The sequence below is a fragment of the Daktulosphaira vitifoliae genome, unplaced genomic scaffold (genome assembly GCF_025091365.1).
Source record: "Daktulosphaira vitifoliae isolate Bord-2020 unplaced genomic scaffold, ASM2509136v1 Scaffold_4, whole genome shotgun sequence".
Classification (NCBI taxonomy): Eukaryota; Metazoa; Arthropoda; class Insecta; order Hemiptera; family Phylloxeridae; genus Daktulosphaira; species Daktulosphaira vitifoliae.
The window spans coordinates 8,059,402-8,131,490 of NW_026099575.1; the positions used below are offsets into that span (position 1 = coordinate 8,059,402).

The 72,089-nt window shown below is 34.4% G+C and overlaps 3 protein-coding genes and 1 long non-coding RNA gene across 4 annotated transcripts; 1 reads left to right on the forward strand and 3 right to left on the reverse strand.

Moving 5' to 3' along the window:
- Positions 1–8,785: 8,785 nt before the first annotated feature.
- On the reverse strand, positions 8,786–9,379 carry LOC126906036 (uncharacterized). The gene is made up of 2 exons (XR_007704169.1): positions 9,106–9,379; positions 8,786–8,953 (listed from the first exon to the last, which is right to left on the reverse strand). It is a non-coding gene; the product is annotated as an uncharacterized LOC126906036 (long non-coding RNA).
- A 31,607-nt stretch (positions 9,380–40,986) lies between these two features.
- Positions 40,987–43,213, reverse strand: LOC126904453 (uncharacterized). Its single transcript, XM_050683498.1, has 3 exons — positions 42,967–43,213; positions 42,786–42,902; positions 40,987–41,423 (listed from the first exon to the last, which is right to left on the reverse strand). The coding sequence occupies exons 1-3, from the start codon at positions 43,052–43,054 to the stop codon at positions 41,158–41,160; spliced, it is 471 nt and encodes a 156-aa protein (XP_050539455.1). The 5' UTR covers positions 43,055–43,213; the 3' UTR covers positions 40,987–41,157.
- Positions 43,214–45,163: 1,950 nt separating this feature from the next.
- Positions 45,164–46,468, reverse strand: LOC126904452 (MD-2-related lipid-recognition protein-like). The gene is made up of 3 exons (XM_050683497.1): positions 46,320–46,468; positions 46,143–46,259; positions 45,164–45,532 (listed from the first exon to the last, which is right to left on the reverse strand). The coding sequence occupies exons 1-3, from the start codon at positions 46,408–46,410 to the stop codon at positions 45,267–45,269; spliced, it is 474 nt and encodes a 157-aa protein (XP_050539454.1). The 5' UTR covers positions 46,411–46,468; the 3' UTR covers positions 45,164–45,266.
- A 6,799-nt stretch (positions 46,469–53,267) lies between these two features.
- On the forward strand, positions 53,268–56,074 carry LOC126904231 (sentrin-specific protease 1-like). Its single transcript, XM_050683038.1, has 8 exons — positions 53,268–53,396; positions 53,688–53,791; positions 54,052–54,201; positions 54,340–54,472; positions 54,548–54,751; positions 54,841–55,059; positions 55,146–55,244; positions 55,426–56,074. Exons 1-8 carry the CDS (start codon positions 53,288–53,290, stop codon positions 56,010–56,012), a joined length of 1,605 nt encoding a protein of 534 aa, XP_050538995.1. The 5' UTR covers positions 53,268–53,287; the 3' UTR covers positions 56,013–56,074.
- Positions 56,075–72,089: the final 16,015 nt, after the last annotated feature.

A 72,089-nucleotide genomic window follows, 5' to 3' on the forward strand; every position in this document is an offset into this window, starting at 1 on the left:
CTATTTTTAAATGAGTACTACAAAAAAAACGATCTCTGTGATAAAGTTGAGGTATTCATTACATTAAATCGTCAAAATGGAAAACTCGAAACCCAAAAACGTGCACCAACCCACCAAATGTGTGGGTGAAATAGAACTAATGAACTAGTATCTCATATGTAACTGATAATAATGCAAGAAGCACAATTATAATTTTAATCCGTGATTCACTGTAGGCGTTTAAGTTAATTTAAGTTAAACTAAACATCTAGATTTATTCTTAACAGTTGAACATATCACAATTATTTCACAAAAATCAAGTATGCGCGTACATTTATTCTGAAATAATAACTCTTTTCAGTGTCTGTTTTTTATAATCTTTTAATTGAATTTTACACGAAAATTGATTCTATTTTAATTATTTTAATATTATTTGAAAAGTATATTGTCATGAAATTCAATTGGCGTTGTTAGACAACAAATATATAAATTTATATTATATTCTTAATAACTTTAAATTTAAATTTAACAGAAACATTTATGGGGGCGAGGGGTAAAATCTATGAGTTGTATGATTTTTTTATGGTTTATTCGAATGTTTATACATAGTATATAGTGTATTATTTAATTTAAAATATTTCATTATCAACAAATGAATTTCAGTAATTGATATTTTAAATAATATCCATCAGTCTGTTAGATCGCATTTTAATAGACTTCAATTATAGTTACGAGTATGAAAATCACTTTTACTCATATTATTCTAATTTATTAATCCGTATATTAGATATATTTTTATAGAAATATGAACCAATTTTTTTTAATTCAATTATTATTTTTTGCCGTGTTAACTAAATCTCGATTTTCTCTATCCATTAGAACAATTAACAATTACATTTTATGCAAAACACGTTAAATAAATTATACCAAACATATTCATAAATACATATCACATATACCAAACGCAATTTGTGATTATCTAACAGCAGACACAAACGATATCTACTGTAGTTGTTGTGAGAGTATTGTAAAACGGCTCGTATCAGCTGATAACGTCATCTATTGCCATTAGGTGCTACACAGCGATTTGTTATTTATAATGCGAGTACCATATTTGCATTATTTTGTCTCCGTATAACTAAATGATTTGTTCATCTACGAGAATCGAATGGTCCATTTGCAAAACTAGTGCCGATATACATGTAAAATCGCTATACAAGTCATAAAACATTAAAATTAGTTTATATAAATAAAAGAGTCATAACTCATAAGTAACATAAAATGTTATCTGTGCACTATCGGCATTGATAAATGATTAAAACTTTAAATAAGGTATTCTTTTTCTACATGAACTATTGTTGGAATAAATTAAATTGGTCAAACAATATGTTGCTATTATGGTTTGCCTAAAAATACGTGTTTTTTACATCTACGCCAGTCTGACAAACTAGTAAATTTAATTAAATTGACGATTTGTATTTAATTTTATGTAATAATATGTATAATAAAAACTTTGAAGTGTTTATTTTTTTCCCAATCTATAACTTAAAAAAACTCTATTCGGTACTTATTTAAATTCGATAGTCTTCAATCGATTTCCTTAGATGTGTCCATAGAAATAATTTAGAGCTGTCGACTTAACTGAATAGTTAATCGCTTCTTCGCATTCGAATTGACAACATTCTTCCCACACGATTATTCAAATTTGTTTGCTTAACCACTGTTGTTTTTCGTAAATATTAGTATTTTTTAGTATTGTCCATGTATGGAGGCATCAACGAAGTGTTATTTCAAATAATAGTTCTGCTACAATATAGTTATAAACCATTATTTACATAGAAAAGTTTGTAGGCGAAACTAGCCGTTTATAGTAAGCATTATAACGTGATTTATATAGAACTAAAAAATTGATCGTTTCGTCAATTTATGAGCATTTTTTTTAGAAAACCTCCTATAGGTTTTCAAAATGAAAATATAGCGATAGAAATTTTAGCAGCATAGTTAACAAATACTTTTTCTTGTAATTTATTTTGGCTTTCAAGTATTTTTTGCTTAACATGTCGCCGTATAGAATATTCAAAGGTGTCGAAATCATAGAAATCAACACGCGCTCACGTATTTCGCAAATAACTGTTCGTTTTTTACAACGGTCACCATCGGTCATGTCGATTACGAGTACGCGAAATTCCTGTGACCATATCGACTGTAGGAAGACGCTATTTTTTACTACAACTGTGACCATGCCATGGTATCGAAAGATCTTTCTTAGGAGCACCGACGCCCTCAGAGAATTCCGTTATTATTGGATTTAAAACGAGTAAAACGTGGACCTTGAATGAACTTCTTTATATTAAAACACCCGCATATACATGTGACCGTGGCCCCGGGCGCGTTTAAATCCCATTCATGTTGCCCGAACCTCATCACGACCACTAGGACAACGACGACGAACAGCTCAAAACTTCGCCCACGTACGTCCGCATATTATTTTATTATTATTGTACATTATTCCTCTAAAGAGATAGAAAACTGTGTACGCACACAAAACACACTATTATAAAAACAACCGTGCGTATGTCTGTGTGTGTGTATATGTGTACATCCGATCGTTTTGTAGTCACGTGAGTCTGCCGGAGAAGTATTTTATTGTCCGCATAACAGTTTATACATGTAGAGAGGTATAATAACATTGTGAGTATCTGTTGTACGCGCGGGGAGACACACACACACTCCAAGTGGGGACGTGGCTTAGGTGCGCCCCCTTGAACAATATTGTCCTCGAATTTTTTGGTGGGTGCTATATCGAGTGGTACACTAAATTTATTGTCGAATAAGTCGAACGAATTCACACAAGGAGACAACATAAATAACGTCTAATAAAAATACAATGTATAAAACAAGCGATGCAATCGTTATTTTTCTCGAGCACACGTGAACTTCGACAAAAAAACAAGTTTAAAAAACAGTAAACTATGAAGAAATCGTAATACGAATAACAATTACAAGTTGGACTCGAGATACATTTCAACGTTCAAACTAAACGTTTCATTTGACATTGAAATTTGGACTGGTTGTTTTTAATTGGTTGACTATGAGAATTGATACACTTTAATAAATACTAATTACAATTATTGTCAATGAATTATTTAGTTTATTTACCGAGATACACGGTTGGTCAATACACGACCAAATATTTAAAGTTTCAAAGCTACGCATATTTTTTAAGATCCTTAAAAAGAAAAGATTATGATCTAAAATTAATAAAACCGCTACTCCAATAACATAGGCCGGCGCCTATAGCGTAAACAGCAGTAATGTCGTGACTTGAACATGTTTACATTTGCATTTTTCCGAATAGTAACTGTTCAAATTCTACATTGTAATCAATGGAATATATATTCTATAGATATAGTAATTTAATTTAGATAGAAATAACATTTTTCGTGGAATCTCAAAAGTTTTTCAAATAAACAGTAAAATCTCAGTTAATCGTAAAATTTTTTATAACTTGCCGCAATTTTAAAAAAACTACTAACTCTGTTCTAGTAAACAGAATGGGGATAAATAGGTGAATATAATAGGTTACATTAAGTCGTTGCCCTGTAAAATATATTTTGATGTACGAGTAACATTTTTGAGTAATCAACCCGGAAAATAGTGTGTAAACTAGTCTAATTATCCTCTACAATAATTTTATTATTGCTAAAGGACAGCACCTCGCGTATAAATGAGTTTTTATATGTTAAAAGTAATTTATATTGTAATGTTTTCCTTCACACCGAAAGACGCGTAAACGTGGGCGAATCACACGACATAATTAATCTATTAACTGATAATTATACGTGACATGAAAGAATAATAAGTAATGTATTCCTGGCGCTGAATTAATTAATAAGTGTATGCATTATTAAGTAATGCGTCGATCGATTTTCACAACTAACTTGTTCTAACAAGACGCATATTGAAACTGAAAAACTATTTCATTTCAACAGTATCCATCATTGGACAGCTTACCCTGAAAAATGATAATTGGGTGAAATACATTCATTAAAATGTGTTCATATTTTAATATTGAAAATAGTCTGATGTAAACTGAAAGGTGCCCAAAGAGTTGAAATGTTTTTTGAGATATTTTTATAATACCGTTGCAGCCGAGATGATACAAATGACTTCAAACTTCCCAGTGAAACACAATCGGATGGAGAATTCTTGTTCAGTGGCTGACGGTGAAATTCCAGTCACAGAAAAATCTCCAATAACACATCCGATGTTTACAAAAATATATACTAGTTTTCATTTCTGTGCAAACACAATGAGCCCATATTTACTCGGCTATTGTCTGTACGCACATTACTGCCAAGACAATGCTGTGTTTATTAACAATGCCGTCCAGCTCCCTAGCACAATTGCAACACGTCTCGTGCATTGAAGAGAGCCGGTTTACTTTTCTTGTTCTTCGAAGAGGCTCAAAGTCAATAATTACTATTGGCCATAGAGGTGTTTTGAAGAAATGAACGCAAACCCACACCTTGTGACGTTTAAAACGTTCATAGAGAATAGCATATTTTAAACGATTTCCAATTGTTGGTCTCTGCAAACTATTTGGCAGTACAACTCTTACGAATATTGCGGTGAAATTATGAAAATATTAGTAAAATCGACCCAACCGTGTAAGTTGTAAGCCCGACGAAACATTTTTAAACGCATTAATGTGTTTGTTAATTAAAAATAATTAATTGCGAAATTGTTTTTAGTTCATTAAATCGTCGCGATGAGCAACGAAATTCGTTAGATTCGTGTAGGACATCCTTCTCCCTGGAAACAATAATTCCGGCGGCCCGCGCATGTCATGATGATGCTTAAAAAATTCGCTAAAAAAAACTCTCCGGTTTGAAATCCTTACAGAGATTTGATACCACGCGGTCAACAGGACGGTGGTCGGCGTCTCCACAGTAGCCATTGAGTCGGTCACGGATGGTGAGTAAGTTGCGATAGGTAAAATATTATGACTGTTGGCGCGGACAGCGGGTGCACTGCAAACGAGATGCGATCGCAGCCCATTGCAAATAGACTACGGATCATGAGATTTTGATCCGTCAGCTTAACCGTCGTGCAATCGACACACGAGTGTAACGATGTCATTACGGTGCACGTGATCGTTACAGGACAGGCATAAGGAAAGCGCGAGAGAAAATGTAAAACGAACAGAAGAAGAAGAAGGACGTTGGATACTATTGGCAACGGTCGGGCGCCTGGTCGCACGTGACTCGAAGGAGTAAAACGGGTATTGCTCGCCCGACATATTTAGTCAGAGCACGTCACCCGTTAATGTCCCAACCTTGACTCGGCTGACGGCAGCGGCGGTAGAAGGGACCGCACTGACCGGCGAGTGCGGCCAAAGGATTTGTAAGCCGGAGACATGTGCGTGCGACCTGTGTAGGAACCTCCCGCGTCGTCCAGTGGGAACGCCGCGTAAAGGTAGGCGCCTGAATTCATTCAAAAACTCCGCGGCTGTTCCGCCGGCTGAGCTCGCCCGACGTGTGCGCTGTCCGGTTCAACGTTCGCTTGGCGGTGCGTTACCGACGCCAACAGCAGCAGCAACAACAGCCTACACCGTGCGATTCACCGGCATAATGGAACTTTAACGAGGAACGTGTGCTGAACCGCAAAACAAATTTTTCACGTTTTTCCGTCCGTTTGTTACCGCCGCGGAAAGGTGTCGGCTGTTATTAATTAACGTTATCATTGTGCTTGAAAAAATAATAATCTAAAAACAAACGGAAAAATGGAATACACGACGCTAAATATGAACACCGCGCGTTTATTTATTATAATACATGATATTGTTTTACTGTATGTTTTATAGGCAACAGAGCGCGACAGAGTCGTGGTGCCAGTGAAAACAATGCAAAACCGGCAGATGTTGGTTTTGTTTTATCTTTATTTTTTTAACTTCCTTCGCGCGTTATATTCGCTACAAGCCTTACACGCGAGTCACAATAGCGCTCGTTATAGTCGTCTTACGTTATTTTGTTCCACGTGCAAACGGCGGCGGCACACGGAGTTCATTGAAATCGGAATTAACGTTAAAGGGTTAATTATACGCGTGGTGGATAATTTTTGTTGCAAACCGGTCGACTGCTGTTGAAAGGCCGCACGTAAAGTGCCCGTGTAGTTCCGGAGGCTGAGAGTTTGGCATGAGACCAATTTATCGACGTGTACTCGCGAAGGTCACGACGAATCGAAAACAAATTTCGTTGTCATCCCAATCGTCTGTGGTTTGACTTGAGCGTACTAATCTCGGAGATCTTAGTATCATTTTTTGTCGTCCGCAGTGGGCGCCAGAATCAACAACAACATCATTAAAAAATATAATAATAATCACTTATCCGATTGACACTGCATATTTTTCACGAATGACGGGGCAGAATAATATTCCAGTGAATCTCTGCCAGAGATCACCTTTAATTATTATAGACTCATGTATAATGTATAACTCTATTTGTAGATGTATTAGGTGCGCTAAATACACGACTAAAAATGATACAATGACATTTATGTTAAACATTATAATAGCGATTGTTGTCGTGAAAATTATGCAATTCAGTTCATACGCTTTGTTACTTTCAATGCCGAATCACGGTCACCAAAAATAATTCATACCATTTTAAAGGTTGTAATCCATTTTTACGGGAGAGTAATAGGGAATTATTCAACAGGGAGTGGAATTTTTTTAGTGATCAAATTTTATTTATATTTTTTTTTATCATCTAATAATTTTGCACCCGTCTTTTGAAATGTGATGGTCGTACGAAACAATGCAATGAACCTGTTATAACAATATGAATTTTAAACAAAATTTAGTGTTTCCTTATTCTAACAGGCAATTCGGCCTGAAAATCCTTTCTAGGATTTTTCCTAAAGTTATAAAACATTTTTTTTACATAATTTGTTTAATTTATTATCTGATAGCAGTTACTTTTAGATGTGCTTTACTTTATTGATTTCATATATTTATCAGTCAAATTAATTTTTTACCATTAAAAAATAACTACACGTGTAATTTTATAAAAAACGCATCGATGAATTATTTTATTTCATCGCGATAATATTTAACGTATCAAATAATTTTTGTGTTATTTAACGATGTTTGCGATGAATGAGTTTAATGATTTTTCACGTAAAAGTCAATCTCGTTCGTTAGGTTTGTGCAGAACATTATTAACCAAAAAAAACCACACAACTGACTCGTAGAGATTTTAAACGTACCCGACAGAACTAGGATGACTTTGGAGAAGGTGTTATCACACTGTGCCTGGTATGTCGTGTTTCTGTCAGTTCGGTTAGACGGAGGTACTTGCTCTCAGTCAGTCCTATCAATCTCATCGAGCAATTCCCGTGTAGCGACCACTGCACGATATCCATTAATTTGTTTATTTGTACGTGTGTAACAACTATAACGTCTGGCACAGATGATCGGGGCGGCGTTGGTTCGTTTGCATATTCATGAGACGGGGTTGATACGGCGGAGAAGCAGAAATAAAAAAATAATACCGTCTTGGCTGACGTTTCTGTACAAACCATGTGTAAATACTTAATAATAATATAATGGTGTGTATTATTATAATGTGCGTGTAGGATACCTAAAAACCACTTTCGGTGCCGAGGTGGTGGTGGTGGTGGTGGCGGCGTCGGCGGTTGTAATTTATCGAGCGGACAACTGCCACCGGAATTAATCTCGGACCCCGACAATTGCCGGCCGTTTATGCAAATCGAATACATAGGCCGCCGTCGTCACCGCCGCCGAACGCATTAATATTTTCTTCCCGTACACTTCTATACCTATATAAAGGTACACACAAACAAGTCGAGTGTTTTTTTCCCCTTTCGAGTCGCTTTTTACCACACGTCTTCTTCTTATTTCTGTGTCCTCCATCACCGTACGCACGGCAATCCGGTAGCCGGGATGAAATCCAATACTATCCGCCTACCGCCTCACGGCCGTACGCTGATAATTAAAAAAGCATAATAATTCAAAAACTGGCTCCTGGAATTACCTGTCCGCCCGGAGTACCTACGCATCGCTATTATTAGTTTTCTCTTTTTTTGATTTTTATTAAGATTTTTCCTCGGTCAAACGTCCGTCAACGCCTTTTGAACGGTTCTCTTTTACCAGCCCCCAGTAATAGTGACCGAAATTACAATTTTCGACGGTACACTTAAATCATAATAACGACGATGTAATGAATATCGGAGCGGTGTAAAGAGATTATCGGCAAGTTCCTACCGAGAATAGCTCGTGCTCGAATAGGTCTCATACGTTAACCAGTGTAATGGCTTCCGAGGATAGCGTTGTAATGATGATTTACTTGTTAATTATTTTTCGTAAAAAATAACAGTTTTTACAATATATTATTGTGTGCTTCATCATGCGATACATATTCCGTCGTTCGAGAAGGATATGTTGCCGTCCGGAGATTTTTTTTCGTGGTAATTAACTACTTTGAAGTTCATTATTGGTGTAATAGGCCACTAAATCAAGAGACTATGTCGTTGAGTTTTCCAATGCTTGGTTGAACATTACATTTGAGAACTATGAGTATTATTTTTATTTTTAACAAGCAACTAACTTCAAGTTGTTCGAAAAAAGTAAATATTACGCAAAAATATCGCTTGTTTTCTCGATAAAACAATGGGAATTCTTAATAACTTATCATTGTTAGTGGTCATATTCAGTCAAAATCAAACTTCATTACAGATACTGTTATTAATAATCATGACTTATATTGGCAAAATAAACGCAACACATTTTAGAATAACTATATTAAATATGAATATAATATATTATATTTATCCATTCTGTGTCACAATCTCATGAGTAAAAATGAATTTGTCACCTCAGAGAACTAAATAACTGCTAATGCGGTATTGTATTGCTATTAAAATAACTTATCGATTGACAAACAATGATCAGCTGAAACAATATATAAATACTATACTTAAACAAAACTTAAGCTATTTAAATCAAATATTTGATTAATATTTAAACGAATTATTTTATTTAGCTTCAATTACAGTTTGATAGTGTAAATTTCACACAGTTTTAGTGTGATAAATTATTTTTACCTAGATCATAAAAGCTCAACTTGGCCGATATTGCGAAATGATCGACGACAATCGCAGTGTTTGATGAAAACGGCGTCAATGAAATTTCGGTAGTCTACCGGCTAAGGATAGTGGTAAAGTTCCGAATAGAACTGCTAGGAAGTTAACGATAGGGGAGGGAGTCTCATAAACCGAATGGCATACAATCACACCGCGTGCCCGCTTATTACTCACACACATAACCATAGTGTGGTAGTCATGGCGACCAACCAGCGCCATTTGCATATTTCCCCCCAAAAATCGCTCAAAGCGTGTTGTTTTTTATTATTATTATTATTATTATTATTTTTATCAATTTTCACGTTGTTTCGGTTTGTTTGTGTCCTCGTGGAACGCCTCCAGTACGAGACAACCAAACTTTTGACTAGTAAACAAATAAATATTGTAGAATTCAGACAAACGGTGTGTTATTCTGAAATTATTTGTTTCGCATTGCGATCCGACCGAAAGACGCTACTCGGCGGAGAAGGTGACCAGCGATGTGTAGAGGGCTAATGACAAAATCGTGTTCAGCGGCTAGTCGTGACGCGGACCGTCACAGGCACCGGTCTGTCCCACGCAATTGCACGCCTTCTAGGACCACGGCGTGGGCTGCCAAAAACTCATAGTTATCCCCTAGACCTTATGATTTTTTTTGCTAATCCAAATTTAATAAGAATCATTTTTAAGATTATAGTACGTTTTCGACGATGATATACTTAAAATAATCTGGAGACGAGATATTATTTGATTTATTTAAATTTCACGGTTAATGGAATATTTTGCAACAAATCTAAACGACCTTTAATGGTATTAAAAAATAACTAATTATGTGAAATCCTGAAAAATACTATGTATGTTGGGTTAATTTTATTTACTTTTGACCTTAATAGAACCTTGCATAAAATTGATTACCACGAATGAAAAACACTTTTCCTAGTTAACAAACCTGCAATGAAAAAACTGTTAAGTTTTATTTATTATGCTTAAATGAAAGTACGTATCAGTTAATTCGACAGTGAAAAATCACTTTAAAATTTTAATAATAAAAACTTAGAACAAAATAGTTAAGATCATATGGGCAGGGTTAAAATAACAAATAACGTGGTGGTTAATTAAATTTTAAACAGGGCTTGAAACCGTTTTTATAACGTTATAACTACCGACAAAAAACGTATAACATAGTTCAAACGAAATAAAACAAAAATCAAAACATAAAGCTATCTTTCGTTGATTTACTAATCGATTTGAATAGAAATATGTAAGAGCAATCTTGTTGTGTACAATCTGAGGCGATGGAAGATGTGTAGGAATAAAAAGAGCAAGGAGAGTGGAGACTGTATAAGGTACTAAACAATGATAAAAATGTAACGCACGTATTGTTATAAATATATAAGGAATTAATATAATCAACAACACAGTTATTGTGGTACAAATAATTTGGACGAGAAGTTATTTAGTACTAAATGGCACAATGACGCAAACAATACAATTAATTACATAATATTAATCTAACAACTACAATTAAACGTCAAAGTAATACTCATCTAATTGGTCTGGTCGATGATTTGAAGTTAGAGTAGATTGAGGAGAAGGGTAAAGGAATGGACAACACATCGTATCAATGGTCATGCTAAGCTTAATGACAAAAATTGGATGAGAAGAGCTATGAATACATCGATGATTGGCGAGAACCAAAAACGGAATACAATATAATCCATAGCTTTTTAATTATTTAAAAGGTATAACTCAATGTTATTGTTAACGTAAATCAGAAATAATAAATAATATTATGTAGAATGTTTTTTTCCTAACCTAACAAATTTGAATGAAGTATCTTTTTTTTTGTGTGTGCACTGTTTTAAAAATTTCTTGTGAGCAAATAATAAAAACTTAAGGAGATATAAAGTTCACAGATTTTTAAAAAACCCTTAGAAGTGCTAAATTTGAAGAAATCATAGAAATCCTAATATTTAAAAAGTCTTATAAATGCAGAACATTTTTGACTGCCATAATAAATGCTTCGTTGCGAATCTGTATATTGTATTTTAATAGAATTTGTTTGGAGAATCCCTTTATTTGCATAATTCACTTACATTTTTAAAAATATATTTCAGTTTTGAAAAAATTCTAAGTTATTAACAAAAAAATTAATTACTTGAAAATTAATAAATTATCTTTTTATCTTTTAGTATGTAACATAGCAAAATTTTCTATTAAATAGTCCCATTTTAGAATATCTTCTATAAATAACATATATATATATATATATATATATATATATATTATAATTTAGTAAATTTAGAGGACTATGATCATATTATTTTCTTAAACACATAATTTTTAGACACTATAATACTATTTTATTATAGAAGTAATATGCAAAACAACAAAATGTCATTAAATATTACTCGTTGAAAAAAATTGTAATTTATTTGGTAATATTTAAAATAATATTGTTTTAATTATAAAGTAATCATACCTAATTAACTCAATATTGGTAGTTTTTAAAAATTAGTTAATCATTAAATGCATCTCTTAATTTTTGAATAAAATTTTTCCTGTAATAAACATAAAAAAAATAGGTAAACCAGAATACCAAGTATCAGGTCAATAGCCTATAGGTAACAAGATGGTCCATTGAACATGTTTTTTTATTCGATGTTTTTTAAATTCAAATTCATAATAGATCTTTCCTCGAGATTTTTGTAGATTTACCATAATGCAAACGACAAATGTATATTTACACTATATATTCATACGTTATAAGTGTGCGTTATATGTTTTATCAATAAGCCATGTCAACGTATACAGAAAACGATACGGCCGTTGACATTAATAAATATCAACTAGTTACACTATTTAGCATAATATCAAATTTAAATAATTTATTTTAGTACCATAAATGTAAATTATAATCACAATGTTTTTTTTTTAGTTAAGTAAACACGAAAAGTTAAGTATGTTGATAGTTTTTAAATAAAATTTCGATTTTACGATTTTATATTTTTACTAACCGTATAGTAATTAAAAATATAAGTATACTGATGTGACTATGATATTTTTAAGTAGTTGACATTTAACAACTAGACTTTCATAATTAACACATACGCTTTATCGATAAAAGAAGATTAAGTATTATAAGTAACCCAATTAATTAAAAATTCTACTAATAATTATAATTCAAAACTTGTTATAGACTACCCAATTCTTTAGCCAATTTTATTTTATTTCGAAAGCAGTTTTTTTATGTTAAGGTAGCTTCGTTTGGAAATGTTGTTTATGTTTTGAGATGTTACTCCGAATTGCGAAATTTTAGTGATTAAAAACCTCCAATATATAAAATACATTAAATTAATATACATTATCACATTATAAAAAGTTACCTAGAAAGTGTAGAAGGAGCAGTTTAAAGCTATAGAAAAATGTTTATTTGAGATCATCTTCTACTTTAATAGAAAGTTAACAATTTTACTTAAAACAGTTCAAAATAATGTTTATTTATTTAAAAACTACTTTTACTACTTTTCAATCACTGAGTTATTTCTTGAAATATATCTAATTACTACGGTAATAAAATGATCTAATAAAAACTCAGTACAACAGAGATTTGGCCAAGTAGAATCCTGGCACATTATGCAACAGTAGTATTGATTGAAATCCGTCAGTGGTTATCATCACATTTCATAAAACGCCTCGATTCGAACGTGTTATGAGAAAATAGTTTTGTCGAATTTGAAAATTTGTGTTTTTCTATATGGTACTTTGAAAAGCCTTTTATTAAAAAAATAAAATAGAAAATATTTTATGAATCAAAAATAACACATTTTATATTTCACGTATTTTGACCGTAGCAGCTCCGCATCTCGATTCTGATTACAAGACACATAAATAGCTCAATCGAAAACGCGCCTTGCCTCAGAGCAAAAGTATCGAGATTCGATTCCAATGTTCTGCACTATATAAAGTCCACGTCTATTTTCAGAGATAATATAAAATGACAATTTCTATTTTTCCGTAAAACTTAATGAAAAGTAAAAATATACTAAAAAACATTTATGCCCATACCCTTAAGAAAGTTAAATATGAATAAGACTCATTTAGAAATGCAACATTTTTTCAAATAGCAGTGTTCATTCTAAAGAATATTAAGGGAAGGTAAATAAAATCTATCCTAGCTAATTATGACATATGTATATATATATATATAGATTACAATTTTGCTTTTTCTATTGAATTCTAACTTAAGGTGAATATAACCGAAATTTTTCTCTAGCACAATAGCATCGCAGCGTTTTATAATGATTTTTATCACTGTCGGATAACAATCTATACTAGCCCCTCTGAGTTGGGTTCTTCTGTCTGTACTAGGTTTTTTATCTACTTAAAATTTCTGTTAGTTCGTATAGTTGAACGTGATGGCGTCGAATTGGACAAAATCACATAATAAACTGATATAATATATAAAAAGCGGCTTTTCTAGTTCAGTCGGTACCGTATCGTGTCTCGATGCGATGGTACCGTAGTTTGATTCTGTTGCACTGGGCTCTGTAAGTTTTCCTGATTAGCATAAGCAATAACATTTAGAGATAAAATATACGTAAATAAATAATGATAATAATAAATAGTGTTTGTGACTTTATGCATCTATAAAGTTTATTTTGGTCATCCCGAGTATGTCATTGATAAATAGATGTTCGTTTTTGTTAACCTTAATTAACATATATATATATTAATTAGGATTTTAATTCTAAGGGGTGTGGGAGGATCATTTCCACTAGAACAGAAAAGGTCCTGTCGTTTATAAATATAAATTTTTATGGAGTTGAGTGTCCCAGAAGTGGTCCAAACAAATTTTCTAAACACATAAAGTACCGGACCCAAATAATAATAATAATAATGTTAACAATTAAAAATTGTATAATTCTTTTACAGTTTTTATCTTTATTTACAGGTGTATCAAAATGTCAATTCAAAATTATTTGGGAGCTCCGTATTGAGAACTTATCTCGATATATACGTTTTATCTGAGATATTTCAGCGAAAATAAAACAATACTCATGCCAATAAGACAATAAGAGGGAATTCGCATATGGGCTCCGGTCGTGACATAGACGGGCGCCCTTTGCTTACAGAAATGACCACAACCGCTACTGTGCACCCGGTAGCGACCACTTGCTTACACCGAACGATCACATAATAGGTAGCACATACAGCCTCCCCCGCGCCTGTGTTATTTATGCTTTTATTGTTGCATAGACCATCGTCATGGGAGAGATCGTGATCAGGTTTTCACCGGCAAATCGACTACACGAAGATCACGGCTTTATGCACTTGCCCATCCCTGCCTTGCTCAATATAAGCGCTCTTTGTACCGAATTTGGACACACCACAGACAACGTAAAACTATGTATAATATGCATACGGTCGGCTTCAATGTATAATATACACGATCGTTTTTGCTCACGAAGAAGTAACTGGAAAATATATAAAATATTAATGAAACTATGTGATAGTAGTTATTTTATACAATACCATTTTATTCTTTTTTTTTTGATAAAATAAACCCATGATCTTTTAAAACATTTCAAGGATAAAAACACAATAACTAGAAATAAATATCGACTTAGAATTTCTTCATTGAACATATCAATGTTAATGTGTGAACATTCACAAAGACTCTATAATTTATTTATTTTATATTTAAATAAGATATCTTTATTTCGCTCTTTGGTCTATCACTACTGAGTATTTTTTACGTAGTGTTAAATGTTGAAGGAAGAAGAGGTAAAGGAAGACAGAGATGTTATTGAATGCGATATGAAGACGGCTGATATGGTGTAGATCATGTAGGAGATCGTGTCAAGTGGAAGTTTTAAGGATAAGAAAGACCGAACCCAAGTAGTTGGGATAAAGGCGAAGAAAAAGAAGAAGACATGCTGTTAAACGCAAGAAATGAGGTAATTTATCTCAAAATTAAAAACATTTATATTACAAAACTTATTTTTATAGTGGTTCAAATTTAGTCTGAAAATATTCTTGCAAATATTTGCAAGAAAAAATTTAAAATATATAAAAAATCGAATGATGAAAATATAAAATATATATTAATATGATCAGCATGAGTTTAAGACAATCTTGACATTTTAGAAACTTTAGGAAACACCATTAGTCGTTCAAGTAACACAGAAAGGATTCATCCGCACAATCCTATTCGGTCACAAAGGTAGCCCTTTTATTTTTATTCCATGTAGTTTTTATACAAACAAAGCAATCGCATAACTCGCGATACAGCAACCATAGGTCCTTACAGCACACTTGATTTATGGTACTGTTTTGCATAAATATTTTATTTGTGTACTTTATAAAACCATACATAAATGTCACACTATACTAGTTTACATTAATTAATTATCACCAGGTTTTTAAAGGAATGTTTTTTTACAGTTCAAATAAATTTTTTTTTGGACCAATAAATCATACATTAATGGTTCACGTAGTTTTAGGAAATGTTCAATGCTATCGATTCCTAAAAATCTTCTATAAATGTATCAAGTAGAATAACCACAATGTACCACATTTTTTAAATTAAAAACTTTATTTTTTTTTTTGAGCTATACAAAATGTAATTTATTTTTTATTCGAATTAAATTAATTTACTACCAACACTATAAGTACTGTAAGTATAATTAGAGTAATTATACTATCAAGAAAAATTATTAGACTTTTAAAAATTAACGAAAATCAATAAATATATTATTTTTAAATTTGATCTTGAGTAATCGATTAAAATATTTATTAAAAACATATAATAAATAGAATGGATTTTTAATTAGATCATTTATCTTAATAAATATGTTATTTTCTGATAAAGTCGAGTAGATCTCTAGAAGAGTTAATTTGAATATTGATTGATTAGTAGTTTTGAAAATAATTACTAATTTATTATTAAAATACATTAATTTAGATAATTGCTATAATGCTACTGAAATATTACAAATATATGTAAAATACAAATGAACTTTAATCAGCCAATACCGTTTCAGTTGTTTTGATTGCCTACACAAATCAATATAACGGCGATAAGGTTCTAACATAATACTAAACTCCTTTGGGAATACAATGTCAGAGTAAAAGCTGCTGTTTTCCCCTTTTAAATTGTTATTGGACATCATTACGAATCGGCGTGAGGGGGAGGAGATCATGTGTAGTTGGAATAAGCGGCCTTAAGACCCCGTAAGTATAATAGGGGACGGTGACTTTTAACAGAAAAACACATACACCTCATGTTTGGAATAGCGTGTCGTTAACCTCAACCCGTGTGCCGGTGACCAATTAAGGGCGCGGTTACCGAAACCTCCGATGACCCTCGGACACATAAAACACGACAGATACGTAATTTAATGATCTTAGCAGCCAGCCTCTATCTCTACCCCTCAGACCACCGATCCGTCGATATAACATGGTACACGGCTAACGACTAGTACTTAGACTCTAGTATTGTCCACTAAATGTAAAAAGAAACGAATGGGTTTAAAGGTCTAATGTTCGACAAAACCCTAATGACTTAAAAATGTAAATTACCCAGAAGAGTGTGTCTTAAATTATAGCTAAAACTCTCCGTTTTCAGATAATTCTTATTCTCATCTAAAGCTTAAAAAAAAAAAAAAAAAAAAACTCTGCGATTCGTTAACTGTAATAACTAAGGGGTACATCAGTAAATTAACGTTTGTTTATTCTTCATTAAAAGAACAATTTGTTTTTTATCATAAGTTATTGTAAAATGTTTAAACCATAATTTCCGATTAGACTTCTACTCTGTTCTGTAACTGAGTTATTTTAAAGTTAAGCTATGAACTCTACAGCTTTCGGTATGATCACATGACAATGATGTTTTCAAAGAGAAAAAAACTTCTCATCTCCTATGAAAACAGGCGATTTATCTATTCGGCGATGGAGTGTAAAGCCATTGTCCGTGTTGATGTTGTACAATTTATGCACAATATCAACAATTGACCGATGAAAAATTGGCAAAATAAATGTTAACCATAAATAACGAAAATGTATATTTAAAAAATATTGAAAAAACTCGGCTACCGAGTGCATTAAGCTACCATGCAGACTTATAGTGGCCATTATCCATTGTTGTCCCGGGACGGATCTTATCAGAGAGGCGCGCACCGGTTGATGGCGACCGCCGTCATCGATGATTTGTGACCAATCCCGCCGGCCGGATGTCACGTCTAATTGCGTTTCCTATTCGTGACGTATCTACTCCACACGTATAGGTACACAAGCTCAGAAGAGGTACTACTTCTCTCTCTCTTATTTTTTATTTATTATTATTATTATCTTGAGTCGTCCGATCGCAATTGCGGCGCGGTGAAAGAAGAAAGGGGTTACAGATAGATGTGCTCAATTTTTTTTCGGGGTCTCGGGCACGTATAAAACCGATTTTGTGAGCTCTGCGGAGTCAACAGTCACGAACTGGCGATGCTTATCAAAGTGTCGGGCCCACTGTATGCTTGGATTCGACAAACTCGTCATTATATTCCCTGGGTTACTAGGCGGACGAGCAAGGGGTTCATCTGATAAGACATTTGTGTACGTGTGTTATGAACCCGGCGCGACTCTAAGGGGTAGTTTTTGATTATTTCTCTCGTGCTCCTCCGTTTCCTCGTCTCGTGTCTGCATTAACACTGCTAACGGTTGACAGTAAAAAATAACGCGTATTATGTATACTTATGCATTTATGAATGTGTATACATTTTTTAACTGAATTTTATTGCTTTTCAGTTTGGACATCACTTCTCCTTTACGGAAACCTGTCTAGACAAAAAAAAAAAAAAAACAAAGAATGGGTTATCTTTAAGCAGATGATAAATAAATATTATTTAACTACGTCACGTTTAAAATAAGTATCGGCCTCTTTTACTTGTGTACCGGTGTTTTTATTCTAGAGAAAAATAAACTTATTTTAATAGCTTATTTGAGAAATTATTGAACAATCAATAGTATTTTTTTATCACAAGTAAATGTCGACATTTCAATCGGATTTCTTATGATTATTTCCATAAGTATTATTATACCATATTTACATTTCCATAAAATCTTTGTAGAAATACCTCTGATTGTATTTTCGTACTAAAAATTAAAAGTGCTTTTTATTTTTCAAAATTAAAAAATGAAATCAGAATTTCAAGAAAAAACAACTAGTTTCAGACATTTCGTGTGAGTTTTGCTATTGGACAGCCGAGCAAATTTGATTTTCAAAGATTTTCACACAAACCAAATAAGGAGAATTATTTTTTACCGAAACATCATTTATTTCGATTAGTCACGCGATACCAACCCCGGTGACACGTCGTACATGTACAGATTTTATTTTAGAAAAAAATATATTCTTTTTTTCTATCCCGACAACATTCGTACGTTACCAGTACTACAACACAGTGCAAACCAATACACACTGTTGTTCGTCTCGATAATTCTAAACAGACTGTCATCATCAGCGGTGACGCGAATCTACACAGTCGCTGCCGTTGACGTGTTGATTTCACACATGTATGAACCCGGAAACGTCAAATGGAACCATAGCTCTTTTTTCACACATAAAAAAATTAGATACGAGGACGAATTTTTTTAATTTGCTCTTGGCGCACACAAGTGTGCTAGACACTGAGATGAAGTGAACACCAAGAGGAAAACCAAATTTGACCGCATAATAGATTATGTCAAGCCATCGCCGTCAAGTATAATTTAACATAAGATTACAAGTTGCCTATATGAAAACCTCATACATCGCTCGATTGACAGCGCCCGTTTTTGTAAACGCAATATAAAAAAAATATCACACAGAATTACGGTACTCGGTACCTTTTTATTTGGTCGAAAACAAATCTATTAACACTGTATTAAAAATGGCGAGTTTGGGTTTCGTTATGCTGCTGTTACTTAGTGTCACTTGTGATCGATTATGATTGGTTTTGAAAACTTGTAGAGTTTATTTTTCAACATTTTAGTTAGTTTATTTAAATATTAATTATGAGTCTATTGCTATTTTTGTCACTGAATATATAAAATAATTATTAACACACATATTAGTTTCCCATGCGCGGAAGTAATTAGGATATCGTGTTTGAGCAGAGGCATTTATAAACAATTAGTTTCTTTATAAAGTATAGATTATATCAATACTTATATTATACTATATAATAAGTAATATTATCATTATTTTCCAACAAATTATATAATACTTAAAATATATTTTTAACTGCACAACATAAACCGTATAGGATAAATTGAGAACTACAACATTTTCATGTCGAAATATTGTTATTTTTTCATTAAATTTTAAGAAAAAAATTCAGTTTTTAAATTTATGTCCTAGATGTTTAGATACGTGAATTTTTTAACTTACCGAGTAAAAAGTTATGGAATTCTTTTACGTTAAATGATTTTTATAGTTTATTTAATATATTTAATTTGTAAGATTTTGCGTTTTATTACATACTATTATTCTGGAAACCTATAAAACAGTCTGTACCGTTGAAGTATGATATTTTTTTTCATCCTAAAAGGTCTATTAGAAAACTTAGAACGTATATGGTAAGTGATTTGTAGTGTTTGAATGATTTCTGAATATATCACCGAGTAATTATTTAATCGGAACGAGATGTAACAGACATTACTTAGCAAGTATTTCATTGTGTACCCGTGTACCTTTAGCATGAATTACCATGTAGCTAAATATTTCAGAGGATTGTTTCTGCAGCGTCCTATATTGGATTGCTCGTATCCAGTATTGTTATATGTTGTGTGGACCCTGTCTCAGGCACGCAATATCGTTTATTGAAGACGGTGGTATAATAGTTTTAGCGGTTGTGACAATAGTTGTATAGCAGCGGCGATAGGATAACATAGAGCAACATAGCTCTGATGCCAAAGGAGGAGGTGGCACGTCGCTGTCGTTGTCATGCCGTTTCCATTGTATGCTAATCAACTTAGTGATATTGCATTGTTTTCACGAAATGTCTATAGCCGCGTGGCATGGACTTTTTCGGCGAAACAAAAGAGGGATATCCGATCCGGTGGCGGCAGTCGGGGTGGGGTAATTTTCAAGAAAACAAAAAGGGGAAAAACAGGTCAAAAGTTCTACGTTTCCTGCCGTTTGTGGCCAGGTGATGGCAACAGTGTCACGTCCAAATATAAAAACATGGACACGTTTATATGTATAGTCTTCACCGGATGTGTTTGAACGAGTTAGTCAAGACTGACTACGAGAAAAACCAAATAAATGATCAAAATAAAAAAATCGAGAGTAAATCATAGTTAGACTTAACGATTAAAACACATCAAAATCAATTGTATGGGTTAAAAAAAAAATGAAATCGAGACACACAGAAATTAATAAAAATTATAATGATGAAATCGCAGCATTGTTAAAATTAATGATATACAATTATAGTTTATTTGAATATCTATTTTATCAATAATGTCTAAACTAATTAAAAATTATCTTTCTCTAGTTCTCTAAATACAATATAAATAAATAATACAATATTATATAATACAATATAAACTTGAAATTTTTTGAAGGGTAAATGATAATATTTTTTAAATATCATAATGCATACTTATTTTTTTGAAATTATAAACATTTTTTTATGTTAGTTTAAATCAACTATGTTGACACAGGTCATGACCACTTGCATAAATTAATAATTGGTTGATGTCAGAGTAATGTGTTTTACAACTGCTTAAGTATTCATGTGCTTATCGGTCGCATAAAATAACGGTCACAATACACACAACTTACTAATTTTTTCTTGCGAGTAACACACATTAAAATTTTATGATATCAAATAAAATTTATAATGAATAATAAGTTATAATTTATTGCCCCTAATTATAGAATATTCAGATGATAATGTCATAGTTGTACAACAAAGGGAGTTAGTTTTCACCACACACGCTCTGAAAAACTAACGATATCGGTTTTCTTAAGTACAACCAATGGACTTTCCTTAAATAATTTCTCAAATGGCAATATTTTTAATGTTAAATTTGAACCGACAATTATTAATTTATCTAAGGTAATTTACTGAATTCATTTTTAGTGCGATTAATTTAAAAAAATAGTTTGATCCTGCAGATTTTTCAGAACACTAAATTTTCCAATCAATATTGGTCAATTTTAAGTAGCACGAGTAAGAATTAATATTGGATTTATAAAAGTCAGATTCTTCAAGAGACTCGTAGACTGATTTTCAGTGTTTTTTTTAGTTTATGTTAATGTTTGAAAATTTCATTTCACGAGTGTAACAATATTGTTACTAACCAAACACTACATGTCAATTCGAAAAGGCTCAAAATGTATCATGACTTCACTTGGAAATACTATAAATTTCAGTCTTTTGATTGAAAATATGGCACGAGATTTTTTTTCTTTAACGTATGCATATAAACAACTAAGTAAAAATGTCGTAACCGAGTGTTCAGAGGCCGTGAAATTTCGACAATAAAAAAAGTGTTTTTTTTTTACTGTTCCCCTCTGAGCTTAAGAAATGTAAAATAAAAATATTACCGTTTCGTTACACGACTTATATTTAAAGCGATTCAATTAATTTCTCCTCGGGGACTCAAGCAAGTCGTGCGTGTTAGCCGCGACAAAATGTCGTCGTCAGTACTGGAAGATTGCTCGGTGCGAATCAAGTGGTGTGTGACTCTTTACAGGAGGGCTGTATTATTATTGTTATTACTGCCAAGATACGCACACCACCACGACATTAAAAGAAAATGTCTCGGTGGTCGTTGAGGTTTTTATATAGATATTTTTTCGATGTAAAAAACGAATTCGACCAAATAATGGAAACACAAGAAACAACAAAAAAACGGCACACAATTTTCTAAACCAGTGAATACTAAGTCGGCGATTTCGGAACATTTCTGACAACTCATCGCCTCTTTTTTGATGGTGACCATCTCGTTTTGCGGGCACGCACTTGATAACCTTTCAGTTTGAAAAAACCTACTCATCTAAAATTTATTGACGAAATAATGCGATTTAGCTATAATAACGATAACAAAATGTCAAAAATAGCAAACAAAGTATACCTAGAACAGAACATATGAATAATAAAAAACTGTAACAGTTTCCCATTATTCTTATATAATGTTAAAATGTCTAAAGTAGACATTTCAAGTAAACAACGTTGTTTCAAGATAATAAGAATTACCAATTCGAACAAATTATTTGCCTAAAAAAGTATTAGAAACTTTAATTTCAATATTTATTTCATAACGTATTCCGTTAAAAATATAATTAATATTTAAACTTAATTACTAACGATAAAAAAAAAGATTAATAATTGTACTATTGAACAAATGAAACATTGTTCAATTCATGAATATTATTTCAACTAATTTTTTTAAAGTACAACTATTTTTGAGTCTACCGTATACTGTAAGAATCAGAATAAGTTGAGTGATAAATAAAGTCGATTTAGAGACACTGCTTGTTACACGTTTCCACATAAAAATAACTGCGTTGATATGAAAGTTTATCATTGTTACCGTGTTATGGCCAATATGAAGACGTCGTTAGGTTTTTTTATTCTATTTCGAGAAGGTTTATTATTTTATGGGGACTGAGGCGGTTGGCCAAATCACTAGTACGCGAGACTGACCCTTAGGCTAATGTATAATATGAGCTCTGGTTTAAAGACGTGTGGTGGCATGGACAAAAAAGTGAAGCACAATAAGGGAGACAAAAAAAAAAGCTATCCGGGGAAAAGAAAATACTAGCCGGAGCATTTGTCACGTCCTACACATGTATTAGAAGTCACCCTTGCATTATACTTGACTTAAATTACCCCGGGCATATCGCCAAAACATGCGATTTATCGGCCAAACGATCGACAGCCCCTTGGATTATTCTAGCCCTTTTTTTTTCACTATTTATCCTCCTCGTCCTCCAGTCGGCAATAAATCGGAAAACACTACTGCCCCGTTGGGGTAGAACACAAAAGTCGTAGCCGTCTAAAAAATTCATACAAATAATCAGAATTTCCTTTTTTCTCGTTTTCACGCGAAATCGCTCAACGGCAATCAAAAGTAATCGAATATTTGAAAGCGGACTGTTGATTCATAAATATTTTAACCACTCTGGTAATGTGCACACGTTTACTACCGCGGCATAGTTATGGGCAACTTCTATGACGCCCTAGACATTTGTGTACTATAACGACGGTTGTCAGACACAGCTAGGGAGATTTAGGAAATGATGATTATGGTTTTTGAAAAACCTCCCTTAGAACGGGAAAAAAAAAGGTATTTCACAAGGGTGTTACAATGATAGTGGGATGATACGGTTAAATAAATGAAAAAGAAAGGGAAAAAGATAAAAACGAAGGGATTACAATTATTATCACGCGTTCGTGATGACATGTATGGGATTTTGATGTGTAAGTATATACAATGAATATAAAGTGGAATAATAAGGTTTTGCTATGCGATGAGTTGATTGAGGGTGGACAGATAAGTATTTTTCGTATAACTTCCTTAAACGTGGATTAATTATAGTCGGGTAAAACGTACAACTTCCATTGAAAGGCGAAAATAAAACGATTGTGTAAAATACAAACGGTTAATAACTAAAACATTAATTTTACAACAAGACGCGTTTGATCATAAAACGTGACAAACAAATCATTTAAAAGGGTTCTCTTAAGAGAGTTAACGAATATTTAGTTTCGTCGAAAGGGTATTGAATAACGCATAATAGTAGATGGGGTCGATGGACCAAAACAGTGTAATGAACATTGTCGGTTTAGGGCGTTATAGTTATCTTCTTTTGTAAATGATAAAGGAAAAATAGTTTCAGCTGCACGTTAAACCAGTCGACAGTAAGAATTAAGTCGGTCTCGGTAACCGGATACACTGTCTTAAACAGATACTATTGTAATGATACGTTTTTTTACTGAAATACTCTTCGGCGTTATTGTTAACTAGGGTGGTCCGATCATAACCGTGGGCTGTTAACGTTTTATCGGAATGATAATAATAAATAATAACAGTGATTCGATCGAGAGATTACTGATGACCAAGGGATGAATTCAAGTAGTGATGCAGTGTAAAAAACATTTCGTCACAAAGAAACTTTTTGGTAACTAATCGGCCGATCGAAAACGTAGAAATGTCAATAGTATCTCAACGTTATTGAGTTACATTTGAATAGTGTCTATGCAACTGAAATCTATACAGATGTCAACAGGAGATTATTATTCGACTGTTTTCCGGCACTGCACACAATTATTTTCTAGGCCAAAGCGGTCGGTTGTCGTTTAAATGTTTTTTTACTAATAATTCATTTAAATGAGCTTATATGAGCACTGAAAAAAATGTTATGTAACTCGACCCCTTCGATAACAGTATCCGACATCGAGTTCTCTTAGAAAAGCGAAGAATGCCAACTATTTGGCATTCGCTTAGAGGACACGGACAAAGTCCTATGGTATTGATTAAACTTGGTTTCTAAACTGACTACAAGGCGTTCTGACAACTATTTTCTGACTGAAATCCAATAAGAGGATTAAGTTTACGTGTCGAGATGATGCTTGGTTGGGGTAAAACTCAGTCATCGAAAAAGATATGTATTGTCCAACAAGTCTAGTGAGCGTTGGCAAAATAAAAAGAATGATGACTCGAAACATGGAAAAAAACTAGAAAGCTAAAATATCGTCCACCGATGTTCCAATAATATTGTTAGTATCTAGGTCTTTTCCAATCCGGTCGAGTGACGGCAGATGTCTGTCAATACGGAAGAGCGAAGACATGTGTGGACATTTTGTCGCCGCAGTATTAGACCTTGTGAGCAAACTCGGCAAAATCAATCATTTGTACGTCAATCAAGTTTTACTTGTATACCCGTGACAGAATTGTTGATCTTCACTGGAAGTCATAAATCTTGCACAAAAATATTGCTTTACCTTGACGCGAACACATTCGGCGCGGTATGAAATATTTCACAACAAAAAGAATTTATTGGCCTTATTGGCGATCGGTGGGCGATCAATTGCTCATCATCCTACGAGCACACACTCCAAAAGCCACCGCGTGATTAGGTTTAACTGGTGTTTTAGAAGTGACTAATGTGTATAGTCACGTTGATTGATGGAAATAATTATATTTGTAAAATAGTAAATTTATTCTTCAATCGTATTTGAACGATTATTTATAACGTTATAATCTTTAATTTGTCCTTTGTATAAAACCCACTAGATCACTAATTCGGATATTTCATTTGAAATTGTTTTTTATCAAATTAGTATCTTTGAAGCTCCCACGTGTGCGATACATATAGTGTTATTTATGATTCGATTACTATGACCATAAACTATATAAAGAATACACGACCAAAAGAAATGTGATTTAATGTCATAAAGTTTGCATCACCTTGAAATAAAAAACAAATTGCAATTTTAAATTAAATTTTTAACATGCAGTATTGGTGTTCAAAATAAAGAAACAACTTTTTGGATTATTATACTTCAACAAAATGATAACTTTATCAAAAATTATAAGCGTCGTCAGCTAAATCTGAGAAACTGAGTATATTATTTTTGTTGAATTAACCGAAAAATAATATTGACTTTTAAATTATTTATTAGATGGATAATATGCATATCAAGTTAGAGATTAAGTTTATTTATTTATTTTGATTGCAAACAGGTTTATATCTATTTTAAAAATTTTATAAAAACATGTGAAATATTTATTTAGATTTCACATCCAAAATTTCGAAAATGATAAACATCCATCTATTTTTAAAAGTAAACGAATAGTAGAAAATACGTTTAAATATTTCAATTCATATCTATTTCGATGGAATTAAAATATTAAATATCACAAATAACTTTGCTTCGCAGCAATTAAAAAAATAAACGTCAACTATCGAGATTGTTCATATTGACATTGAACAGAGGGATTTAATTACTAATTTTGATCAGATTCTATTTGAACCTGAAAATCGTAATATAGTTAACACAAAAATAGCAGTTAAGCGAATATTAACATTAAAAAACTCGTGACTGGTTTTTCAAAGTACACACGAAGTCGGGTCTCGTGGTCACTGTCGACCATGACCAGATTTCACATACATAACATGGCCAGCCTTGAAATACTTAAGAAGCAGTAGAATTTTTTATTTTATTTTTTGATAAAAACAAGTTTAAACACAAATTAACACGATATTGTAGAACTTTTTTAATTCGCAAAAATAATACCGCTAATCAAATTAGCTTGTTGAGTATATAATTAATACAAATAACTAAATTGGTTGGTATATATTTTTTTTTTATTTAATATGCCACAAAGTAAAGTTAATTATCTTATTCGATAAAATATTCACGACACTGTATATTTTAAATCGAAATCGAGTATTTGAAAATTATCTAATAACACCAACTATAAATCAAATTGTAAGAAGATATATCCGGGAACTTCTACTATAGACAAATTTATGAACACATAAAATACAATGTATTTTATGTTATGTCATAACATATTAAGAAGACAAAATACATTAAATATTTACTAGTTGTGACATAAGGAAATTGTAAAAATCCATTAGTTGTGCATTTTACATTAATTTTATAACTAAAAAAATTGAGTGTTTTTAATACTCGTGCACTTCAAAAGAATTTTGAATCAATAACAAAAATTTATCAATAATTGAAAATGAATGTTCTCAGAATAAATCTATTTTGTAATGATAATATTTCAATTAGTATATAGACTAAATTTTAGGTAGGAAGTCGAAGAAACATATACATTTTCTAAATGCTAATACTCAGTACTTGCTAAATGCTAAAACTAGCTGAGAACATTAATTCGGACTAATAAAAATATGTTACAATTATGTACTCATTATGAATTATGCATTATCATTGAAAATACCAATCATAAATAAATTGTTTTAATGATATAATATTATAACACATCCACAATAAATTAAGTCAAGTCTGTCTAACTAGTATCTCATTTATAAGTTATAATATATTATTATTTTAGCATGATTTTGTTGCTAATAAGATTAAAATTTTAGTTAAATAGCTCAATTAAGAAAAAAAATTCAAGATCACGTGTGTTTGTAATTATCCATAAAAATAATTAACTTTAATGTAAGCCACTGAATACTAAATTTGAAATTTAAATCTGTTACCATTCGATTAGCTAAATGATAACTGACTCATATTTGCTCAATAATAATTTGCAAAAAACAAATAACAACCATACTTGAAAATAATGTTAATTAGACAGTATAAAATCTCATTGATTACTACTTAGTAACGCTTAAAAAACAAGTGTTTAGTCAAGGATAACAAAATTTATTACCATTTTAAATCGATAATAACGAATTAATTTTAAAGTAAATTTAAATAATATGGAAAATTGTAAATTAAAACCGAAAGTACGATATAAAATCTCTTAACTATCATTCATTTTGATGTTATATGAACTGATATTGTAAGGGAATCGTCTAGTTTCAGATCAACGAAACCCAATAGGTTTAACTGAAATAAATAATTTTTTCCGTATTAACTACCATAAAAAAAATATCTCACAAGTGAAGACATTAATTAGAAATGTTTAAAATGAATTCCATTGTTAAAAATACATAACACAAAGTATTTTGCCAAAATGATGCACGTGATGCGCGTTTGGGCCCAAATTTGGTCTCGTTAAGGCCATTGAATGTTACGATGATAACAAGGAAGATGTTTAAGAAACAAAATTACCCATACATTGGCTTAATTGGACGGGATCGAGTGTATTTAAGAAAACGCTTTGGTAATGAAGGCATGGCCAATGAGCAATTAATAAGATCTGCGTAAAACGAACAATTTAAAAGGTTTTTAACTCGAACGATAGCGTTTCTAATGTTCGTAAATTGTATCTGATTGTAATGCGTACAACAAGCAATGAATTGAATTGTTTTCACGATAAACACCACAATCAGTTGTTCGCAGTGTGTTTTTAGAACGCGTTCCATTGTGACGCCAGTGCCGGACTGAACACGTGACCTTAGCGTTGGGCTATTATTTTTTTTGTACGTCTTACGACATCGACTGTTACTCCTTTGAATCTCGAGCTTAAAAAACCGCGCAAATGTCCCGTTGTAACGCGCACGTATTAAAAGACAATCATTCCGGACGGTCGTCTCGCGGGTCTCAAACGGAGCTGAGCAACGTACGCTAAATTCGGATTAAGGGGCCCGTTATGGTTATAATATATACGCGCCGAGTAATTGGCACATCCACCGGAGCGTCTCAGTGTAACGTTTTAATCCGAAAAGTTTCGTACAGACGTGCGGCATCAAATCGCACCCCGGAGACCGTTGTTGTTAGTTTATTTTGTTTTTTATCGCGACCCCTGCTTTAATTCCCGAATAAAAATTAAGTCATCGTCGGATCTTCACGCGCGCCGCGCCTACCCCTTTTGCCCGCTCCTCGAATCCAAAAATACTCGTCAGACGTTTCCGCTCACTTAAACTGCATAACTGTTTGCCGCGGTGTGTATATATTTTACACAAATCGCAGCTGGACGCGGAGTCGAGACGGGCGTAGAAAAAAAAAAAAAAGAAATTAAAAGAATTCCCAGCCCGCCGGGGAATGAAAGGGTTGAACGCCGCTCGCGCAATTAATTAATATAGCCGTTAACTTCATTTACTACTCGAACGGGAAAAACACGAGCCGCCGTAGGACTGCTGCACATCATCACGTCTTCTCCCGGAGCTCACAATAATAAGGGACTGACTGTTGGGAAAAAAAACGCAATAAGTTTTAACACCGCGTTAAGAACTGGGACGATTTATACATTTTGTTTTGCGCCTAATTAATATTTTTCCCTTATTTTTCAGCCCTTGTCCTGTGTTCGTAGTAATGCCGTCTTGAGTCGTAGGCTATAACGAGAATGGAAAAAAAAAAAGGGGTTTTTAAAAGTCAGTAAAACTTATTGGGATCGGTTGGACTCGATCTAGAACATTGCAGTTGGTCTTTATTATTGTACACAGTTAAATGTGACCCAACTAGATAGTTTTTAGATAAAAAAGCGGAACAGGTTTACTAAAATTCTATTTATAATTTTCCTAGAAACAAACAGTAAAAATATTTTTATGGCGTAAGGAAGTAATATACTGTACACAATTATGTAATTTAATCTTTAAATAAATATTCGTGGTTTTTTTTCTTCAGAAAACCTCTTTTTAATGGTTTCCTATTAATCCTGACTACTTGCCCGGTAGATCGAAGAAGATAAAGGAGATGCGACCGCATCAAAACAGTATCGCCGACCGATATATGCAAATCTTGCAACGCATTACACGACACGTTGAACAATTAACGAGTTTACATTGTGAACAATAAATCATTGCAAGGAAGACAAAAAGGACTCTCTAAACGATATCATAAGCGTTGCATATTTTCTCCACTGACAACTCTCCACTCGGAGCTGCGGTCGGTCGGGTTAAGAGCGACGCGCTGTGGTCGTTCTCAGTACACTGGCCGCAAAGTCGTTTTCGACGAAATCGTTTCGGTGCCGGACGCGCAGCCGACACGCGTAACGCGCCGCTCCGTTACGGAACCTATCAAATATTGATGGCGGCCGCGGTGGATGCGTCACACGCGCGCGCACAGGACAACGTCGTAAATCTTCATTTTCGCCGGCGGCACATAAATATCGGGGCCTGCAGGGACGTGGGTTTATACGCGGTTCCCCTTGCGCCATATTTATAACTCGCTCGGCGCGTCCGTCGTCTGCACGCGACACCGCATTCCCGGACGCACAACAATATCGTTATTGTTTTTTTTATCGTTGTTGCCGTCCTCGGCCGTACCGAACGGGATGCGGTGTCTTCCCTCGTCGGCCGCAGCCCCGCGAGAATAACGTGAAATATTATTTTTGGCGGAACCTCTGAAAAATCACTCGGATGCGGTCCGTAACGTGATCCCGCGCACGGCACCGCGGGACAGCCGGAAGGCGACAGCGATCCCTTTTCCACCTGGCCACCGACACCGGCGTTTATTGGAACCCGGTCACCTTGTGCGCGCTTTACAATGGCCTCGTATCGCGCCTAATCTCCGGGCGGACAGCCCGGGCACGTTCCCAGTCAATTATTGCGCCGTTTATACGATTACGCGACCTCGCCGTCTCACACGGTCTCCCATTGTGTGCGAATAATAATAATAATAATAAAATAGGTGTACTAGAGAGAATTCGGCGGTGGGTGCGGCTCGACTGACAGCGACGACGGCATATTACGGGAAAAGGGATTGCTTTGTTGCGCGTGTTTTCCACCGAGTCATAGTATTCCAATTTGTCATCGTATCGCGCCGCCGAGTGTGTGTACGCGGCGGTGGCCGACCGAGGGACGCTGTCGTCGCCCACCGCGTGAATTGCTCGCATTCCGTCACATAAAAGTCGTATTTCTTGTCAGGCCGACCCTTTTATTTTTCTATATATCCGATAGCAATTTCTGCTGTGCTGTGTGTGTATTTTTTTTTTTTCGCCACCCCTCACTTTGGCCGCGTGACCCTTGTTTTTGGGTTTTTTTTTTTTTTTCATTTCCATTGCGCCTGTTTCTCCGTCAAAAAATATTGGAATCGCCGAAGGACGTGTGTCGCCGAGGGTATGACCGACAAACGGAATGAGATTCGCATTTTTTTACCCCATTCCCGTGTCGCCGACCGAAAATACGTTTGTTGGACGTGTCAAACGCCGCCGCCGCCGTTAATAGTTCGGCTCGTGTCTGAAATATATCGACGACGGTTTTCGTGGGCCGAATTCCATTTGTCAATAAATCGCATCGAAAACAAACGAAATTTCTTATTTATTTATGCGTAAAATTCAATCGTCGTTTTCTCGGGAAATATTTCCGAGCGAATAAAAAACAATGTGTCGTCTACACGACGCCGCAGTATTCGTTTGCCCGTAAATCGTCAGAGTTTCACGGCTCGTTGTTGATAATACGCGGGCAGTAAAAAATGTGTTGTGTCATTGAAAAACGAACGGTAATAAAAACGGCTCGCGCCTATTTAAACGTCGATTAGTTATTATAAATTACACGTTGTGTCGGTCAAAGTGTATCGTTCATTCATAACAATAATAATGTGATTACCATTTTCATCTCATATAACTGGCGTTTTTAAGCGCGTTGCCTCTGCCCGTGTAATTGCAGGTTCCAGTTACGCGGAATTATCATAAATAGGAAATAACAATTTGGCTAGAAGGCCTTTTATTTACTCGTGTCCGAGTTGTTGTAATAACGTTATTATACACGCCGCCTTTCGTTATTAGTATAAACTAGTGGCTAATGTAATTGAACGGCAATGTCATTAGTCAATTAGTGTGCACCGGTTTTTTTTTTTTACACACACACCACTGGGAGCTCTGATTTATTCAGAGTACCGGTTTTCTTTATTTATTTATTTTTTTGTTTACATTAACACTCATAAATATTACTGTTATTATTGTGTTTCGGTAACGCTCGAGTAAAACAATTACACAGTCTGAGACCAATAAATAAGTTTGAACAAAAATGCTAACGTTTGCAGACGACAACGTATATGCGGTTTTAAAATCGAATTCATTTTTTATTTTTACCTCTGCAACGAAACGTTTTAATTAATTGGCAATCCAAACGGGACGAACAATTTTTTCGACCACCGTATCGCTCCGACACATTTTTCGCCAATAGTTCAAAGGGTAGACGATTCTACCGGTCCGGGACGTCAGACGTACGCCACCGGCTACAAATACTGAGGTGTAAAGCAAAAACGCTGCGAGTCCTTTCCGAGCCTAACGCGGTCCGGACTAGACCTGTGTGGCCCAACAGTATTGGAAGGGCCGCCGACAGTATCGATTCGCGCCTCGGGTAATCCGACCAAATCTTTAATATTCGTCACTCGTATATCGAAATTAGCCTAGGGCCCGGTTGGTTTTTTCTTCCAGTGATGTGCACGCGATTTTATTAAATATCTCGCTTTTAGGCTTTTTTCTCCTCTTGTCGGCGGGTTTTTTTTTTTTTGTCTGCAAGTCAAACCAGTATTGATCTCTTAGCCTCTATATTTTTTTTTCCTCACTACTATTGCGCTACTACACTCTTCCAAAAAGAACATTCGCCTCTCCTCGCCGCCGCGTCTTTCCGCTGATTGTACGCCGTGCCGTTCTATATAGCCGACTGCCGCCGACCATAATTCCGGCAGTCCCTCCTTTTCTTTGCCCCGAAATGTGGAATTGTTGTGTCCTGCATACAAAGCAGTCTTGCACGCGCGCACCCGCCACGCACGCACCGCTACAGTGTACACGTAACACCCTCCCCCCGTCCCTGCTCCCGTTGCCGTAATCCAAGACCTTTTTCCTTTCTCGAGGAAAAAAAAAATCGTTCCCGTTGTCCTTTAGCTCTCTGCTGTTTCCAGTCCCGGACTTGGCCGTTCTTCGTTCGCCCGCCGTGCGTTATGTTGTTGTTAGCGGTAATCGATACTTTTCGAACATATTATCTCGACACCCGAGTTGGCCGCACCAGCGGCCGGGCAGAGGGGCCTCCTCGCCGGAGGAGAATGCTTTTAGCGAGAACTACGACGACCAAATGTATTTTCGACGCACACCCTAATTACCGTTGTCGCCTACAACGCGACCGACGGGCCCGCCGCTCACGCGCGACGGTGTCGGTCGTTGGAGAGCGATTGCACAACCGCTTGTCCGTCACACCGCTAAGTATGCGTTACGTTAAACAACACCCGCGCGCGTACAATGAAAAAACACAATGCATCGCGGCCGTAATTAAAACCGTCTCCTCCGAACGCTGCACAATAACACTGGCGAACGCGTTCACTCCGCAGAATGTCACTAGCGTAATTATCGAGTATCGACCGATTTGCGTGTGTTATTAGTCATGATCGGAATACGGTCGTACAAGTGAAAACGGAGGATGATAATGATTTGGCATTCTACTAACGGACCTAGAGGAGAAACAGTAGCGGGCGGCGGAGTGGAAAAGCGGAACGGTGTGTGGGGGGTGGGTGAGGGGAAAGCGTATTGTCTACAAAGTTTTACGTGGGAGTGCGACGCCATAGTTTTCTTCTTCTGTAGTGTACACGTGACGTCGTCGTTTTCAAAACGACCGAATGAGAAACCCAGTCACGGACACACATGAGGTTGAATGTCACCTTGTTCGCCGATTGTTGTCTGTCAATCAATCCGATAATCTATAGACGACGACGACGACAAAAAAAAAAAAGGAGAGGTAAAAAAAAACACGTATGAACGAAAATAAAATTCCGTTTCCGAGAACGTTCCGAAACAATATAATAATAAAATAAGCACAGAGCCTGAGGTCGAAACAAGTTTGATGGGAAACCATGTCCTACTGGGCATTGTTAAGTTTATGGTAGCGAGCAAATCCTTCGTCTAATACTGCAGAGAAATTATTTCTATTATAAATCTTAAAAGCGTCGAACGCTCCGAGGCAACTATTACTGTTGCATCTAATTGGCATCAAGTCAAACGAGATACTGACGAAATTATTATTTTTTCAGCTACAAAACATTAGAAAATAAACCGCCAAGTAACTCGTGCGGAAAATTAAGTGTACTCACACGCTAAAACAGTCCATTTAAGTGACTTGTGACACACACGAGTATGTTTTTTAATATGATTTTATTGTAAAAACGACTTATTAAAAATAAAAGTATAGTGAACACCCGACAGCAGATGAGGTATATTTAAGATGTTAATATGATACACTGTAATTTTCGAACCCCACGCAAATCAATTGGATTTTCAAAAAGATGTCAACACTTGCAGTCGAATTATAATTAATACCAGTGTCAATTGTAAATATTTTCATGATTACTGTTTCTGAATGACGTTGGACAGGACTAAATCGCAAGTGTAATTCCGTTATAAGTACTATTTTCGAACAATTAATACACACACACACGCGAGATAATGTAAAAGACGAAAAAACCATTTGCCCGATTATGACTTCGACTGACCGTAATAAATAATTACTGGTGTCGAATTAATTGAATTATGGCGTATTCGGTAATGATAAAAAAAAAAAAAGGTTTTCGCTAGGTGTCTCGTCCGAGGCATAGCTATTGTACAGGATATTAATGATTCGACGCAAAAATTAGTATGCAACTGTTGTAGTGGCAACGAATACAGGTTTCCGACATTTAAATCCCTACGACTTTAATGCGATAAATAATTTACAAACCATAACACTGTTTTTATTTGGTTTTTCTCGATTTACCAAAACGTTTATTCGTTTCACTACAACGTACGGTCTGTTTTTCTGTCGAAATTATCTCTCACAAACATAAACCGCCCCGTTCGTGTCTCATTACTTTAATTAACCAAATCGCGCAAAAAATGGGAAAACAATTTAAGGATAATACGGTTCGGTGGCTCAGATTCAATGGCTTATAAATTACATTTATCGATATTTCGTGGAAACCTAAAGCGAATCGCACAGAAAGTAAATTATGTTGCGCCAGAAACCAAATTCCTTGTGAAAAGTTTGAGTCGGTCAAAATGCAACGGGATAAGACAGAATAAAAAGTAGAAACGATTTGGGGCTACGGATTGAAAAATTTATTAGAATCAACGGTTTTTAGTTTTCAATTTCTACACATAATATTGGGTACCAAATTATCGTGTAACATTTTCAAAATAAATACTAATATTTGTATTAACGTATCAAATTGATTATATTTTTAAAATTGATTGTTAAACGAAATCGGGTTAGGTTTAGAAAAAATACAACTGGGACGCTATCTGAACTTGATGATCGTTGGAAACGTATAAAGTATAACGTCCAAAAAAACGTATCACGTCTTAATGCGCTTTGGAGTAATCTTATTTCGTTGTTGTTTTCTAATAGTCGTCTAACCGACAAAACAAACGTGGCCGAGACTTCTACATCCCCTAGGTCAATTGATACATGTGTGTACCGATGTTTTATGCCCCGACCCTTTTCTGCTATTGTTGTAATCTTCTTTAAAAAGTATCACGCTGGGCGCCGCGTCTCCGTCAGTAGGTTCTGAACGTGAAAGATAAACACGGTCCACTAGAACCGAAAAGGTTAACGCATCCCAGTGAAAAAAGCTACTCGTATTATTATTTTTTAAAGCCCGCACAGCAGTGCATTCGTTAATACGGGTTCTTCTTTATTTTGTTTAGAACACTAACATATTAACGGCCGAATGTCATAACGAGGATGTCATTCGTGGTTCATAGGATGGCATGTCGTGAGCATTATTATTATTATTATTTTTTTTTTTTTACGACCGAAACGTGTGCCAACTCATAAGTGCAATTTCTAGCGAGTTTCAGTTTTTGTCGCAGCGAACTTGGAACGGAAATTTTTTTTTCACCGCTAATTTTATTATCGACTAACTGTACACACCACAAGACGTTTCATTCGGAGCGATTATAAATGTATCGGCTAAACGACTTTTGTTCTGATAACTTTTTACACAAAAAACTGGTTTTTATTGGATTTAAACACATTTATTTTGTGACTAATACACACTTATATTTTTGGAATTTTTTCTAAATAACCAGTCTTTATTTTTTAATGTTATCTATCTTTTTTTTTACTTATCCATCAAATCTTAGTGAAAAATAAAATTTTATTTTTATTTTTTTGGAAATTATTCAACATTTTTTATCGATGCTATTTAAAGTGATTGTGTTAGAACGGGTTCGCGATAATCACATTAATTTAGACGAGTTTTTATAATGAAGGTGATTATTATTCTAAAACTATAGAATTGATTGTCAAACGAAAAAATGAATGCAATTTTTTTCCACTGTACAACTACTTTATCTTTTCATATTATCGTATAAGTACGGTAATTTATTTTTATCATTATGTTAATGATCAAAAATATATTAATTTTTTTATATACCGATCAAGGTAAAATTATTATTTAACAAGTTATCGCATCGTATAAATAAAACATGCAGCGAAACGATAGTTATATTTGTTTAATTTATAAAATGAACCAGTCAATCAAACCAATTAATTTTTACTAATAAGACATAAATAAACAATATAAAATACACATTATGATTGGTCTATTTGAAAAATTACTTTTCATAGTAGACATTAAATAAATTATTTTTACTGAATTAAATACTCAAAATAATTTTACCTTAAATGAAATACAAAAAAAAACATTTTCAAAGAGATTCATAGATTGTTTCTATATTTAGATTTGTTTATTTGATTTTGTCGTTTGACTCCTGGAAATTTATCTATTACAGTATTATAACATAAAAACAATAATTATTTTGATGTTAGATGGATTCATTAAAGTTTAATTAATTCGAATGAGTCCACCTAATATAAAGTTTCTTTGAAAACTTAATTAAGTTTTCAAAGGAACTATAACTTTTTATCAACTACTATAGCTATGATGAGTTAAGTCTCATACCCAAAAACTTACTTATAATAAATTTGACTTGTATATCGACATCTTTTTTTTTTTGAAATATTAATAAACTGCGTTTATATTTTTGGTCAGTGCTTAAATGTCAATAAATTAAAAAATGCTACTTTTTTTGTTTTTACTTGGTCTAGAAATTTTTATATTGCAGTGAAAAAAAACATTACTTTTTACTGCTGACATCGTACTTGGATATTGGCGAACTAGGTATGATCTATATCATTAAACTTATCAGTGCACTTAAGGTACACTGATAAAACATAAACATACAATAGTGACTTGAGTAAGTCGGTCGGGGCGTCGTATCATGGCAAATCAAAGTTTAATTCCGTCCTATCGAACTGATCTGGTTATCTAAAAACAAGTTTTTTATGTACCAGATATTTTTTTTGGTTTTAAAAAACAAGAAAGAAACATTCACGTTTAAAAAGCAACCTCAATGTTTCGATCGGGAACGCGTTGACGTGGAGGTTCAACTCTGTTCTAATAAATTAATAATGTTCTGTTTTGAGTACGAAACAAATAAAAAATTAAAAACGAACAAAATTTAAGGCGTTGTGTCTTAGTGTGCAGATAAAAAGGTTCGATTCCGTTCCAGAAAGCTGGTATTGGTTTTCTATCCCTACTTAATTCAAAAATTGAGTCACTTAAAAAAATACGGTTCCATTAAATCAAAATTGTGGAAACTGTCATACGGTTGAACGACGTCTGTTGTATTTAAAAATACAATAGAATCTAATAAACAAAACTAATCTATGCAAAATTTAGTTTTTAAAATAAACTTAATCAATTAGTATTAGTATTACATAAACTTTAATGATATTATTATTTTCAATAAATGATTGTACAAGTGATTAATAATAATATTTTATGATCTTTATTTTCAAATTACCTAAAAAAAAAAAACTTACATTTTCTCGACGATTAAAGGTAACAAAAAATAACATTTATACCTTTTAAGTAATTAATTATTTACTCAAGTGTATAAATATATATATAGTGTGTTCTAACAAAAAACTCATAAAAAAAACATTTCAACACAATTTTTCAATATCGTTTCACGAGCGAAATAGCAGCACCTGTATTGGTTTTTTATTTGCGAAAACATTGTCAGTTACATCAAGTCGACCTCACGACGTTAGAAAATTGTTCAAGTGAACGGGAGCTGGGAGAGGTCGTAAGGAAGAGTTTTGAAAAATCAATTTGCATCACACGATGCAATAACCGTCGGGTTTTCCTTGATTAGACACAATTTACCTGGACGATTTTCCGCATTTTTTACGGACGGGGTTGTGATTCGGTAACGAGTGAGCGCACACACACATCGAACCATTAAAAAAAATGTACACACACATACTATATATATATATGGGACAGTGTAATAAACGCAGTGTGCACATGCCAGCGGTGTTAACGGGTCCGCGAGGACTCGTCTCTCTCTCTGCCTCACCGCCGAGCACTCGCACAGTTCACGGAGACGTATTTCTGTCTTGCTCTCAGCACACGTCCCCGGAGGTCGGGCAGCTGCTGCGGGGTCCTCCGGTTCTACCAGTTTCGATCGCCTTCAGCCGTCAACGCGATTGTCGGCGGCGGCCGCTGCTGCATTGCGCCCAGTTGTGTTCGTTTTGTTTTTTTAATGGAACCGTCGTTTCGACGGACCGATGGAAAAAAAATGTAGACGATGATCGATAACGCTGGGCGGCTAATGATAATAATTACGCGTCCTCCGTTGCACACACCACAAGTGTATTAAAAACGTATCCGCCGCCGATGCAACGGACAAATGGTGAGGCGCGCGCGCGTGGCCGGGTGGTAGGCGACATCCACCGCGCCAAGGTCGGCCGCCGAGCCTCGAGCGCCGGCTAAAGTTCTGGGGCTTGCGGCGCACGGTGGCAACTCGACCGGCGTGCGGAACACAATGCCGCCGAGTACACCGTGTCGTTATTATTTCTCGTTCGGTACACTCTAATTGACGACCGACAAACCAATTAAACTGGAAGATAATACGAAAAAACCTTCACGGAGCGATTCGCAATGGCGAAAATATCTCCGTCGGGTCCGGTTTCAGCGAGAAACTATCGGAACGCGTTACGAGGAAAAAAACCACAAAAAATAACACATCGTTATAAGGAAATCGTTCGTGTGCATCGCGAATTTGAGTTCAGAAAATATCAAACGGTAACCTTGTCCTTTACCCCTAAGTAAATATCAACAAATAATTAATAGCTTAATAATTGATGTTTTTTAGTTGCTCATTCAAGGTACTTTTATTAATGTCTCCCCTTAACGCCCTTTTTGCCTTATGGCTAATGCTCGCGTTATAATATAATCGCATTACTTACAACGTTTACATATAATTATAAATAGTTTTTGAACAAATTACTAGTCGTACTACTATGTTTGCCAAAACTGGATACAAAAATAACTATGTGGACGCAGAAACATGTAATTTTCCTTAGATGCAATCGTTCGACAATCAATTATAAGAATAACTCTGTAATCAGCTCTATAATGATATTTGATTATGAAATTATTTTTTAAAATATTAAACGACGGTAAAATTACTCGCAAATTAATAGTCGACTGAATATTTATACGTTAAAGTACAATGTTACACTCAAACGAACAGTGATATTATCTAATTTACAATATTGCTACAGTAATGAGTATAATTTCACTAAGGTAAATACTTAACAGCTGAGAACTGAATAACTTATTTGAAATCGATAACAATATTTTTCTTGTCGTATTAATATTTCGATTAATTTTCGTATGAATTATTCAATATTTAAACGTTTGCGAATCGTGTTAATAACATTTTTTAAAGTATAGGATTCGCACGATTTCATTGTCCTTCAATCAACATAATAATACAGGCGCCACCATTTGCGCGTTACATAATGTTTCAAACTATTTGACTATCATAATTCTTTTCGACAAATTGGTTTTTTCGACTGTAAATGAATTTAATAACACGCGCACTAGTATTATACGGTCAGTTATGAACAAAGTATACGCCTAATCAATATTTAGTCGAATGAACGATGGAAACGGGTCGGTCAATAACATCACTGTGTCAGTGTCTTTTCGGAGAGAAGAAGAAACGTCCCGAGTGTTACTGCAGCGACGGGAACGCGATTTCAAGAGCTGCAGCACTCGTCGGGTTCTTAACCTCCCAAAAGAGCATAATACTAATATAGACATACGACAAAGTGATTACGATGACTTGGCTGAACACGATACGTGCGCGCGATAGGCCCCGAGTACATTTTCGAGTGGTAAGTACACATACAACCGTTTGGACTACACGCTGTTGTTGAAGACCCACTACCGGTCAACCCCCTAAAAAAGTAAACACATAACCCGTACGGGCGCGTTCCACGAATCGTCTCCGCGGGTATTGCTTTTTTACTTGTGGCGACACACCGAACGCGTCGCGTTATTATATCACGGCGAATGAATGCGTGGGAAGAGCAATTGGCCATCGTTTAGCCGCATACGTACATTTATACTTGTGGCAATTAAATTGCAAAATTATTGTAGGCCGCCGTCGCAGTTGCGCTTTAGACATTGCAAAACCATCTGAAGCAGTGGTGCGTATCGAGTATAACCGGTTGGTTCAAAGATCCAAAGAGTCCTCAAGGTGATGCGATTTAATTTTGTTCACGTGTACCCAAATGAAAAAAAAAAAAAACTACACATACATACATCTACCTATGTGTACACACACGTATATAAAACCGAGCTACCTACTTCAGATTTTTTTTTTTTTTGGCGATCACAACCTTGGCCAAGTAAATAAATAACGTGAGGCACGACATTAGCTCGGACAGTTAGGAATAAGAACTGTGCGAACTAAAATTCACGTTTGAAACCAATGATGAGGTACACTCCACTCGATTAACCGTTTAATGGATATTTCTATAAACCAAAGAATAAAATAAAAAAATGCTGAAATTAAGATAACAATCTACAAGGTAAAACAACCGGCATCGTATAACTAGTCATCGGTGTTGTAAAATGTTTAAGCCATCAATTAAAAACATTACTAATACTATTATGTATGTACGCGGTGAAAAATCTTGGAATATAGCCATTTGATTTTTTCATTACTCCAACATAATTGCTGCCCGTCATCCATCGTACAGATTCAAATTACATATTATTATTATTATTGTATTTTGTCTATGTAAGTCGTACGTATAAAAATAAATTGTACCTGTACCGCGTTTTTTAAAAAACTACAGCATCCGACCGGAAATCTCAAATTCAAGTCTACCTGAAAAATAACTATCGCTTAACACTTCAATTGAATAATCGTTTGGTTTTATAAGTAAAATTACTGCCATATTTTTTATATAATGATATATTATTTGTAAAATATACTAAGTATCCAAAAAAATTATAATTTATGTGAAAAATGTCTATAGAACATTTGTTAATTAACAAAAAGTACTAATATTTAATCATTCCTTACTTCATCGCATATAAATATGAATTTAAAATTTTATAACGAAAATTAAACTAATTTTACGTCGTATATAATGCAGCATTGGTCTTCATACTTTGCGTTTTCTGAATCATCCCACACCCTCAATTTTGACAAATGATTACCTCTAGGGTACAAAAGCGATGTTACGAGTTCATATTTGAACTTATGGTTGACATTCGCCTGTAGTGGACAACTTGTATACAAACACCCATTTGTATCCATGTCGATTAACGGAACATCTATTAATGCATTTACTCCATAAAATCTAGCTTTTGGATTTGGAGTGCTGAAATCTATAAATAAATGTAAAGTAATCTTTATGTAAAATAATTATATTTAAATTTACAATAATCAAATAACCAATTGTATAGCTAAGAGATTATTGTAAATTTTAACATACATTCTTCTAGTAAAATACATATATATATTTATGTATGCCGTATTATTTATAATATGTATATTTATATGATGTCCAATGTTAATTGTTCATTATTTTTCACAAACAGAAAAAAGTAATGAGTAGGTTATTAAAAAATACTCAAAGCTGCTATAATTATAGTATACTTATTTTTATATATAAGCAAATAAATATTTTTGAAAATTCGTCTACAAAGTTATGTACATATAGGAGGTAGAACAGACTTAACTGAGAACTCTTATAATTATTGGTTCAATAATCTTTTTTCACACTATATTTTAGATTACATTAAATGCATATTTTTATCATTAAACTTTTATAGAATAAATTTAAAAACAAATTATTTTTTAAAATATTTCAAAATAATTGTTTTCTTAAAAAAAATTGAGACGAGTTCATAGCAACATTAGAATAAGTATAATAACTCATGATCTGTTCCTAAATCCTGTATTTTGTGTGTACAAATATAATATGTATAATACCGTATCATTGCTTTGCATCTATTAGTTAAGCAAACTTAATTTAAATTTATTAAAATTATCAAAGGTATGAAAAGCTTATTCATTATTGACATTCGACCTTTAAGTTTAAAATAAATAAGATTACTTCGTTGATCGTATTAAATTCAAATTTAGTCCAATTATTTATATGAGCGTTATGCAGTTATCACAGATTAAATGAAAATGACTTTGTAGCAATAATTAAAGTTCTGTTTACTATGCGAACAAATATTTATGTGATATGAGAATTCAAATATACTCAATTTATAATAAAAAATAAGCTTATCACATGGTTGTTATATTGACTATTTTTATTGGGATGACCAAATTGAGAGTAAAAAAATGATTTAATAATATTAAATAATTTTTAAATGATAACATTTAAAATGTCAAGGAATATTTAATTTTGGTTTAAGTATCATTAAATTATTCAACTCTGGGTAGCTTCATTTTTTTGCTAAAATTATTTTTTTAAGACTATGTATTGAAAAAAAAATACTGTCGTTTTTTATTAAAAATAATAAAATTCTACTAATTTGTCTTAAAAATAAGACTTTTGAAATTTAACTTTTCAATAAGTTTTCAATCACAAATCTGAAATTTTTTTCTACTCTTTTGAAAAGTTTTAAAAACTGGAGCTGTCATACTATTACACTGATATTTTTAATTATTAGAATGAATATACGAAAAATGTTGCAATTATACCTAAACAAATTTAAACAATCAATTATACTCACGAGGCGTAAATTCCATAACCATTGAAGCACTTTCTCCCAAAGGAATTTCACAGACATTTCCATCTAGGGCTTCAGGGCAAGGATTTATGGATACTTTATGAATTGTACAATTTGAATCTATAAAATATCTATAAATAAAATATATACTCATAAGAATATCACTCAATTTAAGAATATTTACTTAGACATGGGCGAAAATTTGTTATTTCTTCAGCATTAATAGCACTGAAATAAATAACTCCCAATAAGAAAATGTTTAAGTTCTTCATAATGTGGTTGTTTGTCGAACAAGTGGAACGAACTAGACCTTCGTGATAGTTATTTGTTCTATTTGATAGTCGACAGTATTAAAATAATTTTATTCGAATAATTCAATATACCAATAGCCTTTTTAAAACATCGATGTATAAAATGAAATGTAGAAACAATATATCAATATGTTCAATAACAGTGTATTTAGAGGGGGACACATAGGCACATGCCCCTTCCTCGATACTACTGACAGAGCGATGCTAATGTTTTATCAGTAATATATTTAGTGATTAATATCAATTGAAAAAAATAATTTTTTTTTTGATAATCAACGATAACATGTGTTTATTAAACAATACAATATTATATTAAGCAAAATTCCACGTTCAGTAAGATTGTCCTAGAAACGTTATCACTTATCATTAGAGAGCGGAATTTATATACATGTATAAACTGTGTTCAGTTATTTCAACACATCATCAGCCTGTACAAATTTGTATTAATAGTGTTGAAACGTTAGTAATATGAACTACTGGCTTTATATTGTTAGGGTAGATTAGGGAGGGGGGTTAAAAAAATTATTTGCACCCAAAAATGAAAATTATTTTTACGCTAATGTATATTACAAAGCAATAAATTCATTATAGTTAGATCAAACATAGATGATATCGACTGCGTTGTCTATGAAAAAAATTGTTGTGCCCCCTTCCCAACATAAGTTTTTAAATATGTCCCAAGTTGCTAAAACCGAAATTGATTTTTCGAAATAATCTGTTTAATCGACAATATTACCGCAAATTAAAAACAATTAATCGGTTATTTGCAGAGACAAATAAATAATAATAATTTAACACAAACGAATAAACTACTAAGAAAACATAAGCAACTTTAATTTTTACTTAATTGTAAAAATTATGCATTGTGCAAAATTAACTAATATAGTTATATCAATTATATTGATATTAATATCTAATATCAATATAGAATAGGGTTCGTTACGTTTTAAGCATGCAGTACTTAAAACACCAAACATTCAACACTTACGTAATAAGGTACATTTTAAACGGTTTACTTATGTTTTAAACATGTTTTTTACTTTAAAACATGTTTTTAACAACCCTTATAAAGAATATGCATTCAACTGAGTAATAAAAAAAAAATATTAAATATGCAAAAAAAATGTTTAGTATAATAACATTTTAAAATATTGTATAATTTATAACTTAATTTTTCATAACTATGAAATTTTATTGGCGAAATCAAAATAATATCTATGTTACGATTATACAAACATAAGTTGGCAGCAATGGTAATTACTGCCAATGAATAAATACAACACTCAAAATAATTATTATTTTTTAATTTTGATAAGTACATTATCAATTGTACTTATATATGATGTAATGGCCGAACACGAATAGTTGGGATTAGGGCGAGGAAAAAGAATATATGATATAAATCGTAGTATTTGTTAAAAAAATATATTCAAACAAATTTACAGTACCTTGAAGAAAAATGTGTTTTAACATTTTATTGAATTTTTGACTAATTTTTTAATTGAAATATCAAAAAAAACTTGCACATTTATGATTTGACATACTTAAATAATAAAACATTTTTATAGAAATTCGCAAATATACTTATTAATTAGGGTAAGATTTATGTTTAAGGTCTTTCTCACGGAGAAATATGGGGATTACAACCTCCTTCCATTACAAAAATAAATATATATATTGAAAGAGGTAGTAAAAAATGTCAAACATAGACCATGAAAAAAAATCCCGAGAACGTTCTGTTTATGTGGACAGGGCCCCTGGGAAATCATAATGAAAAAAACCAAAATACGGTCATCCACTTTTGTTATCAATCTCAGCATTATTAGCAAATATTATTTTTTGTAATGCAATATTTTTATTAGTTATCTGAATGTATTTATTAAATTTTTATTCAACTTATAATTCTTAAATAACTATTATATATGAAAATGAAAAAAAAAAAAAATCACACCATTATTTATATTTTCTACGTTCATACGAAATTACATTAATGTCATACTATATGTACTAATTTGTAAAAAACGAAGACAATAAATTATTTTTAAATATTTTACTTATAACTCGGTCAAATAAATTTCAAGATCATTTGTTGTTTTATTTTTTATTTTATCACATAATAAGCCAATACAAATAATGGTCTCTTATCCATAAATATTAACTCTTTAAATGACAATTAAACTAATTTCATTTCCATTAGAACGCAGCATTGGTCTTCATACTTTGCGTTTTCTGAATCATCCCACAGTCTCAATTTGGATAAATAATCACCTCTAGGTTCCAAATTCGATGTTACGGATTCATATTTGAACTTTTGGGTGACGTTAGCCTGTAGTGGGCAACTTGTATACAAACACCCATCTGGATCAATGAAAGGGTGGGGAATATCTAATAGTAATTGCACATTATAAAACCTAAGTTTTGGTTTTTGAGCGCTAAAGTCTGAAAATAAATGAAATTTGCTTCATAAATAATAGAAAAATTGTTTGTGTTGAGTACATAATGCATATAGATTGGACCAAGAAAAAGTCTCATTTGTAAATAAATTATATGCTTCGGAGCAGTTAAATTATAAATTTAAACAATTTATATTCTAAATAAAATAATGAAACAAAAAAAAATAATTCAAAGTAATTCTGAGGTTTATTGTGTATAAATCTGATGAATCAAAATAAAGCGGTTTTAATTTAATTTTTATTTGTATAAAAAAAATATATTTTCTTTAGTGTTTCAAAAAATAACGTTAGTTTAACCGAGTTAAGTTTAGTTTTTTGCACTTAAAAAGAGTCGATTCGCATAAGAAATCGTTGAAGTTAATAAAGTGCTATTCTGTATAATTGTTAAAACTTGCATAACATCTTTGAAAAATAAAAACAGAATTTATATAAACAAATTTAAAAATAATGAGTGATTTAATGAGTTATAAATAGTTAGATGCTAACTTTACTTCCAATAGCTAAAGAATAAAATAAATTTAAAAAAAAATCAACTTATCCAATTATACATTTTATCATCAAAATAACAAATAATTTACAAAAATATCTCAACTAACGAGGTATATATTCCATAATTACTGTTGCATTGATTCCAGCGGGAAATTCACAAGGATTTCCATCTAATGCTTCTGGACACGGACTAATGTATAGTTTTTTGATTGTACATTTTGAATCTGAAAATTTTTCATAAATAATTGTATACTAGTGAAAATCTCATTTAAATCAATACTTACTCAAGCACGGACGAAAATTTGTTATTTCTTCAGCACTAATAGCGCTAAAAAAAATAAATACTAAAAAAAAAGTTATTAAGATTTTCATCATACCAATGTCAAAAAACAAATGCCAATAGACAACTAAGAACAATAAAAGTATTTGCGTAGCTGATTACTTAAAGTCCAAATTAATATAGGTCAAAGAACAGAAAAAAAAATCAAAAGATAATAATTTTGATTCGTTTATTAACTAATAACTTTAAGACTACCTAAGGTTATAGCTTTTATAAATGAATAATCAATAATATTATAATGAGAAAATTAAAAATAAACTAGTGTTGTAATAACTTAAATGTTTTAGCTAACATTTATTAACTTCAAATAATCTAGTTATACTGATAAAATGTTTAAATTAATAAATTATTGATTTGATATGTGTGTCTATTCAACAAATTGTTGATAATTTATTGTTAATTTTTTTGATATTTGAAAAATATTGTATTATCAATTTACAGAAACAATAACCACAACTCTGATTGATTAAATGACTAGGCAAACGTTGTACTATTCAGTCGGTACAAATAGTTCCAAAGGGCAGGTCATCCGACTTGTAAGACAAACGTTTTTATTCCCATAGAATGAAAAAGAATATCATCACCCGACAGCGGAATGAAAGGATCCTGCGGCATAATCCGTCGGATTAGGAGACGACCTCGTCCCGAGTTTTTATTTTATTTTTTACTTAATATAACGACGATATTCGCTTCTTTAACGCTCATACACGTCAAAGTGAAAAATAAAAAGAGTACGTGAAATAAAAAAATTAATAACGTCCGCACGACATAGGGGTGACGGGCTAGGAGGGGAAGAAAATTCCATCTCCTCCCACAGCCGAACGGGACAGGTAACACAGTCGACCAGACACCTTTGAGACCCGCAGAGAGATATAGTAAGGAAGATAAACATCGGATCGTTCACCGCGTGTACAACAAGACCCGGCCGAATGCCCCGCCGAAACCCGACGACGTTTTAAAAAATATCCTCCGGACTGACTTATTGTACGTAAAACACATACTCGGCGTGGATTGTGTTTTTTTATTATTTCTTTTGGGTACGACGACAAACCGACACGGGCCGTCCATCGTGTTCGTTATACTGAAGTCGCGGCTTTCTCTTGACAGGCTTACACATACACACACACAGAGATCACTAGATAACTGAACAAAAATTCGTTTCCTCTTAACGTATTGGCGATGCTCGTCCGAACGGTTTACTGCTTTTTGTCGAAACCAGAAAATCAAACAACTCGTGTGAACGATGAGAAACATAGAAAAACAAACAAATAATCATAAACCAATCAAGCCGGCAACCATTACACCATTCCAGGGAACTCATTGTATAGTACTGAACGGCGATTGCACGTAGTGCGTTGGTCAAGACTGAACTTGATGACACATAGCAGACCGGCTGGATATGTTTTTGGGGGCCCGGCTTATTAGAGTGAGATCACCGAAAAAATTCTCTTGCGGACAAATCGTTTATGGAATAGACAGGTTTTGTCCACTCCACGAAACGGCAACACAAAAAAACGCTTGTTATCGATAGTTCCTTTGCGGACGTCGATGATGACGTCCGTGGAGAAGTGTGCAAGGCCCGATGAATTACGGCCGCAATAAGCAACGATTTCAAGACAATTAAAAAACCTCTACACGGTTAACCAAATCGAATTTTACCTGCAGCCGGTGGCTCTCGTCGACGTCCCCTTTGGTGATCGGCGTTGATAAATTATTATAATATACCAACGCACCGTCGTAAATACATGTGCGGACATCGCCGGAAGGGTTTCTGATGCACTGCATCACCGATCGTCGGTTAATTGATCTCCAGCGGTGAGTTGTCTCCCCCTCCCGTGCGCCCACTCGGACCCGTTCTAGAGCACACATGCACCGCGATGATCTACCGTTGTTATTAAAATTCCTTGTCCCTATATCGAATTGGTTGGCGCGAGATGCCTCTCAGCAACCGTCAGTGGCCGGAATGCGTGTACCCTAGTCGGTCCGGCAATCAGGTCAATTGGGAAGATAAAAAATAGTGGCTCGATCGGTAAGTGCATCTATCAGGCGGTAGTTGTCGATAATTCACACGAGCTTTTGGAATACTCGGTGAACTGAACGACTGTCGTTTAGGATTATCAAATGTAAAAACGTTGTAGGGGACGTCTACCGAGAAGAAATATCAAGAGAAAAACACAAGTAAGAAATGGTTTTCCATGATTTCGGGAACACTACAAATTCTAATGCTGTAGCGATTTCGCACTCCAGGTGCTTGGAAATGATATGGATGCATTAAAATAATAAACGAGTCGATTGGTGACACTTTGAGCTACGCTTCACAAGTGCCTCGTACCTAAATCTGAACGAGTAAAGGTTTGTCTTTCTTTTCTACAACGAAAATAACCTCAATAGCGTCAAGTATAAATCAATAAAAAATATCAACCGCACAAATTTCTGATGTACGAGCAAAAGTTGGTGGCTCGCTGTTTGATTTTACCGTCGACCGAGAACCATTAAACCATCCGAGATAAACAAAATATTGTTATTCGGTTTATCATAACATGTCTGCGCAGCATCTATTATCATGATAATGTAATGATAGCAAACGGTATCGGGTTCGGTCAACATATTATTGGCCTCCGTGTGCGTATCCCGCGGCGCCGTCAAATTCGGTGTCGCTGCGGCAAGTCCGTCTCGCACAACCCCATCGTAATAACAACCACAACGAGGTGTCACAGACTGCATCCTGCCGGCTGTTTGGTGTCAAGTCTTGTTGTTCGTTAATATCGCCGCCATCGCTGATGATAATAACAAGCCAATTTATGGGTTTCGACAAACAGATATGTCGGCCGTTCTACGACCTACGCGCGTGGAATGCCCGAGGACGCTCCCAAACAACGGGAAAATATGATAATAATTGTGATTAATAATGTTACTTTTGTTGATGTCGAAGGCGTTGCACGTTTAGATCACAGGTGCATTACTCGCTCAAAATTGGCTATGGTCCATACTTAAGAGTAAACGTTTCCGGTTTAAAGAAAAAATTGGCATAACTTGGCTCCTCTCGACGTTTTAAATGTTACATCATCAACTATTAAGCACTTTAAAATACGCGCACATAAATTTCTGTGTACAATGAGATATTACACCTAAATGGTGTTTTTTCCATTAATGGTTTGAAAACAGAATTTATCGTTGCGCTAGTCGTACACAATAGAAGAAATATCCTTTAGAATCTAATGTTTAACGCTTCATTTAAAAAACAGGTTCTAATACGTGAGCGTATAATACAAGTAATTATTTGATTTACTTACGTTTAATGGGTGATTTTAAGTTCGTAACATTCAAATTACACGCACATAGTTTTTTATTGTAATAAACTACGAAATAAATTCAAATAAAAATATTTTAACTGGTACTAACGTGGATCGCGTTTATTGTCATTGTATCCCAATAATATTTTATATCCCGTGATTTTATGTTTATTCAAACTTACTTAGAGTTTGCTTTATAAAATCAAAGTCACAGACAAACACTGTTGAAAACCGATTAAAAATATCCATATTTGAAAGTAAATGTTTGTAAAACTGATAGGAGTAATTTAGTTGTTTATTTAATTCACACGTAAATTAAGTTAAGTACTGGGAAACTAAAAATTCATGAATTATTTATAACAAATAAACCTAATGTTGAATTAAAGCTGTTTATTCGATAATTTTCTGAAGCTATTTGAAATGTTAAAATATTCTAATTAAAAATATTTAAGTTGAAATTTATATTGCTAAAAATGTTATAAGAACGTAGTGTTTTGTACAATACTCTTTTATCTAAATAATTAAGGTGAACACTATCTAAAGATATACTTAACATAAGAAATTCCATTACTGCGACACCCTAAAAGATTTTACAAAAATATTTTTAAGTTAAAAACTTTCATCTCTAGTGAAATTCTCTGACTATTACGAATACTGATATTTTATCAACTCGGATTATTTCAAACGAACGTTGAGCTAATGGTTAGGTTTTATGATTTAAAGAATTTATTAGCGTACGAAAATACTGTGCAAATATGTCGTGCTTTTGAAATGAATGAATGAGTTTTACGAAAATTATAAAAATAAAATTTGTACGAATTTCTATTCAAAAAACATATCTAGTGGAATCAGCAAGAAGATTTACTATTATTTGACGGTAAACTGGTCGGACATTGTCAGCCTTTTATTATGTTGTACCGGAATAATGCAAATGTTATTTAAATTGTACAATATACACTACACAATATGATACAGTGAAGCACTTACACGCCATTGTGCAGATTGTGCGTTTATTATAACACATATGCATATGCACAGTAGCAGTTATACTGTGGCCGAATGAATGAACGCGCAATGCAGTCGGTGCATTCAATTAAGTCCGGGTGGCTCGCGCCAACTCTCTTGTTATATCTTCATACTACAATGTTGTTACAATAAAAGGTGAATACATAATAATGATAATTGTAATAACAACAACTTATTGTAGTGGTGCTGATGACGGTGGTAATGATAATACCATTACTATTATTATTATTATTATGTATGCGCGCGAGCGCGTCACTAAATTTACATAAAAATTTATACAACAGTCGGCGGTACTGAAAGAGAGAGAGAGAGATGGGCCAAAACTGACCTACGGTAAGGTTACAGTGCGACGGTCCCGGGTCCGTTGGCACCGCTGCTATTTAAATTTTATTCAAATGAACCATACCCCACCATCATTTCCCCTTACTCCGCCTGACGTTACCTGTACATTAACATTGTGATAAAATCGTCCTGGCCATGGCGGTGCACGAAACGCTTGTACAAACACAATCAATTATTATTATTATTTTTTATTATTGTCTACATCGGAAAGTGAAAGACGCAAACAAGTGTTGGTGTTTCAGAGAAACCGGTGCAAACGCCAACAAGCGCCGGCACTGGGCATGTCATCAAATGCGGTGCGGCGCACGTTTGGCCTAGAAATAAAAGGAAAGAGCCGAGTCTCTTCAGCCGACCTTGTTGCTCTGGCAGTGGACCCGAACCAAAAAACGAGGAGGCGAGGGGGTCGTTGGAACCGCCGTGACACAATCGAAACGCCTCGGGCGACGCTTATAACGCTTTTATAAAAAACTATGGCGAATCTGACAGCTGATCGCAAACGTTGTAAATATCATGTCGATGAACAACAATAATTACGAATGCGATCGTGTCGAGGTCGTGTCGGACAGTTTGAGGCGCGGCCGCTGTGTATTAGTAGACTTGTAAAGGTTCTACTTTCAAAGTCAGCCTGATAACGCTGGAGGAAGTTAGATCTTAAATGATAATGTCGTTGCAACGGAGGCTGTTTTATATGAGTTGAACAGATATTTATAATTGTGGAGAGTTTGCTTCAAAGAAATATTATGAAAAAATTGCGATACTGTAACTGGCGGTATAGATGCTTTTTTTACAGTATTCTATTGCTTTTCAATAATATTATCCAGTTGACATTTCATCTTGAGTTCACGTGAAATCATTTTTGAGTTAATAGTTTTGTTTATTAGAAGCTCATCATTTGAAAAAAAATATTATGAAACATTTTTAGTCGTCCCGTTAAAGCCGTTAAGTATTAACCCCTTTTTTTATGTGCTCATAATTGTTTGTTTATGGAATGATGTGGCAACATCCCCGAGCTACGCAGAACGGAGGGAGCGGCGACTTCGTTATTAGATTTACTTAACACTTTTTAATTGAATATTATTACTCAACCAAATGGATTATTACAGCATTAGTTAATGTTGTCACTTAGATACTGTATTTATTAAAATAACATTGAACTTAACTTCTGAAATTACACAACTAAAATATATAAGTTGTTCATATAACGGAATTCGAAATGGACAATTTGTATTTATACAAGTAAACAGTAAAATAAGGCATCGCGTATCGCTAGTAAAAACACATTAATTGTTCATTGTTCGACTCGCAGCGACTTTAGGCGCATTTCAGTAAATTGGAAAGTTTTGATGATATTAAAAAAAAAAAAAAAAAATGATAATATTGAAGGAAATGTACTCAGTGCTGATCTAAACCCTGAGCACGTAAGCGACACAGTGAGCATAGTATAGCCAGAAACCAATAATCAAATTGAACACAAAAATTAGATTAACTAAAGGTATAACCCGACGGAATGCGGCTAGATTTACAATACACTTCTTAATTACAAACCATTGGCATTTAATAGACAAATATACACTAAAAACATGTTCTCGAGAAGGATATAATAATCATCCCAATATTTCTTACTATATTAATTTTATATCTCTATTGAAAAAGACTTGACGATTATCAAATAAATTTACTTTATAACGAAAAACAAATAACCGTTTGAATGTTAATTAAAATGTTAACAAAAAAATCATACTATAAATCTTTAAATTAATAAAAATTATCTTTAATAACCCTTAAAATAAATGAATTGAAGGCACTCCCGCCTAAACTAAAAAAACAGCTGTAGTAGTATCAACTCTGTTTTCACATTATGTAAGACGTCAAATTTTTAACACAAAAGACCAAAGATAAATTTAAAAAAAAATTCAACATCAGTAGAAATAACTGATGAATATACTACGAAACTTATAATGATAGTTGTTCACTATGGTATTAACCTCATCTCCAATCAATTCTTTAAATAATTAACAATTATTTTTAATTTTCAAATATTTAAGTGGCTTATAATAAAAGAATTCAACGAATTAACTCTCCATGACAATCATGACTTTATCATATATAAGCGTTGTCTATGTTGAAAATTGGATCACTTCGTGTTTGCTCGTCAAAATAAGCTATCATCTCGTGTAAGCATTCAGTTATTCAACTAATTATTAATATGGCAAGCGAAAACAATACAGATAGTCATATTTATGAAACAAATATGAATGTTGTGAAACGCAGAATTGAAGAATTCTGGAATCGTCGTTTCATGAGTTCCAATTTAGTCGTTGATAGTCCAGAAGATCCCCAAACATCAAGACAGTCTAAAGGTGAAATTAATAACTGTAGACACTATTTAGATTAATTAAACTAATTATCAAGAAACTTGAAAATGATTAGATATAAAATATAACAAGAAATTAAAAACGATTATTCTCTTTTTGATAAATAATAATTATTTTTTTATTGTAGTTAAAAAAAATGTTAATATTATTCACTATTTCAGTAAATTATAAATATTAGAGTAGATATAATTTCTACGTCAATGCATTTTTTCACCGTAAACATTTTCATAATTAACTATTTAATTAATAACTTTTAAAATAATATTCTCTTAACAGCAAATTCTAGTGAAAATATGAACACTGAAACAAATACAGTTCAACCAAAAAAACGAACCTATCGTAAACAACTTGAAAGTGATGAAATTATAGCAGAAAAAGTGGTAATTACAATTGTATAGATATATCGACCCTTACAATTTAGTAGAAATAATTTAATATTTTTTATTATTTAGAGCAGCTGTATAAATGTATTATTTTTAGAGATATTAGTAAAAGATGTTAAATAATTTCAATTTTACTATCTTAGTTTTTTTGATTTCCAATAAGATTTTTAAAGAAAAGAGACTTTTTATGGAAGATAATAATAACATATTAATTATATTCCAATTATTCATTTTAATTTGTCATTGGTTACGCCTAGAAATTAATACAACAAGGAGATATTGGAACACTTATTAAGAATCAAAAATCTGGAAAATATGGACAGAAACTATCAGTTCCAGCCAAAAAAAGTTATATACCAATTGTAAATGACAAAGCACCAAAAATACCAGCATATTTATTAGGAAAAGTAAATTTTATTCTGCATTGTTTTATATTCAAAAAGTATATAAGTAGCCTAAACATATATTTTGACTTAACGTAGATTTTTTAAATAAATTAACTAAAATTTATTCTATAATTTAATATGTTCTTATGATTCATTAAGAGTTTTCATAAGAATCACTTGCATCGCAACAAATGCGATGAAAAAAAGCAACCCATAGAAGTATCATCCAATGATAATGATGGCCCTAATATAGAAAGTAATTTATCCGAAGAACATGATGAAGTCATTAAAAGTACATAAAAAAATTTAAACTACATTTCGATTATTGAAACAATTATTTTATACTTTAAACTCTTAATACTTAAAGAATTAGAAGCTAATAATGAACCTTCAAATAACGTTACAATACCTGAAGTGTCTACTGATAAAGTAAAAGAAACACTAAAAGAAAAAATAATTCATTTAGAACCCGCAAAATATGAAGTAGAAGAGCAACTTTTAGAGATATCCTCTTCTGAAAGTTCAAATTTAAAAAGAAAGTCATCCGATAAAGATGAAAAAATCATAAAAAGTACAAAATAATTTTTTTTATAAATATTAACTTGCATATTATGTTAATTGAAATTATTTTCTTATATTTTAAAACATAAATACTTTTAGAGGCAAAAATTAATTCTGAATTTTTACATGCGACAACGTCAAATGACGTTACATTACCAAAAGTGTCTACTGATAATGTAATAGAAACTCCAGAAGAAAAAATAACTCATTTAGAACCCACAAAATGTGGAGCAAAAGAGCAACTACAAGAGTTATCCTCTTCTGAAAGCCAAAATTTAAAAAGAAAATCATCCGAAGAAGATGAGAAAACCATAAAAAGTACACAATAATTCTATTTTAAAAATTTGACCTTCCATTAGTTTATTGTAACAATTAAGCACTATTTGTATACATTAATTTTTTAGAGTCTAAAGTCAGTTCTGAAGTTTCGCCTTTAAATATGAATGACGTGTTGCCTACCGTGTCCGTTGTCAAAATTGATGAAATACCAGAGAAAGAAATAGGTAAAGTAAAATTATTTTATTTTATTGATTTCATTAATATTTATTTCACATAGAAACATCCATAACACATATTTTGTTTAACTATGTTTAATCTTATATTTCAAAACCTAGGAATAATTTTACTCATATTAAACCATTTAGCTAGCTTAAATAATTTATGAGAAGTTTTTAACTCTTGTAGAAGTGACGCATGATCTAAACACAAATGCACTAGATCAGTATAACGAACCTTCGTTCAAGTCGCCTAAATCTTGGTACACTTCGGACACAATTAACGATTATCTCAAATTGATAGTGAAAAGATCCAATGGCGAAGTTCATGCTGTCGTTACCGACTTTATACCAGCATATCTTCGAGGAGGTTATCCAGCTGTCAGAAGATGGATTAAAAAAGATATCCATTCATTAAAGTTACTTTTTGTGCCAATGAATGTACTTGGCGGACATTGGATATTGACTGTGGTAAACGTACCCGAAAGAACTGTGACATCATATGACAGTCTTAAGTGCTATGATGGTACTTATCCTATGGTACTGAAGGAGTATCTAACTGACTGGGAGATGGATAAAAAAGGAGCAGCTTCGTCATGGACTTTAAAAATCGGCGAGACGACTCGTCAAACTAATGGATATGACTGTGGTCCATTTACGGTCGAGCTAGCCGAAAAAATGGCTCGAGGAGACACAACTCCTATAAATGCGAGTCTTATGCCTTCTGTAAGACTAAGACACAGAGAAGAAATTATAGCCGGCCAACTATTTCAATAATTTCTCATGAAAGATATTGCTTAAATGGCTTATATAAAGGTCCTAATTTTACATTAAATTGATATTTTTGTTAATACGCTTTATAGTTCCTAATATGTTCTTACGTTTTATAAGCTTATTGTTATTATTATTTTATGTGATTTATCTTTGTTACATTACTTTATTAAATAAATATATTTATTAATATAAAATTATCTTAAATAAAATAATTTTATGATCAAATGGCTATGTTGATTTAATTCAAAAACTGCGTAATAAATAATAATAGAAAAAATAATTTTTAAAGTAAATGAATGTATCTACTTTTTTAATAACTTCTATCGACAAATTTAAGTAGTACTAAATAGGTGGAACTAAATTTATTTATGTATTTTTTTAACATCTTAAAACTAATGAGTTAAAAAATAAATAAAATCGTCTTCAACATTCTTTTATTACACATCGGTACTATTCAATTTAAAAAATTATTTTTATTTTACACTAAAAATAAACGTCATAACCTCTGTTTTCGTTCAATTATAATGTTCGAACTAACGATGTAGAATAAAAAATTTATGGCAAACAAAATAAAATAACGATTCCCTCTCCCAAAAACCAAATTTTTTTCTCATTGCGCCAGTGATTCCATTCACAGTAAATCAGTGTCTAGTCGCAGTTTGAAACTATTAATGATTTCATTTTTAACAGGTTTAGCGAACAGCATTAAAAACTCTTAAGCGGTGCCCAGGAGCTTGACGCACAAGAACCGGCTTTATCAGCAAAAACATTAGGAGGACGCTAATGTTTTCGCTGCACAAGTGCAAAATGCATGTAATTATAATTTTTTATGTAAATCATATGGTAAAAAAAACTGTTTAAAAATTATAATGACGCGCACAAATTATTTAAAATAAAATATAAATTTTAGAGGAACAAATGTAATAAATATATTCATGTGTGCAGAAATTTGCAGAAAGACTTATATCGTATATGATTTTAAGCCATCGTTTAAAGGCAAATTAAATAGTAGTAGAAATTAATTAGAAACAAAGTTTAGAAAACATTTTGCGATCAACAGGTTCAGCTTATCTGTAGTGGATAATTGAAGAAAACCTCCCGATTTAATTGTGATCGTCAAAAATCCAGTTGGCTATAAAAACGTAAACTCTGCTGCCCCGTAGGAACGTACGAAAACGTCTGCGGTACAACCGACTCCTTCCCCCCGATAATATTTTCCAACAGACCCTGGGGAACGATATAGCTGACAATTTGTTCGGTGGCCAATCCTCCAGGCGCCGAAGAGTAGGAAAAATATAAATTATTATCATCGCCATTTATTGCTTGCCCGTACACATAGAAGAGGTCCCTTCGTTAACGACTGCGGGAGAAGTGTTGTTATTTCGGAAGGAAACTGCCGGACACGATACTCGTTTTGTTGACGAGTACCGTAATTGGACCGTTTCATCCAAATCGATTTTTGTTATACGCAGTTAGTCTGACATCGTTATAACAACACCTTTTGTCTTACTGAAACTTTTGATTTTTATTTTAACAATAGTGACAAAAAAAAAAACGTCATATAACACAGAAACCAGAAATGGTGTGTGAATATCTCTGAAGAAGTAAATAAAATATTTCGTCTTATCACTTTTACTGATGGATTTTAATTGAGGAAATCAAACCGTTAAACAAACGGAACGTTTATTGTTTGATATTCAGTAGTTGTTTTGATATTATGAACAGTAAAAATATCATGAATATAATAGGTGTCCTATGGACAAAATTATATCAGAAATCGTTAACAATATGTGTTAAAATATTAAATGAGTATTTTTTTAATTTTTAACATTTTTCATTATTTTAGAATATCAAAGTAATCGATTCTATTGCTATGACCTGAGTAAAAAAACATTTAATTCATAAATAAAATGTCTAACATCAATATTCAATTCAATAATCCAATTGGAAATGAATAAAATAATTTTATTTATTTTTAAAAAACGGTTACAAGGTCAGTTGTACAGACAACAAATTGATAAAGAATTTCAATTAAAATTAAATCCAAATCAAACGCATACGCAATAAGATTATTATTAGTTATATGGGATTTAGTATTATTGTTAGATAGAGAAACAACTATGGGCAAAGCAAAATGTATCAAAATTGATTTATTACAATTACTTTTAAAGCGCAAATAATAATAAAATAAAATCTACCATATATTTAATTTTGGCGAAATTCAACTTATTTTTTACATCTACAAGGACAATTCATTTGTTATCGACACAAAAATGATTTAATATAATTTCAAACTAACATGGTCAATATTTTTCTTCGGGTGTTTTTAAATGAATAAATCGAAAATGAAATAATTTATTTAACACAGAAAACGAGTAAAACAGTTAAGATTAGAAAATAATTTTAGTAGGGAAAAAATGCCGACATAGATGAAATCCGATCAATGGCATTTATCGTTAATTATCGAAATTGACAAAGGGCTTAAACAGTGGCAGACACTATCAACCGGCCGGTGTCGATGGCAAGCGAATAAAAGCGGTTTTTCTTTGACACAATAGCCACCACTCGAGTGGCCGGACAGTTGGTTTGGCCGGGTGGAATGCCGGCCATCAGCACAATGAGCCGCGGGAGTGTAGCAGCGAATCCGCGTGCAATGACGGACACGCATGACGTTATTGCTGATATAAAGGCCCGATGGCAACACAATTGTGCAGAGAACGTCGATTTCTCTTAACGATACCGGGCGAATTCTTCAACGGTGCACACGTATGGAATAATACTATTGCGCAAATGAAGTTATTTCAATCATTCCAACGATGGCAGTTCGTTAAACGGTTGGTTGTCGCACGTGTTTCTGCGACGGAAACAATTACGAGCACGACGCTATTGTGAGTCACAGTGTGCGTTCGCCTGGCAAATGCGACGGATTTTCAAGCAAAGTGTCGAGTTGTCCGACAGACGTTCGAGAATCGAGACCACTCGGTTTCCGAGAACGTTGAAAATAAAAAGCGCTAAACGTTATGTGGCGATTTCACGGACGGGCCCGTTCGGCGACGGTAATGCGCGTGTGTGGCCGCCGTTAACCCTTACAGCGGTCGCAGCAAGAAGAACTTTCGGAGAACAATAGGCGGCCGCGGATGGACCGGTTTCGTTTGTTGGCTCTTTTTATTTTTATTGCGCGCAGGTGTTGTTCGTTCGGTTGGGCTGTACGTGTGTGTCGGTCGTAACAACCTTTCACGCGTACAAACAAACGATGACGAAACATTCATCGACAGTCGTAAAAATAAATAAATAATATTAACGAATCGCCGCCCGCCGTTTGCTGATAACGAACCGGCAAAACTTTAGTAGTAACTTTACATTTTGAATCCGTTTCGGCACGATTGGCCGTGTACAGCCAGTTGCCCCCCACGAGATCGCTTGAGAGGTTCTCGCAAAAGCTACACGACGAGTTTTCCGAGCAAAAGCGAGTGAAATACCGTTGAGAACACCCGACCCAGCACCTTTGTAGTAGACCCTTGCGGCCCGTCATTTGTTCCCCCCCCCCCCCCCTGACAATGTGCATTTGCGCTTGGTTTGCTAAACACCATGCCGACGTTGTTTTGCACACAATACGCCCCCCGTGAAGTCTTCGTCGTTTCTCTTCGTCCCTGGCGACAGTGCCGCCGCAAAGACGTACCAGCACTCTTTTGTCTCGACGGATGTCATGACCTCGGCCGTGTTTGCACCATAAACGCTGTGTGTTTACATACAACAGCTTTCTGTGCGCTATCTTATTCCCGGCCCCCCCCCCCCATCAGCCCATTGTACGGCGTTTGTGTACATTGCAGTCTACAGAATGGTAGTTCGGTCAGACGACCGGAGTGCCTCGTGATCGTTTTAAAACGCTCTCGATACGCACTTTGGTCTTTTTTTGACTTGAAACGCTTACGTCACCGTTCATTAAGAGTCTACGGGAAAACACAGAAGACGCGTAATCAATTGCTCGGATCGTACTGGAATCTGCCCGGAAAGGGCGACCGCGGCGCTTAAACTTGTGGTCACCGTACTCGCCCAACGTTCGAAAAATAGGATCGTCCGAGTTCGGGTGGAACCGCAAGAAGAACAACAACGAGGTCTGACATTCGCGTGGTACAGGACCATTACACATTTTAGTCACCAGAGGAAAAAATACCTATAGTTAACCAAATGCTTCGATACAAAAACCGGTATATCTACTAAAAAGTATGTATGTTTTTTTTCTACTACAACGTGTGATAGAAAACCCATCGAGAAAACTACAGTCGGTCAACAGTCATGCGTTTGTGTGTGTATCAAGTTATTTATTTCAGGTGTTTTTTTTTTTTTATATCCTCGCGGTATGAAGCTTGTGAAGGTTGGCTAGAACGTCCGAAACGAGTATGTCGAGTGGGCACACCGGTTCGTATATTTATATATATATATATATCATTTTATACACACACACAAACAACTAAGCAAATTAAAAAAAAAAAAAAATACGATATGTACAAATAAAACGCATTACAACTTCTATCAAAACAGATATGGAGTTGGCCTATTTATTCAAACGGAACACGTTTTTTTTTTTCATCGATAACCTTTTAATTGACAACGAAAGCCAATGCAGTGGAGTGAACCGGCTACTCCTGAAAACACTAGAATACAAAATTTGATATTCATACGATTCTCTGCGATCGGATCCCACTGACAGATTTCCTAGAGTTTTTTTTTTTTTAATAAAAAATAGTTGGAAAGTCCAGAATGTTGTTTTTCAGTTAATAGCACTAGTCCTTGATTTGTCTTCGGCACATGTCCTGACGATTATTTATTGAACCGCCTCGAAACGTTAAGCCGCGTAAATCACCGGATAAAAAAAAAAAAAATGACGTCACGAAAATCATTTGCTCGATTATGACAACAATAAAGAATAGTCTGTGACGCAATTAACGGCAGCAGCCACCGCCTCCACGGCAAGTGGGTTCCGTTACCGTCCCCCGAGACACGAAGCCCACGCGTGTGTGTGTTATTTCGTCCACTGCCGCAGTAACGGATACTCCAAAGACATTTTTCCCTTCGGATGGTGACTTGAGCCCCCGCCAAAAACGAGCGGGTTCCGTACATGCCGTTTTTGATTACCTCTCCGAGCACGAAAAACGAGCAAAGAAGACGTGCGACTCTTCCGAGGTCAGATTGGATTAATAAGATATGAAAAACGTCGAATATAATACGAGCCACTTCCGGTCTGTTACGTACAAAATCCAATCTAATGAATTTCATGTATCCAGCCATTTCACTTTAATAATTTTCGAATAATACATTCCGACGTGTTGTCTAATACAAGTTTGCAATGTGAACAAAATAGACTAACGACTAGTGTCGTTCGATTACGTTATAAAAAATGATGACGCTTATTTCTATTCTTAACGCCTCGTTCGACATTCATTTTTAATAACTTGCGCCTTGTTAGAGTATAATGTTTTCTGCCCACACTAGACAATCCGCCTCATCGAAAAATGTCGAAAAAAACCGGATAATTACGTTAATAAACGTAATAGTTTATGAACACAATGGCGTATCGATATTACAACCAAATCGCTTTGCATTAAGTCATTTGCTATTGATCTCCGCCGTAATAAAACAAACCAGACCCCCTTTGTTTTTTGTATAAACGTTTAATTAGTTTTCCACGGGATACTAACACCACATCACCGTAATCATTATTCGAACAATATTGTTCTGAAATAGGTACAATTTTACCAATAACTAATTAGAATGCTCGTGCGATTTGCAGGGCACGGCAAAACAATTTGTAAACACTAACACTACACTTCTATAGGTCTAGCAGATTTAAGTAATACGCCTCTCGAAGAGTCCTCTATTGACTGCAATAGGTTCGACTGCACGTCACCTACCGAGTGCTTACTCGAACCGCTCGCCCTTCGAGTGTCGAAATTATCCTCTACGATAAGTTTACAAGTATTTTAGCTCGAGTGCGTATAAGCTTTTATATAAAATTATTTATTTACGGGCACCGCCGAAGGGAACGCCACGTCGTTAAGCGCGCAAGGCACTCGTACGCACATCGAACCGTGAAATTCAAAAACTGTTTGCCAAAGTATTTTTTCTAATTCGTTAAACTCCAAAAACCACCACTTCCACCCCGAGCAGCGCATACAATAAAAATTATCGGCATCATCAGCAGTCGTGTCGCGTATCCGATGTAATAACAACACACTGCCGGGTTTATTGAATAATTTGTGACTGGGAAGAGAATCACGCGCGCTGGCTTTACGGCAAAACACACACACGTGTGGAATAACGCGAGCCAACTTTTTACGAAACAATGTTTTTTAGACCTAGGAGTGGTCAGCCAAGCATTGTGCGCGTACAAATCGTCTATGATATTCGGTACGCGGTCGGTAAACAAAAACATTAATCCGCTTTGGGTACTATAATCGGACAGTGTAATTATGAGGTGTTCCGAGCCATGTAAAAAACGTGATTTAATATTTTGTTTTGTTTTCGTAAGTGCCGTTGATAACAATGTCAACTGTAAATTGTACATTTCAACCGCGGTTACGACATCGCCCTTTTTTAAAAATCAGGTCAGCAGATGTAAAAACAACGACATAAAGGAAACACAGGTGCTGGTGACCTCATATCCGAGGGAAACACAACCGAAAGAGTCCATCTATTTGGACTACAATTAGAAATACAATCGATACAACTGATCGGGCAAAGGGGACTGTTCGTTTCCCAAAGAAAACACCCTCAATAATACACGGCCAAAGCATGTAATCAACGTTGTTTCAGCTTCAAACACAACTGTAGTTTACAAGGTCGAAGTTTTTTATACTCATAAAATATAACTCGGTTTCGGTTACAAATGATATGGAAAATGAATAATGCAACGATTTGTAACATTTCCAATAATATGAATAATTTAAACGTCTGAAATTCACGATTATGTCAGTATGGCGTTGTTAAAAAATCAAAATTCAATTTTAAATTCACGGTAAATCCGTACTATTTTCCTATTGGAAACACTCTGTGAATAATGTTTGTATTTATTTCCCAAAAAAACAAGGTGACATTTACCGGACCTTTGAGAAATTGTTTCAGAGAAAGAACGTGGAGAGTAAATTTTGGGCCACCCTCCAGTGTTATACGAAAAACTATATTGTCTATTGAGCGCGTTCTCATTAAAACTAAGTAGAACAGGTACACGACTTGCAGTTTTGTTGCTCGATAATCGCACTGTAGGAGAAAAAGCGGTGTACCGTCTCGTCGACCCCGCCCGCACCTCGTGTATTTGTTCATGTCGTTTTATTTTTTGTCTCCAGAAAGCAACATTTGGTTACAAATGGCCCAAGAAACGAGGAAAGTGCGTTTCGGTCCCGAAATTCATTAGCCGTCTAACGATTTAAAGTGGAACGAAAGAAAAAAAGGAACAGTGACTATTATTTTGACAATAAAAAGGAGGCGGAAAAAAAAAAGCGCTTCCCGTCGCCCTGCCGGCACCGTAAGGTTGTCGGATTCATTATGTCGGGGCCGGGGAGGGGTGCAAGCTAAGATTGACGACCAATATAGAAAAAACAAACATGCGAAATTCCCGGAGTCCCGTTCAGTTTGCCAATCGAAGGTTAAGCTATTTGTATAAATCACATTTCGGAGGGGCGGCGGTGTGGGGAAACGTGCACGCGGTCGCCGTACTTTTTTCTACGCCGTATTTTCGTACCCTCAAGCGAGCGCAACGACCCTCGGCGCCCGAAAAACTCTTTAAGAAGATATTATTCCATTCGGTTTTATCTGCGGACTGGGACATGCAAAACTCTCGTGTACGTTCGTCCGGACGTTGTGGAGGGTGGAAGGTCTTTACGGGCCACGTTCCGGTGGCGGGGCGGGCGACGAGGGGCGAAAACCAATTTCCAATAGTTGATGAGCTCCACGTCAACTCCGGTCGCCCGCCGACTAGGTCGCATAAAAACTAATGGGCTTTACACGCTACCGAGTCGTCTTGTGTGATAAAGCTTTTGTCTAGCCGCCGTCTCCACTATCGAGGTCAAAACTAAACGAGATAAGAAACTTGTTCGTTAGAAATTGCACAACGATGTTAACACCGGTGACCGTGTAATAATGCGCACTTAATGCAAACGGTTCGTACTGATCGCTGTTCAGATAACTATATTCGACATGAATCACAATTATCAAATTACCGTATGAGAAATCATTTAGCGTACACATAAAGTCAGAATCGATTGATTTGAACTGTTGTTTTGATTGTTGTTTTCGTGACATTCGACTTATTGTCGCGAAGAGTGAAAGCTGAAATCGATGAATAATGTGACACCATTCACGTCTGTGGCTCTTTCTGCAAAACTTGTAACACTCAAAAACAATAGTTTTGTGAATTTTCATAAATAAAAATATTTTTTACCGAGCACCAGGGAATCTTACGTCAATTTTATCAGTAAACATTTTATTCGATAAATATCGACTACCTTTATTACCATTGAAATTTATAATTTTTTGCTGTGCTTAAAAATTTCCAAAATTACATTAACAGTTTGTATGGTAAAGTCACAATAATATAACGTTTTAATGGCAATTAAATATTTAAAATAATTAAACAATTATTCCTTAAAAAAACGATGTTACAATCATTTTCTTATATGTACTGGATCGTTGTTATTTTTCATGATAAAATCAGTTCAAAACTAAACTAAAACAATTTTAGTTTCGAAATGATAAAAATAAAATTTTTGTATTGCAAAGAGTCGATGAATATATTACTACTGGCTTCATACACATATCATTCAGCTTGAAAAATACATTTGATAAATCTTTACTAATGTTACCAAGTCCGATATTTTTAAAACTAAATAATAATTTTAGAAAGGTCACGGGGAAAATCGAATAGATTCTTTTTAGAATTTACATATTAAAATAGCGTTTTGTGTGGGAACGTTACATTAATTTTTTGAGAATGGCGTTGCAATAAATTCTGCACGTGTATCGACATAAATATTCGAAAATTATATGGACACCGCGACCCGAGCTAATCACGCCTAGATCAGAGGACATGGCGGTTTTCAGTCGAAGGTAACATTATACGTGGCAAAGTTTCGAGGGTAAACCAGTTTCGGGGGAAAAAAATTATGTAAAAAATAGCGAAAAAAAAAAATGAATAGTACCTCATTGGAATTTAGGTACGGCAATGAGAACTGATTCGTGTAATGTACAAGACACGTGTACACGTGGAGAGGAAATTTTCATCTCATTACCATTTACACGGTTTTTTTTTCTGCGATGATCGGAATACGCATAAGGTATGAGATGTGCGAAAAATAAATGAATGGCCGACATAGATGAGCTCGCCAACGCGGATTTCTATGGTTGCCACATTCGTTCAAATAAAATATATCACCGAATTATTATCCGAGTGAACGGCAGAACCTGTTCTGATACACGAATCTAGAGCCCGCGACGGTAAAGGTCAATCGGACAACGCAATTTATCACCATTAGTATTCTGTAGAGTGTTGACAAAATATTACACTCGGCTCATGCCGAGCGGTCCATCCAATCGGGAGACCCTATTGCTTTGGCTTTTAAAATCCTGATCCTTACAAGGCATTTGCCGATTATCTGATTTATCGCCGAAACCTGTCCCATTATTGGACAGCGCTTAATGGATACGGTCACTGTTGAGTACAGAAATGCATCGAGACAGAACGGATGCGCGTTCTCGAAATTGATCGATTACGACGAGTAGCCATCGACAGCTATTTCAATGTTTTCGTCTTGCACTAGTAGTAGTCCCCATAGTTAATCGGTAATTAATATTTATTGGCACTGGGCTAATCAGTTTACTGTCTAATCTCGTTTCACCTTCTGATTTAGGTGAACGACCCCATTAGTGTGCGTATATTTTTTTAACTAAAAATAACCTCAATGATAACGATTTTTGTACACTCAATTACTATTAATTGCTCGCAAGACTTTAATTGATATTTTTAGTGGAAGAAAACCACAATAATATCGAGTTGTTTACTCTCAGGTGCCTTAGTCGATATCAGTTTTAATCGACTGTGTATGGATTACAATGACGGCGAGTAGATAGTTATTTTTGTTTTTTGTTTTACTAACAATCATACACGTTCTCACAATGGCGGCTGACAAAGGAAAATGACCATCGTTTTGCCACTGCGGGCGACACAACGCTAGCAATATGATTATTTATATAATATTTTTTAACGAATTTCCTTGTTAATATTTTTTTCTTTGGCAATATTTCATGACAACATAATATAATATCAACGGTGCGTGTTCGGCACGCGCCGTTGCCGCCGCTTCGTTTTCTTTTTTTATTTCATACAACACATTTTCTATACCGTAAGCACACAGCACCGCACATTGTACGGCCCGTACACATTAAATAGCATGTGTGTGTGTGTGTGTGTGTGTGTGTGTGTGTTTTTTTTTTTTTTTAAGCTCATTACATATGCGGTTTTTTTTTTATGCCATCCCGTTAATTAACGAGCAAAGGTAAAAATAACAAATTAGAGGGGTTATAAAGAGTGACAAAAAATAAAATGGAAAACTAAAAATGGAATTAAAACCTATTGCGTCCTAGTTGTGGATATCTACGCAACAGCGAGCCGCGTAACGATCGCCTTACGCATCGCCACATAAGATAACATTGTATTCGGTTAATTAAAGACAAATAATGCGACGCGTTGTGTTGTTGGACAAGTGTTGTACCTCATTCGGTTCGCCACTCGTCCGCCGAAAACAACAGGAATTCCAAAGCTAAAAATTCAAAAAAGTTGTATTTTTAATGACAAAAAAAAAAAACATTTACACAAACCGCTATTGATCGGTGGAAACGATCCGGTATCGAGTCCCGTTAATAAGCTGATGGCAAAGAAAATACTAATCGAGCGGACAGAAAGCATTCAGAGTTTTTTTTTTTCCAAAAAAAAAAAACAAATAATAATATTAAAAACCAGCATTAATTTGTGTAGACCGTTTGTGCGTGTAAAAAAAATATTAATAAAAAGTAGTCATTCGAGATTGGAACGAAAAAATGTGTCAAAATGAGTCCAAGGGGATACCAGAGCTCTATGTTTTCATCACCTCGTAAATTGCTACACGCACATTTTAATAACTGCCGGGCCAATAAAATCTGACCGATCGGCTTACACACAGGTCAAAAAAACCCGAAGAGGTTGCGACGATGATAACAAACTATCCGCTCCGTTGAGTATCATGTTAACGTGTCGTTTGGGCGTACTCATCTTTGACTGCAACTAGTTATTTGAAGTTTATGTTTACAGAATCGTTACTATAATGCGGTTGCATAACTCTAACCGAGCGGACGGTTTTATCGGATATTTCGTTTGAAATGCACACAAATGGATACTCATTTTCGAAATAGAAGTCTCGTCAGGTTAGCGGACCTCTTAACAAGCAGACGCGCCTACCGAATACGTAAAATAATTCAACTTTTTCTTTAACCTGATTCCATCGCTATGTTTGTTTTATTAATTATTAATGAACTTCGTCACGTTCCAAACTTTATTCGAAACATTTTACCTTACCTTCAAGATTAATTATCGATCGACTTAAAGGTCAATCATCGAGCAATGACTCCGCAATGAATCCTATAATTTGTATTTATTAAAAATCAATAGTGTCTACATAAAATACAATTTCCGTGGGTACAAACTCCCATATGGCTTGAACTTTTTCAGCCCTATACCCTCCTAAAGTGTCAATCGAAATATATAGATCGCCTTTTATAGCTCTTTCCAGCACACATCTCACTCCGGTGTATAGTAACCGGAGTTCGATTCCATTAACAACGGCTTAAAAAGAAGACATTGAATTTTAAAATGTCATAATCATAACTAGCCAAGCGTTTCATGATAGTGACATTTTTATTACTGTCTGATTTTAATCTATACTGGTATCATATAAATGTTAATGGCCTAATAACTTGGTCCAAATAATGAAATTATCACTATAAATAGATAATTCGTTCGTTCGGGTTGTGTCTTAGTACGCAGATATTGAGGATCAATTCAATTCCGCCGAGCCTTACATGTTTTTCTGTCTTTTTTAAAGCAACCATAGTTTTTATGAAAATACATTACATATGATAATTCATTAAATAAAAAAAAATGTACTTATATTGTGCCGTCCTGTGCACACACAACGACGAACTTCTCAAAGGTACAAACACCCTTAGCACATCAAACCACAAACTAATATTTGAACTAAACAAAAAATTTAGATGTAAAACATCTCTGTACTACATTTATTTTAAATAAATTTCAACATTTCAGAAGTACGAATCCAAATATTCAAATAAATTCATTAAATATAATTTATCGTTATCGCAAAACGAGTGTTGAATTAAAGAATTTGAACATTGTGAAAATACACTAACACGTTTGGAACTAATAATTTTGAAAAAAATTATTTTAAAAAATCGGTTTAGAACAGCAGATATGAAATAATAGGAAACTATAATTAAGACAATTCAAAAATGCCAAATGAATAGCCCTGAGAACCGGTGCCCAATTATCTATCCAGTTAATTTGAAATTTGTAATTTATAACGCAAATATTATTAAAAATACTTAAAATATCGAATATAATTATTGAGATTATTTAAAATATTTACAGATAAATCCTTGTCTTCAATTTTATGCTGACCTTTCCAACTCATTACAAAGTTCATCTCCAGAGCAATAATTACAGGTTGTGACTATACTTATACTGACAGTATGCCAACCTCGGGACCTGTAACTATCGCTCTAAACATGAACTGTAATAAATTAGAAACGTCAGCACATATCGGTAAATATTCTAAACAACATAACGAGTAAGTTTAATACGTTCATAATATTTTAAATCTGTTTCATAAACAATGAAGTTTGTACAAAGTTTTAAAAAGAGTTAATGACATCGATGACTTATCGTACTGTTTTTGATAAGTTTGTCACGTGCGATCAGAATTTTAGCTACTCACTAAATATTAAGTCGGTAGGACAATTATTTCGAGATAAAATGTTGATAAGAACACGGGTCAAACACATTTAATTATTCACTACTACATTTTCTGGACTGCACCAAGAACGCAGTAGTATTCTTTTGAATTTCTAACGTACAAACGCACACTGACAAACTCACAGATTGCTGTATTATGACACCGATATTGTTCCAAAGTTACGTTAAAAATAAAATATTACACGACTCTAAGTAGTCAGACGAAAGAGGAAAAAATACAAACTATTTTTGAGGCGAACACAATGAAGAAGAAAATGTAGACGGATGCTGTTGAAATCACACGTTTTTCTTATAATAGAAACCGAAAAGATTCCTGTGTTCGGTGTGTCCCCCAAAAGAAATTAGTCAGTCGATTGTTCGGCAATTAGGTCGGACGATTGTGGGGCCATCTTCTCGTCAGTTTCGTGTATAATAATAATATATAAGTTACAATACTTCATCTAATGAACCCAAAGTGCGGTACACGTCCGACTTACCGACGGCGGCGTCTTTGTAATGCCCACCGTAAAAGTTTCTGCCGCTGGGTAACTGATACACATAGGTGCGTACTCAACATCTTTTCCCGGATTTATTTCACATTTATTCAAATACAGTTCATACTATTATGACGGCAGTAATATAGTTAATAAAAAAAGCAACTTGTACTGCGCACGCCAACGAAAACGCCGGCCTTTTAATTATCTATTACACTTTACACGCGGTTGATTTTTCTCGTCTAAACAATCATACGGTTTTTATGTATTGGTCACCGGCTTCAAGTGTGAATTTGTTTTTATAACAGGCGAATTATTTATTTTTCTGCCGATTTACACTTGTCTCTTTTATGTCGTTACTACCGTCAAAACTAACGTTTTAACACTGGAAAACGTCGACGAGCCGATGACGGCCAGTCCAAAATATAATTGAACTGGTTTTTTTTTTTTTTGTTAATATTACACATTACACAATACGGGTCGTCGTCATTTGTGTTCCGGCCGACACGAGTTAAATAGTTACCGCGACCAGCATAACAGTGTTGCGATTTTATCTGAACGGGCGCAAACCACACGCGGGTAATACGCCGTACAGATGAGATATTCTCACGCCTAAAAAACCACCGACGGAGGAAATGATGAAATTCCATTAGCGATCGGATTCGTGTGTACATTAATCGAATGCAGTTATTCTGAGTATGGCCGCAGTCGCTTTGCCACACGTATAAATCTAAACCAAACCAACAAATAGTAGTGGTCGGCTAGAGGAAAAATTCAGCTTGCCCGAGACGTCCCCGGCGACATCCACTGACGCTGATGCAATTGCGGTGTACACACTAGTGCATTGACCCACGAGACGACACCGCGTACACAAATATCGTTGAATTGTGTGCACGGTGTCAGTTCGCCCACGGCCGGCCACTCCGTTTCCGGAGGAGACTAGTGGACGACAGATGGGAGCCCGTCGGACGTTTTTCGGTCCTACCGAATCGATAGAAACGCGATAAGTGTCCGCGTAGTGTTCACCCACAAGTTCCACGGAAACTGTGGACGCTCGTGGAGTATGAGGCAAAGGTGCGCGGCGGTCAACAGGTTTGCGCATCGTGTCGGCCGAGTGTGTTATGTTAAATGCGTGCCGTGAAAACACGACGGCGAACGTGTGTGTGGCCACCGGAGGACCGATGGACAAACCGATATATTGGCCGACGGGGTTCGCGTGCTGGTCGACATTACACGGTCGCTGGTGACGATGACGACGTCGTGACGTCGGCCGTCCGACTGATTGGACAACCGCAAGCGACCACCACGCTGGCAGTAACGGTCGTCGTGAGTGCACTCCGTTCGACGATCGGCCACGGCAGATAACCGCGGCTCCGGGACGCTGTGATTGAGGTGGACATGCCCGTGTTGGTTAAACGTCGCAATGGACAAAAACCGCGTCCTAATTAAAATATCTCTTAACGCGCGTGTTCGCTATACGTGACGCGTTCAACTGTACACGTGTTCGTATATGAATTACACAATGCTGTTGGCTGATTTTATAGCGGCCGCGACCGTATCGACGTCGCGGGGTCGTCGCCCGGCACATTTCACTAGTGTGCCGAGCGGTGGGCCCAAAGGACCTTTAGGAAATCAAAACGGACCCGAGTAATAGCGGCCGGCCGGGTTGTAAAACCGAAATTCTCGTTTGGCGCAAACGGCCGCTGGGTTTTTAACATTTTTATTTATGAAAATTATCAAAGCGCAACATATCTGACTATAAGTACGCCATCAAAAAACACCCCTCGACTTGTGGGCTGAAAAGCATGTAAAACTATAAAAAAAAAAAAAAACCCTGGTTGACGTATATGAGCGACTAGCGCCGCATTTAAAGATTTCCCTATATCACGTTATTTTGATTTTTTTATACCTCTCTAACTTGAGTTGGCGTGTTGAGCAAAAACATAATTGGCACTTATTTCGGGATTTCCAATAACTTATAGTGCTCGTAAAAATACCCTCCCCGTTGTCGTCTTCAACGTTATGGCCTTACAGGTGAATTCGACATCGTGTTTTGACAAAATGGAAATCGGAATCCAATCGGAATCCGTTTAATATTTTTTTTATGTAATGGAAACGTCAACGAGAAACTAGTAAACGGTACACCCACTCACTACGCTGATAACAATCAACGTGTTTTACTTATATTCGATATTGTTCATTGATGTATATTATGGAAGATGTATGTGACGGTTGGGTTTGATTCGACTGAGTATCTTAGGACCTCTTGCTAAGGTCAAGTGGATCTACTCGTCTTAAAATTATACCGGATGTTTTTTTTTTTTTTATTCAAAATATAAGGAAAAAAACAAATTTACATGCATTACAGACTAATTTATTCTATCGTCCATGTCAACGCCACGCCACGCCATATAAGTTGTTTGATGTATTCAAATTGAATACAATACCATTGCGTTTTTGTTCGGAATAATAAATTCATTTTTATATGATTTTTTAATACGGAAAAAAATCTGAGCACTTGTATACCGGAGA

Excerpts from the sequence above, each read along its gene's own strand:
- LOC126904453 (XM_050683498.1), bottom strand. The coding sequence starts at position 43,054 with ATGAAGAACTTAAACATTTTCTTATTGGGAGTTATTTATTTCAGTGCT. Across the intron at positions 42,903-42,966 it reads AAATTTTCGCCCATGTCTAA|ATTCAAATTGTACAATTCAT; the intron begins GTAAATATTCTT and ends GATATTTTATAG. Across the intron at positions 41,424-42,785 it reads GGTTATGGAATTTACGCCTC|ATTTCAGCACTCCAAATCCA; the intron begins GTGAGTATAATT and ends ATTTATTTATAG.
- LOC126904452 (XM_050683497.1), bottom strand. The coding sequence starts at position 46,410 with ATGATGAAAATCTTAATAACTTTTTTTTTAGTATTTATTTTTTTTAGC. Across the intron at positions 46,260-46,319 it reads AAATTTTCGTCCGTGCTTGA|ATTCAAAATGTACAATCAAA; the intron begins GTAAGTATTGAT and ends AAAAATTTTCAG. Across the intron at positions 45,533-46,142 it reads AATTATGGAATATATACCTC|ACTTTAGCGCTCAAAAACCA; the intron begins GTTAGTTGAGAT and ends ATTTATTTTCAG.
- LOC126904231 (XM_050683038.1), top strand. The coding sequence starts at position 53,288 with ATGAATGTTGTGAAACGCAGAATTGAAGAATTCTGGAATCGTCGTTTC. Across the intron at positions 53,792-54,051 it reads AAATTATAGCAGAAAAAGTG|AAATTAATACAACAAGGAGA; the intron begins GTAATTACAATT and ends GGTTACGCCTAG. Across the intron at positions 55,060-55,145 it reads AGATGAGAAAACCATAAAAA|AGTCTAAAGTCAGTTCTGAA; the intron begins GTACACAATAAT and ends TTAATTTTTTAG.